Source organism: Piliocolobus tephrosceles, chromosome 9 (genome assembly GCF_002776525.5).
Source record: "Piliocolobus tephrosceles isolate RC106 chromosome 9, ASM277652v3, whole genome shotgun sequence".
Lineage (NCBI taxonomy): Eukaryota > Metazoa > Chordata > Mammalia > Primates > Cercopithecidae > Piliocolobus > Piliocolobus tephrosceles.
The window spans coordinates 92,223,707-92,295,795 of record NC_045442.1 but is presented as its reverse complement, the minus strand read 5'-3'; positions in this window follow the sequence as shown (position 1 = coordinate 92,295,795).

Here is a 72,089-nt window from a genome sequence, read left to right as displayed (position 1 = left end):
TTTTGAAAAAAGAAACATCTTCAGATATAAACTGCAAATTAACAATTGGGAGTAAATTTAGGCCATTGGCAAAGAAACGAATATCCCAGGATAAAACCAGAAAGAAATATCTGAGGGACTGCTTTGTAATGTGGGCATTCATCATATCACGTTAAATATCACTTTGAATTCAGTAGTTTGGAAACACTGTTTTTGTAGAATCTGCGAAGGGATATTTGGGAGCACATTGAGGCTTGTGGTGAAAAAGGAAGCATCTTAAGATAAAAACTAGAAAGATGCTTTCTGAGAAACTGCTTCATGCTGTGTGCATTCCTATCACAGAATAAAACCTTTCTTTTTGCTCAGCAGTTTGGAAACACTGTTTTTGTCAGTTCTGTGAGTGGACATTTCTGAGCTCATTGAGGCCAATGGTTAAAAAATAAATATCCCAGGATAAAAACCACAAGGAAGCTATCTGAGAAATCACTTTGTGGTGTGTGCTTTCATATGGCAGAGTTGCACATTTCTTTTCATTCAGCAGGTTGGAAACACTGCTTTTGTAGGATCTGCAAAGGGATATTTAGGATCTCAGTGAGGCCTTTGGTGAAAAAGGAACATCTTCAGATAAAAACTAGAAAGAAGTTTTCTGAGAAACTGCTTTGTTATGTGTGCATTCATCTCACAGAGTTAAAGCTTTCCTTGGATTCACCAGTGTGGAAACATGGTTTTGTCCATTCTGCAAATGGACATTTGTGAGCTCATTGTGGTCAATGTCGAAAAAGCAAATATCCCAGCATAAAAACTGGTAGGAAGCTATCTGAGAAACTGCTTTGTGATGTGTGCATTCATTTCATAGAGTTAAACCTTTTTTCTTCTTTTTTTTTTCATTCAGCAGTTTGGAAATATTGTTTTTGTGGAATGTACAAAGGATATTTGGGAGTTCATTGAGGTCTATGCTGGAAAAGAAAAACGTCTTCAGACAAAAAGTAGAAAGATTTCTGAGAAACTGCTTTGTGATGTGTGCATTCATCTCACAAAGTTAAACCTTTCTTTGGATTCAGCAGTTTGGAAACACTCTTTTTGTACATTCTGTGAGTGCATATTTGAGTTCTTATTGAGGCCAATTATGAAAAAGTGAATATCCCAGGACAAAAACTAGAAAGAAGCTATCTGAGAAACTGCTTTGTGATGTGTGCATTCATCTCCCAGAGTTAAACATTTATTTTTATTCAGCAGTTTGGAAACACTGTTTTTGTAGAATCTGAGCAGGGATATTGAGTGCAATGGGGCCTATGGTGAAAAGGGAAATACCTTCTTATAAAAACTAGTAAGAAGTTTTCTGACAAACTGCTTTGTGATGTGTATGTTCATCTCACAAAGTTCAACCTTTCTTTTGATACAGCAGTTTGGAAACATTGTTTTTGTCTAATCTGCCAATGGATATTTGGAATCTCATTAAAGCCAATGGCAAGAAAGGGAATATTCCAGGATAAAAACTAGAAGGAAGCTATCTAAGAAAGCAGTTTGTGATATTTGCATTCATTGTGCATAGCTAAATCTTTTTTATCATTCTGCAGTTTGGAAACACTGTTTTTGTAGATTCTGAAAAGGGTTATTTGGAGCACATCAAGGCCTAATGCTAAATATGAGACATATAAAAACTAGAAAGAAGCTTTCTGAGAAACCGTTTTGTGATATGTGTATTCACATCACAGAGTACATCAGTTTGGAAAACCTGTTTTTGTCCATTCTGCAAATGGACAATTTGGAGCTCATTGAGGCCAATGGCAAAAAAGGGAATATTCCAGGATTAAAGCTAGAACAAAGATATCCGAGAAACCACTTTGTGATGTGTGCATTCATCTTATAGAGTTAAACATTTCATTTCATTCTGCAGTTTGGAAACACTGTTTGTGTACAATCTGAAAAGTGATACTTGGGAGTGCTTTGAGGCCTATGGTGAAAAAGGAAATATCCTCAAATAAAAACTAGAAAGAAGCTTTCTGAGAAACTGTTTTGTGATGTGTGCACTCATCTAACAGAGTTAAACATTTCTTTGGATTCAGCATTTTTTGTCTGTTCTGTGAATGGACATTTGTGAGCTCATTTAGACCAATGGTGAAAAAGCGTATATCCCAGGATAAATACTAGAAGGAAGCTCTTTGAGAAACTGTTTTATTATGTGTGCATTCATTTTACAGAGTTAAACATTTCTTTTCATTCAGAAGTCTGCAAACACTATTTTTGTAGAATCTTCACAGTGAATTTGAGAGTGCATTGAGGCCTTGGGTGAAAATGAAAATACCTTCCGATAAAAATTAGAAAGATGGATTCTGACAAAATGCTTTGTCATGTGTGCTTTCTTATCACAGAGTTAAACATTTCTTTTTATTTAGCAGTTTAGAAACTCTCCTTTTGTCCATTCTGCAAATGAACATTTGTTAGCACACTGAGGTCAATGGTGAAAAAAAGGGAAATCCCTGGATAAAAACTAGAAGAAGCTATCTGAGAAACTACTTTGTGATATGTGACTTCATCTGGAAGAGTTAAACTTTTCTTTTCATTTGGAAGTTTGGAAACATTGTTTTTGTAGAATCTGCAGAGGGATATTTGAGAACGCATTCAGGCCTATGGTGAAAAAGGAAACATCTTCAGATAAAAACTAGAAAGAAGCTTTCTGAGAAACTGCTTTGTGATATGTGCATTCATCACACAGAGACAAAATTTTCTTTTTATTCAGCAGTCTGAAATACTGCTTTTTGTCCGTTCTGTGAATGGATACTTGGGAGCTCATTGAGGCCAATGGTGAAATAGTGAATACCCTAGGATAAAAAAATAGAAGGAGGCTATCTGAAAAACTGATTTTTGATATGTGTATTCATCTCTCCGAGTTAAACCTTTCTTTTCATTTGTCAGTTTGGAAACACAGTTTTTGTTGACACTGAGAAGGGATAATTGGAGTACATTGAGGCCTATGGTGAAAAAGGAAACATATTAAGATAGAAACTAGAAAGAATCATTCTGAGAAACTGCTTTGTGATTTATGTATTCATCTCACAGTGTTATATCTTTGTATGGAATCAGTAGTCTGGAAACACAGTTTTTGCCCATTCTGCGAAGGGACATTTTGGAGAATATTGAGGCCAATGTTAAAAAAAGTGAATATTCCAGGATAAAGACAAAAAGAAAGCTATCTGAGAAAATGCTTTCTGATGTTTGCCTTCACCTAACATAGATAAACCTTTCTTTTCATTCAGCAGTTTTGAAACACTGTTTTTGTAGAATCTTCAAAGATATATTTGGGAGCACATTGAGGCCTGTGGTGAAAAAGGAAACATCTTCAGATAAAAATTAGAAAGCTGCTTTCTGAGAAACTGCTTTTTGACGCGTGCATTCTTCTTATAGTGTTAAACATTTCTTTTGATTCAGGAAGTTGGAAACACTGTCTATGCACATTCTGTGAACGGACATTTGGGAAATCCCAGAGACTAATGGTGAAAAAGGGAATATCCCAGGATAAAATCTAGAAGGAAGCTATCTGAGAAACTGCTTTTCTATGTGCACATTCATCTCGCAGAGTTAAACTTTTATGTTCATTCTACAGTTTGGAAACTGTTTTTTGAGAGACTTCGAAGGGATATTTGGGGCCAAATTGAGGCATATGATGAAAAAGAAAACATCTTCAGAATAATACTAGATAGATGCTTTCTGAGAAACTACTTTGTGATGAGTGCATTCATCTCATGGAGTTAAACCTTTCTTTGGATTCAGTAGTTTGGGAACACTGTTTTTGTTCTTTCTGCAAATGGACATTTGGGAGCTCATTGAGGCCAGTGGTGAAAGAGTGAATATCCCAAGATAAAAACTAGTAGAAATCTATCTGAGAAACCAGTTTTTGATGTGTGCATTCATCACACATAGTTAAAGTTTTCTTTATTATCATTCAGCAATTTGTAAACACTATTGCTGTAGAATCTGCAAGGGGATATTTTTTGAGAGCTTTGAGGCCTATGGAGAAAAAGGGATCATTGTCAGATCAGAACCATAAAGAAGCCTTCTGAGAAACTGCTTTGTGATGTGTGCATTCATATCACAAGAATAAACCTTTATTTGTATTCAGCAGTTTGGAAACACTGTTTTTGTCCATTTTGCGAATGGACATTTGGGAGATCATTGAAGCCAATTGTGTAAAAGTGAATATCCCAGAACAAAAAACAGAAGGAAGCTATCTGAGAAACCACATTGTGATGTGTTCATTCGTCTCACAGAGTTAAACCGTTTTTTTAATTCACCAGTTTGGAAACACTCTTTTTGTAGAATCTGCGAAGGGATATTTTTAGCTCATTGAGGCCTATGGTGAAAAAGTAAACATCTTCAGATAAGATCTAGAAAGGAGCTTTCTGAGAAACTCGTTTGTGATGTGTGCATTAATATCACAGAGTTAAAATTTTCTTTTTATTCAGCATTTTTGAAACATGGTTTTTGTCCATTCTGCAAATTGACATTTGGGAGTTCATTGAGGACAATGGCAAAAAAGTGAATATCACAGAATAAAACTAAAAGGAAGCTATTTGAGAGACCCCTTTGTGATGTGTGCATTCATCTTGCATATTTAAACCTTCGTTTTCACTCAGCAGTTTGGAAACACTATTATTGTGGAATCTATGAGGAATATTTGGGAGTGCACTGAGGCCTATGTTGAAAAAGGAAACATTTTCAGATAAAAACTAGCAGGAAGCTTTGGGAGAAATTGCTTTGTGATATGTGAATTCATCTCACAGAGTTAAACCTTTCTTTGGATTCAGCAGTTTGGCAATACTGTCTTTGTGCATTCTGCGAATGGACATTTGGGAGCTCTTGAGTCCAATGGTGAAGAAACGAATATCCCAGGAAAAAAACTAGAAGGAAGCTATCTGAGAAACTGCTTTGTGATGTGTGCATTCACCTCACTGAGCTAAACCTTTCTTTTCATTCAACAGTTTACAAACACTGATTTTGTCCATTCTGCGAATGGCCATTTGGGACCTCTTTGAGACCAAAGGCAAAAAAGGGAATATCACTGAATACAAACTAGAAGGAAGCCATCTGAGAAGCTGCTTTGTAATGTTTGCATTCCGCTCATAGAGTTAAAACTTCCTTTTAATTCAACAGTTTGGAAACACTGTTTTTGTAGATTCTGTGAAGGGATTTTTGTGATCACATTAAGGTCTATGCTGAAAAAGGAAATACCTTCAGATAAACTAGAAAGAACATTTCTGAGAAACTGATTTGCAATGTGTGCATTGACTTCAAAGTCTTAAAACTTTATTTTGATTGAGCTCTTTGGAATCACCGTTTTTGTAAAATCTGCAAAGGGATATTTCCAAGCCAATTGAGGACTATGTTGCAAAAGGAAACATCTACAATAAAAACTAGAAAAAAGCTTTCTGAGTACCAATTTTGGGATGTGTGCATTCATCTTACAGAGGTAAACTTTGTTTCCTTTCAGCAGTTTGCAAACATTGTTTATGTCTATCTATGAATGGACAATTGGGAGCTCACTGAAGCCAATGGCAAAAATTTTAAATATCCCAGGGTAAAAACTAGAAGGAAGTTATATGAGAAACAGCTTTGTGATGTGTGCATTCGTCTAGCAGAGTTAAACATTTGTTTTCATGTAGCAGTTTGGAAGCAATGTTTTTGTAGGATGTGTGAATGGATATTTGGGAGCACATCGTGGCTTACAGTGAAAAAGGAAACATATTCAGGTAGAAGCTAGAAACAAGCTATCTGAGAAACTACTTTGTGATGTGTGCATTCATCTCATGGAGTTACACCTCTCTTTGAGTTCAGTAGTGTGGAAACATTGTTTTTGTCCATTCGGCAAATGGACATTTGGGAGCTCATTGAGGCCAATGGCAAAAAAGCTAATATCACAGGATAAAAACAAGAAGGAACCTGTCTGAGAAACTGCTTTGTGGTGTATTCATTCATCTTGCAGAGTTCAATCTTTCTTTTCATTCAGTAGTTTGGAAACACTGTTTTTGTATGATCTGTGAAGGGGTAATTGGAATCGAATTGAGGCCTATGGTGAAATAGGAAGCAACTTCAGGTAAGAACTAGAGAATAGCTATCTGAGAAACCACTCTGTGATATGTGCATTTATGTCACAGAGTTAAACCCTTCATTTCATTAAGCAGTTTAGAAACACTGTTTTTGTAGAATCTACAAAGGGATATTTGGGAGTGCATTGAGGTCTATGGTGAAAAAGAAAATATCTTGAGATGAAAACTAGAAAGAAGTTTTCCAAGACACTGCTTTTTGATGTGTGCATTCATCTCATGGAGTTAAACCTGTGTTTGAATTCAGCAGTTTGGAAACACTGGTTTTGTCCATTCTGTTAGTGGACATTTCAGAGCTCATTGAGGCCCATGGAAAAAAGAGAATATCCCAGGATAACTGGAGGGAAGCTATCTGAGAAACCACTTACTTATGTGAGGATTCACTTTGCAGAGTTAAAACTTTCTTTTCTTCAGAAGTTTGGAAACACTAATCTTGTAGAACATTTGGAGGGATGTTTGAGAGTGAATTGAGGCTTATGTTGAAAAAGGATAGAACTTCAGATAAAAACTAGAAAGAAGCATTCTGAGATATGGCTTTGTGATGTGTGCATTCATATCACAGAATTAAACATTTCTTTTTAATTAGCAGTTTGGAAACACTGTTTTTGTCCATTCTGTGAATGGACATCTGGAAGCTCATTGTGTCCAGTGGCCAAAAAGTGAATATCCCAGGATTAAAACAAGAAAAATATATCAGAGAATGCTTTGTAGTATGTGCATTCACCTCGAAGATTTAAATCATTCTTTTCATTTCGGCAGTTTGGAAACATTGTTTTTGTGGAATCTGCAAAGGGATATTCAAGAGCTCATTGAGGCCTATGGTGTAAAAGGAACATCTTCAGATAAAACCAAGAAAGAAGCTTTCTGAGAAGCAGCTTTGTGATGTGTGCTTTCATTTTCCAGAGTTGAACCTTTCTTTGGATGAAACAGTTTGGAAACACTGTTTGGGAATTCATTCAGGCTGATAGCAAAAGGTGAATATCCAAGGATTAAAACTAGAAGGAGGCTATCTAAGAAACTGCTTAGTGATGTGTGCATTCATCTCGTAGTTTTAAACCTTTTTTTCATACAGCTGTTTGAAAACACTGTTTTTTTCCATTCTGTTAATGGACATTTTGGAGCTCATTGAGGCAAATGGCAAAAAAGCGTATATCCCGGGATAAAAACTAGAAGGAAGCTATCTAAGAAACCGCTTTGTGATGTGTGCACTCATCTTGAAGAGTTAACCCTTTATTTTCTTTCAGCAGTTTGTAAACACTGTTTTTGTAGAATCTGCAAAGGGATATTTGGGAGCGCATTGAGACCTGTGGTGAAAAAGGAAACATCTTGAGATAAAAACTAGAAAGGTGCTTTCTGAGAAACTGGTTTGTTATGTGCTTATTCATCTCAAAGAGTTAAACCTTTCTTTGGGTTCAGCACTTTGGAAACACTGCTTTTGTCCATTCTGCGAGTAGACTTTTGGGAGCTCATTGAGGCCAAAGACTAAAAAGTGAATATCCCAGGATATAAACTAAAAGGAAGTTATCTGATAAACCACTTTGTGATTTGTGCATACATGACTCAGTGATAAAAGTTTCTTTTCATTCAGCAGTTTGGAAACACTGTTCGTGTTCATTCTGCAAATAGATATTTGGGAGCTCATTGCGGTCAATGGTGAAAAACCGAATATCCCAGGAAAAAAACTAAAAGGAAGCTATCTACGAAACAGCTTTGTGATGTGTGCATTTATCCTGTAGAATCATACCTTTCTTTTCACTCAGCTATTTACAAACACTTTTTGTACAATCTGCAAAGATATATTTGGGATCACATTGAGGCCAAATGTGAAAAAGGAAACATCTTCAGATAAAAACTAGAGAGAAGCTTTCTGAGAAACTGCTTTGTGATATGTGAATTCATCTCACAGCATCAAATCTTTTTGGATTCAATAGTTTAGAAAAACTGTTTGGTCTATTCTGCAAATGGACATTTGGGAACTCATTGAATCCAAGGGCAAAAAAGGAATATTGCTTGACAAATACTAGAAGGAAACTATCTGAGAAACTACTTTGGGATCGTGCATTCATTTCACAGTGTTAATCATATATTTTCACTCCACAGTTTGGAAACAACATTTTTGACGAATCTGTGAAGGGATAACTGGGAACACATTGCAGCCTGCACTGAAAAAGGAAATATTTTAAGATATAAACTAGAAAGAAGATTTCTGAGAAACTGATCTGTGATGTGTACATTTATCTCACAGAGATAAATCTTTCTGTGTATTAAGCACTTTGGTAACATGGTTTTTGTCCATTTTGTGAATTGACATTTGGGAGGTAATTGAGGCCAATGGTGGAAAAGGTAATATCACATGATAAAAACTAGAAGGAAGGTATCTGAGGATCCGCTTTGTGATGTGTGCATTCATGTATCAGTGTTAAACCTTACTTTTCATTCAGCAGTTTGGAAATACTCTTTGTGTCCATTCTGTGAATGGACATTTGGGAGGTCATTGAGGCCAAAGGTGAAAAGCAAATATTCCAAGAAAAAAACTAGAAAGAAGCTATCTGGGAAACTGCTTAGCAATGTGTCCATTAATCTCCTAGAGTTAAAACTTTTCTTTCAATCAGCAGTTTGGAAACAAATTTTTTGTAGAATCTATAAAAGGTTATTTTGGAGCTCATTGAGGCCTATGGTAAAAAAGGAAACATCTTCAGATAAAAAGTAGAAAGAAGCTTTCAGAGAAACTGCTTTGTGATGTGTGCATTCATCTCACAGAGTTAAAACTTTCTTTGGATTTAGCATTTTGGGAACACTGTTTTTGTCCATTCTGAGAAAAGATATTTCGGAGCTCAGTGAGGCTAATGGTGAAAAAGTGAATGTCCCAGGATAAAAAAAAAAAAAAAAATAGAAGGAACATAGCTGAGAAACCACTTTGTAATATGTGCATTCATCTCTCAGAGTTAAACCTTTCTTTTCATCCCACAGTTTGTAAACACTCCTTTGTAGAATCTCTGAAGGGATATTTGGAGTACATTGAGACCTATGGTGAAAAAGGAAACATCTTCAGATAAAAACTAGAAGGAAGCTTTCTGAGAAACTGTTCTGTGATGTGTGCATTCATTTCACAGAGATAAATCTTTCTTGGATTCAGCAGTTTGAAAACACTGTTTCTGTCCATTCTATGAATGGACATTTGGGAGCTCATTAATGCCAAAGTGAAGATGTGAATCTCACAGGATTAAAACTAGGAGGAAGCTCTTTGAGAAATCACTTTACGATGTGTTCCTTCACCTGGCAGTTAAACGTTATCTTCATTCAGTAGTTTGGAAACACTGTTTTTGTGGAATCTGTGAAGGGATATTTGGTAGACCTTTGAGGACTATGGTGAAAAATGAAATATCTTCAAGTAAAACTAGAAAGAAGCTTTCTGAGAAACTGCTTTGTGATGTGTGCATTCATCTCACGGATTTAAACCTTTCTTTGGATTCAGCAGTTTAGAAATACTGTTTTTGTCCATTCTACAAATGGACATTTAGGAGCCCTTTGAGCCCCTTGGGAAGAAAGCTATTTTCCCAGGATAAAAACTAGAATAAAGCTATCAGAGAAAGCGTTTTGTGATGTGTGCATTCATCTCACATAGTTAAACCTTTCTTTTCAATGAGCAGTTTCGAAACACTGTTTTTGTAGAATCTATGAAGGGATATTTTAGAGTGCTTTGTGGCCTATGGTGAAAAAGGAAACATCTTCAAATAAAAACAAGAAAGAAGTTTTTTGAGAAACTACTTTGTGATGTGTCCATTTATCTCACAGAGTTAAACCTTTCTTTGGATTCTGAAGTTTGGAAACACTTTTGTTGTCCATTCTTCAAATGGACATTTTGGAGCTTATTCAGGCCATTGGTGAAAAAAGGAATATCCTAGGATAAACACTAGAAGGAAACCATCTGAGAAATCGTTTTGTGATGGGTGCTTTAATCTCACAGAGTTAAATCTTTCTTTTCATTCAGAAGTTAGAAAACACGGTTTTTGTAGAGACTGCAAAATGATATTAGGGAGTGCCTTAAGGCCTAGTGTGAAAAAGGAAATATCTTCAAATAAAAACTAGAAAGAAATTTTACGAGAAACTTATTTGTGATGTGTGCATTCATCTCATAGATTTAAGTCTTTTTTGGATTCAGTAGTTTGGAAACACAGTTTTTGTTCATTCTGTGAATGGACATTTGGTGGCCTCTTGAGACCTATGGTGAAAAAAACGAATATCCCAGGATAAAAGCCAGAAGTAAACCATCTGAGAGATCATTTTGTGATGTGTGCATTCATCCCACAGAGTTAAACCTTTCTTTTCATTCAGCAGTATGAAAGCACTGTTTCTGTAGAATCTACAAAGGGATATATGAGTGCTTTGAGGCCTATGGTTAAAAAGAAAATATCTTAGGATAATAACTAGAAAGAAGCTTTCTGAGAAACTATTTTTTGATGTGTTTTTTCGTCTCACAGAGTTAAACCGTTATTTGGATTCAGCAGTTTGTAAACAGTGTTTTTGTCCATTTTGCAAATGGACATTTTTTAGCTCTCTGAGGCCAATGGTGAAAAAGTGAATTTATTAGAATAAAAACTAGAAGGAGTCTATCTGAGAAAGCGGTTTGTGATGTGTGCATTCATCTCGCAGGGTTAAACTTTTCTTCTAATTCATCAGTTTGCAAACACTCTTTTTGTGGAAACTTCGAAGTGATATTTGGGGGTGTATTGAGGCCTATGGTGAAAAAGGAAACATCTTCAGATAAAACCTAGAAAGAAGCTTTCTGAGAAACTGCTTTGTGATGGGTGAACCAATCTCATAGAGCTAAACCTCTTTTTGGATCCCACAGTTTGGAAACACTGTTTTTGTCCATTCTGTGAATGGACATTTAGGAGCTCATTAAGGCCAAAGTGAAGAAGGAAATATTCCAGGATGAAAACTAGGAATAAGTCAGCTTAGAAACCATTTTGTTGATGTGTGCCTTCATTTGGCAGAATTAAAACTTTTTTTTCATTCAGCTGTTTAGAAACTCTGTTTTTTGTGGAATCTGTAAAGGGATTTTTGGGAGAGTTTTGAGGTATATGGTAAGAAAGGAAACATCTTCAAATGAAAATTAGAAGGAAGCTTTCTGAGAAACTGATTTGTGATGTGTCCATTCATCTCACAGAGATATGTTTCTTTGGATACAGCAGTTTGTAAACACTGTTGATGTCCACTCTGTGAAAGGACATTTAGGAGCCCATTGAGGCCAATGGTGAAGAAGTGAATATCTCAGAATATCCCAGGATAAAAACTAGAAGTAAGCTATCTGATAAACCACTTTGTGATGTACACCTTCACCTGGCAGAGTTAAACCTTTCTTCTCATTTAGCTATTTGGAAACACTGTTTTTGTACAGTCTGCATAAGGATATTTTGGAGTGCATTCAGGTCTAAGGTAAAAAAGGAAATATTTTCAACAAAAAACTAGAAAGAAACTTTATTAGAAACTTCTTTGTGATGTGTGCACTCGTCTCACAGAACTAAACATTTCTTCGGATTCAGTAGTTTGGAAACACTTTCATTCATTCTGTGAATGCACATTTCAGAGCTCATTGGAGCCCATGGCAAAAAAAGCGAATATTTCAGGATAAAAATTGGAAGGCAGCTGTCTGAGAAACCACTTTGTGATGTGTGCATTCATCTTGCAACGTTAAACTTTTCTTTTCATTCAGCAGTTTGGAACTATTGTTTTTGTAGATTCTGTGAAGGGATATTTGAGGGAGCACTGAGGCCTGTGGTCCATTTTGCAAATGGACATTTGGGAGATCATTGAGGCCAATGACAAAAAAGGAAATATATCATGATAAAAACTAGGAGGAAGTTTTCTGAGAAAACATTTTCGGATATGTGCATTCATCTCACAGAGTTAAACTTTTCTTTACATTCATCAGTTTTGAAACATTGTTTTTGTAGATTCTGCAAAGGGATATTCAGGGGCACGTTGAGACCTATGGTGAAAAAGGAATCATGTTCACATAAAATATAGAAAGAAGCTTTATGAAAAACTGCTTTGTGATGTGTTCATTCACCTCACAGAGTTAAACCATTCTTTAGAATCAGCAGTTTGGAAATACTCTTTTTGTCCTTTCAGCCAGTGGACATTTGGGAGCTCGATGAGGCCAATGGTGAAAAAGGGAATATATCAGGATAAAATCTAGAAGGAAGAAATCTGAGAAGCCACTTCACAATGTGTGCCTTCACCTGTCATAGTTAAACCTTTCTTCTCATTCAACAGTTTGGAAACACTGTTTCTGTGGAATCTGTGAAGGGATGTTTGGGAGAGCTTTGATATCTATGGTAAAATAGGAAACATCTTCAAATAAAAACTAGAAAGAGGCTTTAGGAGAACCTGCTTTGTGATGTGTGCATTCAATTTACAGAATTAAGCCTTTCTTTGGATTCAGCAGTTTGGAAACACTGTTTTTGTACATTCTGCGAATGGACATTTGGGGGTTCATTGAGGCCAATGATGAAAAGGGGAATATTCCAGGATGAAAACTAGAAGGATGCTATCTGAGAAACCACTTTGTGATGTATGCTTTCATCTTGGAGAATTAAACCTTTCTTCTCATTCAGCAGTTTGGAAACCCTGTTTTTGTAGAATCTGTGAAGTGATATTTGGGAGTACATTGAGGCCTATATACATCTTCAGATAAAAAGTAGAAAGAAGATTTCTGAGAAACTGCTTTGTGATGTGTTCATTCGTGTCACAGAGTTATACCTATTTTTGGATACAACAGTTTGGAAGCACTGTTTATGTCCATTCTGTGAATGGACATTTAGGATCTCATTGAGGCCAGTAGTGAAGAAGCTAATATCCCAGGATGAGAACTAGAAGGATGCTATCTGCAAAACTGCTTTGTGATATGTACATTCATCTCACAGAGTTAAACCTTTCTTTTCATTCAGCAGTTTGGAAACACTCTTTTTGTAGAGAATACGAATTGATATCTGGGAGTGCATTGAGGACTAGGATGAAAAAGGAAACATCTTCGAATAAAAAGTAAATAGAAGCTTTCTGAGGAACTGCTTTGTGATGTGTTCATTCATCTCATAGAGGTAAACCTTTCTTTGGATGCAACAGTTAGGACACACTCTTTATGTCTATTCTCTGAATGGACATTTGAGAGACCACTGAGGCCAATGATGTAAAAGCAAAGATCACAGCATAATAACTAGAAGGAAAGTATCTGAGAAAATGCTTTGTGATGTGTGCATTCAGATCTCAGAGTTGAACTTTTCTTTTCCTTCAGCAGTTTGAAAACATTGTTCTTGTAGATTCTGCGAAGGGACATTTGGGGACACCCTGAGGCCTACTGTCAAAAAGGAAATATGTTCACAGAAAAATCAGAGAGAAACTATCTGAGAAACTACTTTGTGATGTGTCTATTCATCTCACAGAGTTAAACCTTTATTTGGAATCAGCAATTTGGAAACTCTGTTTTTGTCCTTTCTGTGAATAGACATTTGGGAGTTCATTGAAACCAGTGGTGAAAAAGCTAACATATCAGGATATAAACTAGAAGGAAGTTTTCTGAGAAAGCAGCTTGTGATATGTGCATTCATCTTGCAGAGTTAAACTTTTCATTCAGCAGTTTGGAAACATTGGTTTTGTAGATTCTGTGAAGGCATATTTGGAGACACATTGAGGCCTATGTTGAAAAAGGAAACATGTTCACATAAAATGTAGAATGAGACTTTCTGAGAAACTGCTTTGTGATGTGTCCATTCATCTCACAGTGATAAAGCTTTCTTTGAATCCAGGAATTTGGAAACACTGTTTTTGTGCATTCTGTGAATGGACATTTGGGAGCCCTTTGAGGCCCATTGCAAAAGAGGAATATCCCTGGATAAAAACAAGAAGGAAACTATTTGAGAAACAGTTTTGTGATGTGTGCATTCATATCACAGAGTTAAAACTTTCTTATCATTCAGTAGTTTGGAAACACTGATTTTGTAGAACCTGTAAAGTGATATTTGGGAGTGCATTGTGGCCTAATGTGAAAAAGGAAACATCTTCATATAAAAAGTAGAAAGAAGCTTTCTGAGAAACTGCTTTGTGATGTGACCATTCATCTCACAGTGTTAAACCTTTCTTTGGATACAGCAGTTTGAAAACACTGTTTATGTCATTCTGCAAATGGACATTTGGGAGCCCATTGAGGCCAATGAGGAAGAAGAGAATATCCCAAGATAAAAACTAGAAGGAAGCTATCTGAGAAACCTCTTTGTGATTTGTGCATTCACCTGGCAGAGTTAAACCTTTGTTCTCATTCAGCAGTTTGGAAACACTGTTTTTGTAGTATCTACTATGGGATATTTGAGAGTGTTTTGAGGCAGTTTGGAAACACTGTTTCTTTTTTTTCCTTTCTGTGAATGGACATTTGGGATCTCATTGAGGCCGATGGTGAAAAAAGGAATATCCCAGGATTAACACTAGAGGAAAGCTATCTCAGAAAGCGGTTTGTGGTGTGTGCATTCTTCTGTTTATGTCTATTCTGTCAATGGACATTTGGGAGTTATTTGAGGCTAATGGCAAAAAAGCAAATATTCCAGGATAAAAACTAGAAGGAAGCTATCTGAGAAATCACTTTGTAATGTGTCCATTCATCTCGCAGAGTTAAACTTTCTTTTCATTTAGCAGTTTGGAAAGAATGTTTTTGTAGAATCTTTGATGGGATGTTTGGGAGTGCGTTGAGGCCTATGGTGATAATGGAAACACCTTCAGACAAAAACTAGAAAGAAACGTTCTGAGAAACTGCTTTCTGATGTGTGCATTCATCTCACAGTTAAACTTTTCTTTAGATTCAGCAGTTTGGAAACACTGTTTTTGTCCATTCTGCCAATGAACATTTGGGAGCACAATAAGGTGAAAGGTGAAAAAGAAAATATCCCAGGACAAAAAACTAGAAAGAAGCTATCTGAGAAACCACTTTGTGATGTGTGTATTCATCTGGCAGAATTAAACCTTTCTTTTAATACAGCTGTTTGGAAACACTGTTTTTTAAGAATCTGGAAGGGTATTTGGGATACACTTAGGCCTGTGGTGAAAAAGGAAACATCTTCAGATAAAAACAAGAAAGAATATGTCTAAGAAACTGATCTGTGATGTGTGCATTCATCTCACACATCTCACAGAGTTAAACCTTTCCTTGGATTCAGCAGTTTGGAAACATTGTTTTTGCCCACTCTGCAACTGGAAATTTGGGAGCTTCCAAAGGTTTTTTTTCCCAGGATTTTTTTATTTTTTGCCTTCGGCCTCAGTGAGCTCCCAAGTGTCCATTGGCAAAATTAAAAAAAAAAAAACACAGTGTTTCCAAACTGTATTATCCAAAGAATGGTTTACCTCTGTAAGATGAATGCACACATCACACGTTTCCAAATTGCTGAATGAAAAGAAAAGTTTAACACTGTGATATATATGCATGCATCACAAAGCGGTTTCTGAGGTAGACTCCTTCTAGTTTTTTATCCTCAGATATTCACTTTTTCGCCATTGGCCTCAATGAGCTCCTAAATGTCTATTTGCAGAATGGACAAAAGCACTTTTCCTGAACTGCTGAATGCAAAGAAGGTTTAACTCTGTGAGATGAATGTATACATCACAAAGCCATTTCTCAGAAATCTTCTTTTCCCTTTTTATCTGAAGATGTTCCCTTTTTCACCATTAGACTCAAAGCACTCTGTATTTATACATTCACAGATTCTACAAAAACAGTGCTTCTAAGTGGTTAAATGAAAAGAAAGATTTAAGTGTGCAAGGTGAATGCATACACCACAAAGCAGTTTCTCAGTTTCCTTCCAGTTTTCGTCCTGGGATATTTGGTTTTTTGCCATTGGCCTCAATGAGCTCCCAAATGTCCATTTGTGGAATGTACCAAAACAGTGTTTCCAAACTGCTGAATTGAAAGAAAAGTTTACCTCTGTGAGATAATGTACACATTACAAAGTAATTTTTCAGAAAATTTCAGTAAAGAAGTTTTTCAGAAAGCTCCTTTCTAGTTTCTAACTGAAGATGTTTTCCTTTTCCATCATAAGACTCAATGCACTCTGAAGTATACCATCACAGATTCTACAAAAACAGTGTTTCCAAACTGCTGAATCAAAAGATAGGTTTAACTCTGAGATTAATACACACATCACAAGGCAGTTTCTCAGAAAGATTCTTTCTAGTTTCTATATGAAGATGTTTCCTTTTTCACCCTAGGCCTTAATATGCTCCTAAATATCCCTTTGAAGATTCTACAAAAACAGGGTTTCCAAACTGCTGAATACAAAGAAAGGTTTAACACTAGGAGATGAATACACACATAGCAAAGCAGTTTCTCAGAAAGCTTCTTTCTTGTTTTTATCTGAGATGTTTCCTTTTTAACATAGATCTCATTGCTTTCCCTAATATCCCCTCACAGATTCTACAAACACTGTGTTTCCAACTTGCTGAATGAAAATAAAGATTTAACTCTATGAGATGAATGCATATATCCCAAAGGAGTTTTCCTGATAGTTTCCTTCTAGTTTTTCTTCTTGGATGTTCACTTTTTTTACCATCGCACTCAAAGAGCCCCTAAATGTTCACTCACAAAACGGATGAAAACAGTGTTTCCAAAGTGCTGAATTGAAGGAAACATTTAAATCTGTGCAATGAATGTGCACATCACAAAGCAGTTTCTGAGACAGCTTCTTTCTAGTTTTAATCTGAAGATGTTTCCTTTTTCACCATAGGCCTCAAAGCACTCCAAAATATCACTTTGCAGGTTCTTCAAAAATAGTGTTTCCAAACTGCTGAATGAGAAGAAAGATCTAACTCTGAGAAATGAATGTACACGTTACAAATTGCTTTCTCAGATAACTTCCTTCTTGTTTTTATCTTGATATATTCTCTTTTTCACCATTGGCCTCAATGAGCTCCCAAATGTCCATTTGCAGAATGGACAAAAACAGTGTTACCAAAGTGACGATTCCAAAGAAAGGTTTAAGTCCGTAAGATGAATGCACACATCACAAAGCAGTTTCTCAGGAAGCTTCTTTCTACTTTTTATTTGAAGATGTTTCCCTTTTCACTATAGACCTCAATGAGCTCCCATATATCCCTTCGTAGATTGTGGAAAAACCGTGTCTCCAAACAATGTGAATGAAAAGAAAGGTTTAATTCTGTGACATGAATAGACACATCACAAAGCGGTTTCTCAGATAGCTTCCTTCTAGTGTTAATCCTGGGATATTACCTTTTTCACCATTGGCCTCAAAGAGCTTCTCAATGTTCATTGGCAGAATGGACAAAAACAGTGTTTTCAAACTGCTGAATCCAAAGAAAAGTTTAATTCTGTGAGATGAATGCACACATCACAATGCAGTTTCTCATAAAGCTTCTTTCTAGTTTTTATTTCAGGGTATTCAGTTCTTCAACATAGGCCCCAATGGGCTTTCCAATGTCATTTTGCAGATTCTCCAGTTAGAGTGTTTCCATCCTGCTGAATCAAAACAAAGTTTAACTCTGTGGACTGAATTCACACCTGAAAAGGCAATTTCACAGATAGCTTCTTTCTAATTTTTATCTGGGGATGTTAGGTGTTCCCCATAGACCTCAATAGGCTCCCAAATGTTTCTTTGCAGTTTCTAAAAAAAAAAAAAAAAAAAAAAAAAAAAAGTTTCCAACCTGCTGAATCAAAAAAAAAAAAAAAATGTTTAACTCTGAGTGATGAATCTACACATCACAAAGTAATTTCACAGATAGCTTCTTTTTAGTTTTTTTCTGGGGAGATTCAGTTTCTCCACATTGATTTCAATGGGCTTTCAAATGTCCCTTCGCAGATTCTCAAAAAAGGGTGTTTCCAACCTGCTGAATCATAAGAAATGTTTAACTCTGTGAGATGAATCCTCACATTACAAAGTAGTTTCACAGATAGGTTTTCTTCTAGTTTTTATCTGGGAATATTCTGTTTTTCCAATGTCCTCAATAGGCTCTAAAATGCCCCATTGCACATTGTCAAGAAACAGTGTTTCCAACCTATTGAATTAAAACAAAGATTTAACTCTGTCAAATGAATCCACTCATCACAAAACTCTTTTCAGATAGCTTCTTTCTAATTTGTATTTGAGGATTTTTGATTTTTCTACATATGCCTCTTTGTGCTCTCAAATGTCCATTTGCATATTCTCCAAAAAGAGTATTTCCAACTAGCTCAATAAAAATACAGTTTTAACTCTGTGAGACGAATCCACACATCACAAAAAAGTTAAACATAAAAATTATTTCTAGTTTTTATATGGAAATATTCAGTTTTCCCCTACATCCCTCAATGGGCTCCAAAATGTCCCTTCATGTATTCTACAAAAGGTGTGTTTCCAGCCTGCTGTATCAAAAGAAATTTGTATCTCTGTTAGATGAATCCACACATTACAAAGCAGTTTCACAGATAGCTTCTTTCTAGTTTTTCTCTAGGGATATTTGATTTTTCCTCATAGACCTCACTGAGATCCCAAACGACCCTTCTAAGATTCTCCAAAATGAGTGTTTACAACCTACTGAATCAAAACAAATGTTTAACTCTGTGAGATGATTCCAAACATCACAACATGAAGGAGCTTCACAGAGAGTTTCTCTCTAGTTTTTTTCTGGGGATAGAGAGTTTTTATTTATAGGCATCAATGGGCTCCCAAATGTCACATTGCAGATTCTAAAAGAAAAAATTTCCATCTTCTTAGTTAAAAAGAAAGGCTGAATGCTGTGACTTGAATCCACACATCACAAAGCAGTTTCACAGAAAATTTCTTTCTAGTTTTTATCTAGTAATATTCATTTTTTTCCGCATTGACCACAATTAGCTCCAAAATTTTCTCTCACAGTTTCTTCAAAAACTGTGTTTGCAATCTACTGAATTAAGAGGATGGTTTAACTCCATGAGATGAATCCACACATCATGAAGGAATTTCACAGATAGCTTCTTTCTAGTTTTTATTTGGGGATATTAGGTTTTCCAACACAGACCCCAATGGACTTTCAAATGTCATTTCACAGATTCTCCAATTAGAGCGTTTCCATCCTGCTGAATCATAAGAAAAGTTTAACTCTGAGAGCTGAATCCACACATCAAAAGGCAACTTCACAGATAACTTATTTCTACTTTTTATCTGTGGATATTCTGTGTTTTCCCATAGACCTCAGTGGGCTCCCAAATGTTTCTTCACAGATTCCACAAAAAGAATGTTTCCCATCTGCTGAATCGAAAGATTTAACTCTGTGAGATGAATCCACACATCACAAAACAGTTTCACAGATAGCTTCTTTCTCATTTTTATGTGGAGATATTTGGTTTCTTCCATAGGCCTCAATTGCCTTTCAAATGTCCCTTTGTAGATTCTCCAAACAGGGTGTTTCCAACCAGCTGAATCAAAAGAAAGGTTAAACTATGTGAGATGGATCCACACATTATAAAGCAGTTTCACAGATAGCTTCTTTCTAGTTTTTATCTGAGGATATTTGATTTTGCTGCAGAGACCTCAATGGACTTTCAAATGTCCATTCACAGATTGCCCAAAAAGAGTGTTTTGGACCTGCTGAATCAATAAAAATTTTAACTCTGGAGATGAATCAATATATTACAAAGTAGTTTCACAGATAGCTTCTTTCTAGTTTTTTCTTGTTTTTATTTTTATTTTTATTTTTATTTTTATTTTTTTTTTAGGGATGTTTGATTTATCCCCATAGACCTCAATGGGCTCTCAAATGTCCCTCTGCACATTCTCCAATAAGAGTGTTTCCAATCTGCTGAATTAAAAAAAGATTTATGTCTATAAATTAAACACACACATCACAAAGGAGTTTCACAGATGGCTCCTTTCTTGTTTTTACCTGAGGATATTTGTTTTTTTCCCTATAGGCCTCAATGGGCCCCCAAAAGTCCATTCACAGATTCTTTTAAAAGAGTTTTTCCAAACTCCTGCATCAAAAGAAATGTTTAACTCTGTGAACTGATTCTATACATCACAAAGTAGTTTAAGATACAGTTTCTCTGTAGTTATTATCTGGGGATACTCTGTTTTTCCACATAAGTTTCAATGGGCTCCAAAAAATCCCTTCTGAGATTCCCCAAAAAGAGGGTTTCCAAGTTGCTGAATCATAAGAAAGGTTTAAGTCTCTGATATGAATACAAACATCACAAAGCAGTTGCACAGATAACTTCTTTCTAGTTTTTATCTGGGGATATTCATCTTTTACTTATAGTCCTCAGTAGACTGTCAAATGCAAATTGCAGATTCTCTAAAAAAGTGTTTTAAAACTGCTGGGTCAAATGAAAGTTATAATTCTGTGAGATGAATCCACATATCACAAAGTAGTTTCACTGGGAGCTTCTTCCCAGTTTTTATCTGGGAATATTTAGTTTTTCTACATTGGCCTCAATAGTATCCCAAATGTCCCTTTGCAGATTCTCCAAAAACAGCGTTTCCAACCTGCTGAATCAAAAAAAAATTTAAACTCTGTGAGATTAACCCACACATCACACAGCAGTTTTACAGATAACTTCTTTGTAGTTTTCTAACGGGATATTCAGTTTTTCCTTATATACTTCAATGGGCTCCCAAATGTTCTTTTGCAGAGTCTCCAAAAAAAGTGTTTCCAACTTGCTGAATGAAAACAAAGGTTAAACTCTGTAAGATGAATCCAAACATCATAAAGCTGTTTCCCAGATAGCTTCTTCTTAGTTTTTATCTACGAATATAGATTTTCTTCCCCTAGTCCTCAATGGGCTTCCCTTCAGATTCTTTAAAAATAGTTTTTCCAACCTGCTGAATAAAAAAAAAAAAGTTTTAGCTCTGTGAGATGAATCCACAAATCAGAAATCAGTTTCTCAGATAGGTCTTTTCCAGTTTTTTCTGGGGATAATTTGGTTTTTGCCATATGCTTCAATGGGCTCTGAAACATCCCTTTGCAGATTCTGTTTTAAAAGTGTTTCCAACCTACTGAATCAATAAAAGGTTTAACTCTGTGAAATGAATGCACACATCACAAAGCAGTTTTATATATAATTTCTTTCCAATTTTTATATAGAGATGTTCAATTTTACTGCCTAGGCCTCAATGGGTTCCCAAATGTCCCTTCACAGAGTCTCCTAAAACAGTATTTCCAACTTGTGGAATCAAAAACTAGGTTTAACTCTGTGAAATTAATCCACACTTCATAAAATAGTTTCACAGATAGCTCCTTTCTAGTTTTCTCTGGGGATTTACTTTTTCCCCATAGGTCCCAATAAATTTTGAAATATCCCTTCGCAGATTCTCCAGAGTGTGTCCAATCCACTGAATCAATAAAAAGGTTTAACTATTGAGATGAATGCACACAACACAAATCAGATTCGCATATAGATAGCTTCTTTCTAGTTTTTTTCTTGGAATTTTTGGTTTTTCCCCAAAGGACTTGAAGGACTCCAAAATGTCTCTTCACAGATTCCTGAAAAGAGTGTTTACATGCTGCTTCATCAAAAGGTAGGTTTAACTCTGTTAAATGAATCCACACATCATAAAGCAGTTTCAGAGATAGCTTCTTTCCAGTTTTTACCTTAGGATATTCAGTTTTTTGCCATAGGCCTCCCTTATGTACCTGCACAGATTCTGTAATAAGAGTGGATTCAACCTGTTGAATCAAAAGAATGGTTTAACTATGTGAGATCAAGGCCTACATATCACAAATAATTTCCACACATAGCTTCTTTCTAGCTTTTATCTGGGGATATTCATTTTTATTCTTGTAGTCCTCAATGGGCTCCCAAATGTGCCTTTGTAGATGCTCCAAAAAGGGTATTTCCAATCTACTGGATAAAAGTAAGCTTTAACTTCGTGAGATGAATCCATATAATGCAAAGCAGTGTGACAGACAGCTTCTTTCTAGTTTTTTTTTTTTTGTTCCTGTGGTATTCAGTCTTTTCCCTAGTATTCATTAGGCTCCCAAATGTCCCTTTGCAGATTCTACAAAAAGAGCTTTTCCAACCAGCTGAATCAAAAGACTGGTTTAACTCTGTGAGATCACACATCACAAAGCAGTTTCACAGAGAGCTTCTTTCTACTTTTAAACTGCGGATATTCAGTTTTTTTCCTGTCGGTCTTAATGGGTTCCCAAATTTCCCTTGAGAGATTCTCCAGTTAGAGTAGTTCCTACCTGCTGAATCAAAAGAAAGGTTTAACTGTGAGATGAATCCACACATCAAAAAGTAGTTTAACAGATAGTTTTTTTCTAGTTTTATCTATGGATATTCGGTTTTTCCCTACAGGCCTCAATGGGCTCCCAAATGTCCTTTGGCATATTTTCAAAAAGAGAGTTTCCAACCTGCTGAGTCAAAAGAATGGTTTAACTATGTGAGATGAATCCACTCATCACAAAGCAGTTTCCAAGATAACTTCTTTCTAGTTTTTGTCTGTGGATATTCTGTATTTCCCCATAAAACAGTTTCCAAGATAGCTTCTTTCTAGTTTTTATCTGTGGATATTCTGTAGTTCCCCATAGGCCTCAATTAACTCTCAAATGTCCCTCACAGATTCTCCAGAGTGTTTCCAAACTCCTGAATCAAAAGAAAAAAATTAACTCTGCAAGATAAATAGACATATCACAAAGCAGTTTCATAGATAGCTTCCTTCTGGCTTTTGTCTGGAAATATTCAATTTTTCCTCATAAGCCTCAATTTGCTCTCAAATGTTTGTTTGCAGATTCTACAAAAAGAGGGTTTCCAACCTGTTGGATCAAAATAAAGGTTTGACTCTGTGAGATAAATCTTCACAAAGAAGTTTCACAGAAAGCTTCTTTCAAGTTTTGATCTGGGGATATTTTGTTTGTCCCCATAGGCCTAAATGGGCTCCCAAACGTCCCTTCACAGATTCTCCAAAAAGGGTTCCCAAACTGCTAAATCTAAGGAAAGGCTAATTCTGTGAGATGAATCCACACATCAAAAACCAATTTCACAGATATCTTCATTTAGTTTCTACCTGGGATATTTAGTGTTTCCTCATAGGCCTCAATGGACTTACAAATTTCTCTTCACAGATACTTCAAATGGAGTGTTTCCAACCTCTTGAATCAAAACAAAGATTTAACTTGGTGAGAAGAATGCAAAAATCACAAATCAATTTCACATTAGTCTTTTATCTAGTTTTTATCTGGGGATATTCAGTTTTTCACCGTAGTCATCAATCGGCTGCCAAATGTCCCTTTGTAGATTCTCCAAAAAGTGTGTTTTCAACCTGTTGAGTTGAAAGAAAGGTTTACCTCTGTGACATGAATCCACCCATCACAGAGCAGCTTCACACATAGCTTCTTCATAGTTTTTATCTGGGGATATTTGGTTTTTCCTCATAGGCCCTAAGGGGCTCCCAAATGTCCCTTTGGATTTTCTCCAAAAATAGTGTTTCTAACACATCTCACATCACAAATCTACATATCACAAAGCAGTTTCACAGATAGCACCTTTCTAGTTTTCATCTGGTATTGGGTACCAGCCTCAACACCACCCATAGTGTACCCAAAGTCCAGTGGTGACACAGTATTGACCAGAGACAAGTTAAGAGTAAAAGTGGGATCCAGAGGATGAGATGCGAGGTAAGAGGCTGTACAAGGCCCAGAGTTCTGGTCTCTGCACTATTTGTTGTGTACTGTCACTTAGATCTAGGAAGTAGATGTTTAGGACAAAACAGTGAAATAGTGGCAGTGGGTCATAGGCATAATCTCCAGCAGTAGTGGCTTAAATCAATTTCCTTTGTGCTCAAACAACACATCTTTAACTTATTGGAGAGTAGTTAGTGAGAGCAGGCTTAATTAGGAGCCTGCACATCTGTCCACATTCCAATGCTTCCAAGGAGGATGTTTCTCCTTGAACACAGTGTTTACAGATAAGAGACCAAGTCTCACTCAGAGAATGGGAACAGGATAGCAATAAGGAAAATTAGGAAGCTTTCCTCCTCAGATGCCTCTTGTGACTTTCCACAGCTTATATTCCCATATTTCTATAGCCAGCTTTTATAGGCAACCCATAAGTATTTTTCCCAACATGCCCCCCTTTTGCTTTTCAAAAACCGCCATTGCTATTAAGGCTTGTTTGTGGTGTTTGGTTTTTCTCCAGAGGCGTCTTCCACATTTACAGACTAAAAGCAATCAGTGTAAACAGATACACATTAAAGCAAAATTTGCAATAGTTTGTCCTCCAATGGTCTTAATTCATTTAAGAGGGTTTACATTTGAAAATCCATCAGTAGCTCCAGCGATAATGTCAGTTCCAGGCAGGAGAGTTAAATGAGCCTCAGAGGCTTTAAAAACCTGTTCCTTTAATTTGGCTATATCCAATGTTAAATTTTCATTTCTTTCTTGCAGATGATGTCTAACTTTTTTCCAATGATGTTTAGTAGCATTATACGAACAGGGAGTTATATAGAAATCAGAAGTATTTCAATCACATTGCATTTGCAGTTGATGTTCTAAGCTCATTTTGTGATCTCTCATCCAAATAACAGTCTGTCTAAGATAATTTATTTGATTTGTCAATTTTTGTTCTATCTGGGTCTCAGAATTCCACAATTTTGAGGAATTTTTCTGCCAATTATTTGCACATTTTGTAGTTTGAACACAGGAGTGTAAAGCAATTCCCACAGCTGCAGCAGTAGCTGTGACTGCAATAAGGCCCATAATGTCTGCTATAAGGGTAAAAATAAACCTTTTTGGTCTGGTAAACAATCCCTTTAACATTTCTGTGAGCATATGAATGGAAGGAGAGACTTCCCAAGGTCTACTGAGGGAAAAGAGTATCCAAACTCCTTCTGTAGCACTCACCAGCAACACGGATGTTTTTACACCAAACGTGGAATCAATACAGGTGAAAATGTGACATTTTGACAAGTAACAGTTTGAGAATTAGGGTGAATATTAATGTTTCTGGTCATAAACATAACAGGAGGCTTGACACAACTCTGAATGGATACAGTTCCGTTGGAAGAAAACTGATACACAAATTGAAGTCTCTCACCTTTTCCCTTCAGAATTTTTTTTTTTCCAAACCTGAATATGAGATTGGTCCATCATTGACTTCCATAATTCGGGAAGTTCAGGGCCTATTATGGGATTAATCATTTTTGGATGTATCTCGGCCATACCAAAATTGATCCAAATTATGGGAAAATAAGCATTTTTTAGTGCAAGTATTGTCATCGCTTTGATAGCATGGTTCCTGTTTTAGTTTTGTTTTAGAGCTATCATTTTGTTTGGTACAATTCACTGAAAAGATCCCCTTAGGGAACCAATCAATGACGATTCCATTGGAATTATTTTGCAGTACGTCAGTGTGATCAGAGATGCAATCCTTCCTAATCAATATTTCTAAATCTTTTGACCATTGTTGAGGTTGTTGACACCTCTCTTTTCTGGGCTTAAACTGTTGCAATTGAACCAAGCTCTGTGAATGAGCCAGGCTCCATACAGGAAGTAAATGATAAGATACTGATCTTTGATTATGACCTGGAATTTTAACTATCCAATGTTGTTCGTAAAGTTTTAGACAACCAATATCCAGCCTTATGTAAAGGGGGGGAATGATAACCTATGGACATATTTATTAACATTTCTTTCTCCTCTGGGTGAGAGGGCCCACGACTATCTCCAGGCTTAGGTCTCCAAACACTATCATTAACATAAACCATAACAGGGGGTCCCAACCAAGTGATAGGCCTAATTAAAGGCAGGAATGGGACATATGCCCATTCTGGTCTGCTGTATAATTTTGGTCTGCTGTAGGCACAGGGAGACTTACCGCCCTAGCAATTACCACAATCATAGCCACCATGAATGAATTCCACTGGGGTATGTTAATTTATTTTAGCCAAGCAGTTATGTTATTAGAAGCTGAAAAAGGGGTATTTGTTAAAATAACAGGGCAGAAGAAAGAGAATTTAAGATATGCACTTAATAGAGTTTAGCATGCATAGGTAGTAGGCAAAGCAAGAAAATTAAAAATGAATAAATTAACTGGCTTAGTCTTCTGCTTCTTCAGCATAATGTCTGGGGACTGTGTTGTTTGTGGAAGTCGCATTATTGAGACTGTAGTTCCTGTAGGGTCTTTTTAAGGCTGGTTTGATGTTTTTTTTTCTTTTTTAAATCCTTTGATAAGAATGTAGTCTTCAGGCTGGTACTGGAAATTATAGGAATGGTGCCTGTGTTAAGAGACTTTTTACAATTTTTAAGGAGCAGGTTAGTGTTTTAAGAAAAACTTGTGGTTTATTTTAATGTTTTCTTTTTTTTATTTTATTTATTTTTTTTTATTATACTTTAAGTTCTAGGGTACATGTGCATAACGTGCAGGTTACATATGTATACATATGCCATGTTGGTGTGCTGCACCCATCAACTCGTCAGCACCCATCAAGTCATCATTTATATCAGGTATAACTCCCCAATGCAATCCCTCCCCCCTCCCCCCTCCCCATGATAGGCCCCAGTGTGTGATGTTCCCCTTCCCGAGTCCAAGTGAGCTCATTGTTCAGTTCCCACCTATGAGTGAGAACATGCGGTGTTTGGTTTTCTCTTCTTGTGATAGTTTGCTAAGAATGATGGTTTCCAGCTGCATCCATGTCCCTACAAAGGACGCAAACTCATCCTTTTTTATGGCTGCATAGTATTCCATGGTGTATATGTGCCACATTTTCTTAATCCAGTCTGTCACTGATGGACATTTGGGTTGATTCCAAGTCTTTGCTATTGTGAATAGTGCCGCAATAAACATACGTGTGCATGTGTCTTTGTAGTAGCATAATTTATAATCCTTTGGGTATATACCCAGTAGTGGGATGGCTGGGTCATATGGTACATCTAGTTCTAGATCCTTGAGGAATCGCCATACTCTTTTCCATAATGGTTGAACTAGTTTACTTTAAAGAAAAATTGGATGATACCTTTTTAACTTTAGCAAATATGTCTATACACCAAATTTTTTATAATTATCCATTTAAAAATTGCTTAGACTCTCAAAGCCAAAATTATACAACATGTATTGCTTAAATTACTTTTTATAACATTTCTCATGTCTTTCACAGACAGTCTTCAACATGTCTTAACATTCTGTGCTTTATAACTTTTCTTACTAATGATACATTCATATAACTTTCTTAATATTTACTTTCCCTTCTTCCTACTTTAATTTTTATTAGTCTTCCTTTGCATCTTTCTCAGATTTTTGTCACTTCTAGTCTTTTTCTTGTGTTTTTTCCTGTTTTTCTTTTTAATGTGCAGTAATTAGTGTTGATAACAATGGATATATGTGCATATCTTAGTTTCCAAAATGTAAGAATGTGTTTAACATCTGTTTTCCACAAGCAATTAGGTTCCAATTCTCTAGGGTTAACACCTGTTGAAGGAGGGGACGTGCTTGTGAGCTGGTAATCTGGGCATTGTAGGATAACTTTCTTAGCCAGCCTCTGTGTAAGTTGAAATTATTTAGATTTTTTTTTTTCTAATTTTGATGGAAAAGCTGATGTGATTGGGTGGCTTGATCAAGCAGTGATGTCATAACCTGAAGCTCTGTTTAATTATTGCCATAAGTCAATGGGCCAGGCAGAGACCTGTGGTCTTGAATGTGTGTAATAAAAATAGGATGTGTACCTTTGTATAGCGAATGTGGAAGTTAAAGAAAACGGGCACACAGAGTGGGCTCCAGAGTGAACTTAAGGCTGTAAAATTTCTTTAATATATAAATAGAATAACCACAGCTCTCTGAATGCTAGTAAATTTAGTTCGAGTGATTGGATTATGTGGTCTCCCGCATACTGTTGTTTTTTTGTTTATTTGTTTACCATACCCATCAGTAAAAAAAATCATGACTCCTTCCAAAGTGGCATCATGATTAATTTTCGGAAGAACCTATGAAGTTAATTTTAAAAATTGGAAAGTTTTAGTTTTAGGATAATGATTATCAATACACCCAACAAATTTTGCTAAATTAACTCATCATGTAACTGAATTAATAAATGCCTGCTTAACCTGATTTTTATTTATTGGAACAATAATCTTATTGGGCTCAGTGCCACAATGTTTAATAATTCATGTATGAGACTGTCCAATTAGCATTGCCATCTGATCTAAATATACTGTAAGTGCTTTTATGGTATTATGTGGTCAAAAGGACCATTTAACTAAACCATCATTTTGAATCACTCCCATTGGGGAGTGTGAAGTAGGGAACACAATGAATTGTAAAGGCAAGTCTGAGCCAATTCTACTGACCTGGGCTTGCTGGATTTTTCTTCAATTACTCTTAACTCTTTTATGGCCTCTTTTACTGTGTAAGTTAGAATTTCCCCTCAATATTGAGAAAAGTTTGGACATAGCATAAGGAGGAATTTCTAAGGTGGGCTGAATCCAGTTAATATCTCCTAACAATTTTTGAAAATCATTTAAGATTTTTAAAGAATCTCCTCTAATTTGACCCTTTTGAGGCTTAATGGCTCTATCCTGTACTGTCATCCCCAAATGCTGAAAAGGAGTTGTTGTTTGAATTTTTTTAAGTGCTGTAAGCAATCCAGCATTTGCAATTTTCTTTTGTAAAGATGTATAACATTGAATACATTGGTCTCTATTTCTTGCTGCACACATTACATCATCCATATAATGGATGATGTAACAATCTGGAAATTAATCTCTAATAGGCTGGATAGTTCTGCCTACAAAAGTTTGACAAATTGAGGGACTGTTTAACATACCCTGAGGTAAAACCTTCCAAACACATCTGGTTGCAGGTTCTCTATTATTAACAGCAGGAATGATAAGGGCAAAATTTTCAAAGTCTGTCAAAGGATTTGTAAAAAGGCAGTCTTTTAAATCTATAATAACAAGTGGCTAATCTTTAGGGAGAATAGTGGGGGATGGAAGCCCTGGTTGTAAGGCTCCCAGTGGTTGAATTACAGGATGACTGCTCACAAGTCAGTCAGTATGCACCATGTACTGGATTTTTCTTTTTTAAGTTACAGATACTGGGAAATTCTAAGGAGAGAAAGTGGGTGAAACATGTCCTTTTTCTAGTAGTTTTTTCATTATTTCATGAAGCACCCACAACTTTCATTTAGGGAGCGGCCACTGATTGACCCAGACTGGGTGCTGGGTTATCCATTTTAAAGGAAATTTCTCTTAACCATGATGAATGTAGGTCAGGCAATATTGGGCGTGGTAAGCTGAGTCTCAGTAAGCCTAGTATCAGAATCCCTCTCCCAGCACTCACTAGGCTAAGGAGAAGGTGGTGTTTTGGGGCATTCCTCTGAAGAGGCCATGGGCTGAACTATTTTCTGAGCATGTTTAGGAAGACAGAGGAGATTGGCATAAATAACCTCTGGACTATCCTTTTGGCTAGTACTTGGTAAAGGCTGTTCTGAGTTCTGATTATCAAACTCCTCTCTCTTCTGATAAAACTCAGCCTCATCATCTGTCTGGAAAAACAACAGTGTTGCTCACACAAACCAATGACCAAACTGACAAAACAGGCAAAGAATTTTTTTCCCCTTCTCTACATGTTTTTTTAAAGTCCTTTCCAACTCTTTAAAATATTTTAATTTCACAAAGCACTTTGACAGCTGGTTTCTAGTTTTTATCTGGGGATCTTCTGTTTTTCCCCATAGGATTATTGAGCTCCAAATGTCTTTTTGCAGATTCTCAAAAAAGAGTGTTTCAAACCTGTTGAATAAGCAGAAAAGTTTAACTCTTTGAGATGAATTCACAAATCAAGAAGGAATTTCATAGATAACTTCTTTTTAGCTTTTACCTGGGGATATTTGGTTTTTCACCATAGACCTCAATGGGTTCCCAAATGTCCCCTGACAGATACTCCAAAAAGAGTATTTCCAACCTGCTGAACCAAAAGAAAGGTTTAATTCTGTGAGACTAATACACACATCACAAAACAGTTTCACGAATAACTTCATTTTACTTTTTACCTGGAGATAATCAGTTTTTCCCATTAGGCCACAATTTGTGACAATATGTCCCTTCACAGATTCTCCTTAAAAAAAGGCTTTTACAATCTGCTGAATCAAAAGAAAACTTTATTAGATGAATCCACATATCACAAAGCAGTTTCACAGACAACTTCTTTCTAGTTTCTATCTGGAGATATTTCGTTTTTCCATATAGACCTTGATAGGTTCCCATCTGTACCTTCACAGATGCTCCAAAAAAGTGTTTCCAACCTGTCGAATCAATAGAAAGTTTTTACTCTGTGAGATGAATCCACACATCACAAAATAGATTCACAGATAGCGTTGTTCTAGTTTTTATGTGGGGATGTTCAGTTTTTCCCCATAGGCCTCAATGGGCTCCCATGTGTCTCCCTGCAATTCTCCAAAAAGAGTGTTTCCAAACTGCTGAATAAAAAGAAAGATTTAACTCTATGAGAGAAATCCAAATATCACAAACAAATTCCACAAATAGCTTCTTTCTAGTTTTTATCTGGAGATATTCGATTTTTCCCCATAGACCTCAAAAAGCTTCCAAATGTTCATTCCCACATTTTACAAAAAAGAGTTTTTGCAACCTGCTGAATCAAAAGAAATATTTACCTCTGTGAGATGAATCCACACATCAAAAAGCAGTTTCACACAAAGCTTCTTTCCAGTTTTTATCTGGGGATATTCCATTTTTCCCCACAGACCTCAGTGGGATGCCAAATGTCCCATTGCAGATTATCCAAAACGAGTGTTTCCAACCTCCTGAATCTAAAGAAAAGTTTAACTCTGTCAGATGAATCCAAACATCCCAAAGCTGTTCACAGATAACTTCTTTCTAGGTTTTATCTGGGGATATTTGTTTGTTTGTTTGTTTTTCCATAGGTCTCAATGGGCTCCCAAGTGTCCCTTCGCAGATTCTCCAAAAAGAGGGTTTTCAAACTGCAGGCCTTAATAGGCTCCCAAATGTCCCTTCACAGCTTCTCCAATAAGATGTTTCCAACCAACTGAATTAAAAGAAAGGCTGAACTCTGTGAGATTAATCCCTGCATAACAAAGCAGTTTTATAAGTAGCTTTATTTTAGTTTTTTTTTTTTTTTTTTTCTTAGAACATCACAAAGCAATTTCACTGAGAGTTTCTGTCGAGATTTGTCTGGGTATATTCGTTTTTTTCAAGGAGACTAAAATGAGCTCCAAAATATCCATTCCCAGATTCTCCAAAAAAAGTGTTTCCTACTTCCTGAGTCAAAAGAAAGGTTTACCTCTGGGAGATAGACACATACATCAAAAATAGTTCCACAGATAACTTCTTTCTAGTTTTCATTTGGGGATATTCTGTTTTTGCCCATAGGACTCAATGGGCTCCCCAAGGTCCCTTCACAATACTAAGAAGAGGATTGTTTCCAACCTGCCTAATCAAAAAATATTTAACTCTGTGAGATGATTCCACACATCACAAAGCAAATTCACATACACATTCTTTGCAGTTTTTACCTGGGGATATTCAGTTGTACTTCATAGACTGCAATCTGCTTCAAAAAGTGCCTTTGCAGATTCGTCAAAAAGTGTGTTTCCAATCTGCTGTATCAAAAAATGTTTTAACTGTGTGAGATGAATACACACATCACAAAGCCATTTCACAGATAACTACACTCTAGATTTTATCTGAGGATATCCAATTTTAACTGTAAGCCTCAATGGATTACCAAATTTCCCTTCACAGATTTTACAAAATGAATGTTTCCAAACTGCTGAATCACAAAAAAGTGTTAACTATGTGAGACGAATTGACACATCAAAAAACAGTTTCACATATAACTTATTTCTGGTATTTATCTGGGGATATTCAGTTTTTCCCCATGTACCTCAATGGGTTCCCAAATGTCCCTTTGCAGATTCTCCAAAAGTGTGTTTCCAACCTACTCAACCAAAAAAGTTTTAACTCTGTGAGATGAATCCACACGTCCCAAAGCAGTTTCACAGATAACTTTAATCTAGATTTTATTTGGGGATATGCAATTTTTACTGTAAGCCTAAATGGACTCCCAAATTTCCCTTTGCAGATTTTACAAAACGAATGATTCCAGCCTGTTGAATCACAAAAAAGTGTTAACCCTGTGAGACGAATCAACACATCAAAAAACAGTTTCACAGATAACTTCTTTCTAGTATTTATCTGGGGATATCCAGTTTTTCCCCATGGATCTCAATGGGCTTCCAAATGTCCCTTTGCAGATTCTCCAAAAGTGTGTTTCCAACCTGCTGAATCAAAAAGAGTTTTAACTCTGTGAGATGAATCCACACATCACAAAGCAGTTTCACAAATAGTTTCTTTCTACTTTATGTTTTCAGATATTTGGTTTTGCCTTTTAGGCATCCATGGGCTCCCAAATATTTATTCAAAGATTCTTTGAAAAGAGTGTTTCCAACCTGCTGGATCAAAAGACAGGTTCAACTCTGTGAGGTGCATCCACATATCACAGGCACTTTCACAGATTACGTCATTTTAGTTTCATCTGGGGATATTTGGTTTTCCCATGTAGGCCTCATTGGACTCCCAAATGTTCCTTCACAGATTTTTCCAAAAAAAATGTATATCTCTACTGCTTAATCAAGATAAAGTTTTAACTCTGTGATTCAACACAACCCAAAGCAGTTTCACAGATAGCTTCTTTCTAGTTTTTATCTGGGATATTCAATTATTTTCCTGAACCTCTATTGTCTCCCAAATATTTCTTCACAGATTGTACAAAAAGAATGGTTCTGTCCTGTAGAATCAAATGAAAAGTTAAGCTCTGTGAGATAACAACACGAAGTAGTTTTACAGATAGCTTCTTTCTAGTTTTTATTTGAGGATATTTTGTTTTTCCCTTAGGTCTCAATGAGCTTCCAAATGTCCCTTCACAGATTCTATTAAACTACTGTTTCCAATCTGCTGAATCAAAAGAAAGGTTTATATCCATGGGATAAATCCACACATCACAAGGCAGTTTTACAGATAACTTCATTCGTGTTTTTATCTGGGGATGTTCAGTTTTTCCCCTTAGGCCTCAATGGCCCCCAAATGTCCCTTTGCATATTCTACAAAAAGAGTACTTCCAACCTAGTGATTGAAAAGAAAACTTTAACTCTGTGAGATGAATTCACACATCACAAAGAGGTTTCACAAATAGCTTCTTTCTAGTTTTTTCTTGAGGATATTTTGTTTTTCCCCTAGGTCTCAATGGGCTTCAAAATGTCCCTTCGCAGGTTCTATAAAACAAGTGTTTCCAAGCTGCTGAATCCAAAAATGGTTTAACTCTGTGAGATGAAACCACACATTCCAAAGCAGTTTCACAGATAATTTCATTCTAGTTTTTATCTGGGTATATATGGCCTTACCCTTAGGCCTCAATAGGCCCCAAAATTTTCCTTCACAGATTCAGTGTTTCAAACCTGCTGGATCAAAAAATAAAAAATAAAAAGCTTTAACTGTGTTAGAAAAATCCACACATCACAAAGTAGTTTCACAGATAGCTTCATTCTAGCTTTTATCTAGGGATATTCTGTTTTTCCCCATAGGCCTCAATGGGCTCTCAAAAGTCCCTTCAGTTTCTCCAAAAACAGTGTTCCAACCTACTGGATCTAAAGAATAGTTTACCTTTTGAGATGAATCGACACAACACGATCTTGGGAGAAAAGCTGAGTTTTGGGAGAGAAGCTGAGGCAGTGCTTACATATCTGCTAGGTTTGCTTGCTCCTTGTTTTTTGCACACCCATTATCTCAAGCAGAAATATGTTTCTCATTCACTTCATATACTATTTCCTTTCAACCCCCACATCCTCATCACCTGTTGGTTTGTTTGTACACCAATCAACAATGTGGGCTCCCAGAGCTTGGGGCCTTTACAGCGTTTGCACTCGTGATGGCCCTCTTGTCCCACTTTCTCATTCAAACTGTCTTTTTCTTATTTGTTTGACTCCACTGGACTTCATCACCCCCCCTCAGTCTGGTTTGGGTCTGATCACCCCAGAATTCCTGCCTATGAAACGTGGGGTGACAAAGACCCCAGTGAAGGAATGTTAGAGAGTGTGAAAGCGGAGGATACATATTCAAAGGGCACACGAAGACATCTAATGGAAGCCCAGTGCTAAGTGAAGTGCTCAGAAGAATTAGGGTAAAAATGGTACAAGGTGAAAGCAGCCATTCTGCTTATTTAAATTTCTTAAGACATTTATTACTAAGAGGGGGAGTGAAAGTTAGTAATCAAAACCTGTTTTCACTCTTCAGTACAGTAGAGCAGTTTTGCCAATGGTTTCCTGAACAAGAGACTATGGAGTTGGATGAGTGGGAGAGAATTGGAAGAGATTTAAAAAAGACATGTAAAGATGGAGCAGAAATTACAGTTTCCATTTGGTCAATGTGGGCAATAATAATGGCAGCTATTGAGCCATTTCAAACAGATGATGAGGCAGAACGAGTGTAAAAAGCTGACTTCGGGCTGGGCGCAGTGGCTCAAGCACTTTGGGAGGCTGAGGTGGGTGGATCACAAGGTCAGGAGATCGAGACCATCCTGGCTAAAACGGTGAAACCCCGTCTCTACTAAAAATATAAAAAAATTAGCCGGGCGTGGTGGCGGGTGCTTATAGTCCCAGCTAGTCGGGAGGCTGAGGCAGGAGAATGGCGTGAACCCGGGAGGTGGAGTTTGCAGTGAGCCGAGATTGCGTCACTGCACTCCAGCCTGGGCAAAAGAGCGAGACACTGCCCCAAAAAAAAAAAAAAAAAAAAAAAAAAAAAAACTGACTTCGGATTCTGAATGTGAGGAACAGCTACCAGAGGAGATTAAAGAAAAGAAAGTAAAACTAAAAAAAAAAAAAAAACAAAAATAACTTTATTTCACTAGCCTGTCAGCTCCACCTGCTGAATTAATTGAATGGTCACCTTCTCTCTCTCCCCTTAATGGGCAAGAAAATAAATTAGCTGAAAAACTTACTACTCCTATAGTTAACAAAGTTAATGAGATATGATCCAAATCAGACTATAGTTCCATTAACAAAGCAACGAATTCAACAATTAATTACCAAGAATGTCAGGTTAATTTGGACGGTTTTGTTCGCATTCCTGATAATCATTATACTAAGTTTAAAATCTTCCAGTTTATTAACATCCTGGATATTGCCATATATTACTCAAAAAATCTCTGTTGAAGGGGTCATTATTGGTTTTACTGATGGATCTAGTTATGGAAAAGCCTCATTTGTAGGACCTCAACAGTGAGTTTTTCAAACTGATTTTGCTTCTGCTCAAAAGGTTGAACTTATGGCTGTGATAACAGTCTTAAAAACTTTTAAACAGCAAGTAAACATTGCTTCTGATTCAGCCTATATAGTGCAAGCCACACAAAATATTGAATGTGCCTTAATTGGAAATGTGACTGATGAACAATTAAATCTTTCATTTCGTTCTTTACAGCAAGCAGTATAACAAAGGCATTTCTCTTTCTGTATCACACATATGAGAGCACATATGTGCTCTTTAGCTCCCTGGCCCTTTAGGTAAACTTAATCAAAGGGCAGATGCATTGGTATCTGCAGCCTTTGCTGATGCATAGATATTTCATTCTTTAATCCATCTTAGTGCAGCAGGTCTTCAAAAAAGATATGGTCCATCATGAAAACAAGCTAAAGAAATTGTGCAACACTGTTCTGCCTGCCAAGTCCTGCATCTGCCACATCAAGGAACAGGAGTTAACCTTAGAGGTGTATCTCCAAATTCCATTTGGCAGATGGATGGAACACATATTTCTGCTTTTGGAAAATTGTCCTTTGTTCATGTTTCAGTAGCTACTTATTCACATTTTATTTAGGCCATATGTCAAACAAGGGGAGTCACAACTCATGTTAAAAGACATCTTTTATCTTGCTTTTCAGTTATAAGAATCCCAGAAAAAATCAAATCTGATAACGGCCCAGGATACTGTAGTAAACCATGGTACTTTTTTCAACAATGGAATATTACCCATACTACGGGTATTCCATATAATTTACAAGGACAAGTAGTAGTGGAAAGAGCTAATCTTACTTTTAAAACTCAGATACAAAAGCAAAAGGGAAGGGACTAGGAATATAAGGCACCACATATGCAATTGCATTTACCTTTATAAACATTAAATGTTTTAAGTTTCCAAAAAGATCAACCCATGACTGCAGCTTAACAACTCCTGACAGGACCAAAGGAAAATAAAAAGGTTGGACAAGATATATGGTGGAGGCATGTGTATACAAAGTGTGGGAAAAAGAAAAGTTAATTTTATGGGGAGGAGGATTTTCTTGTGTCTCTCCAGGTGACAACCAGGTGCCTGAGTGGGTGCCAACCAAACATCTGAAGATCTATCATGAACTGCAGCATCTAGTCGACCCAATTGTACAGTGCAAATTGAAGATTTAAGGATTGTTGTTAAGTCTCAATTTGCTTTCTCTGTGCCTTCTGTTTGAAGGGGACAGCTTCTCATTATCAAGGATAAGTCTTACTCTGCAGTAATTAACCAAAGAGGTAGAAGCTGAGTTACAAATGTTTCAGCAATGGCATGTCTCCCAGCTACAGCCACAAAAGTTTTTGCTTCTATTTCAGTAGATTTACTAATGTGAGGGTGAGGGTATGCTTCTGTTTTTGCAGAAGATAAACAAACCATGTAGTTGCCCTCAAGATGTGTATGACCATGGAATAGGAGAATGGAAGTACCCATAGATCCCAACCATGGACTGGGTTCTCCCAGTACGAGCCATGCTGAGAGACTGCTGGAGTGCCGAGGTTTTACCTATAGATGCTTAACAGAACAAAACTTTCTTACTGAACTCCTCTCTACCCCAAACACAGGAGACCCTAATATGTAGGCAGGAGTATCATCACCCCTATTCAGCATGAAGAAGTTACAGAAGAAGGACCTTCATTCTCCTGCAATCCCTAGGATTAATGGTCCTCTTGTAAAAGGGAAAGGGGAGATATGTGGGAAGCATTTAACCCAGAGCCACTCCATTTTGAATAAAGGCTAAGAAAAATGAAGCTGGATCACCAACTGGTAGTTAAGTGCTTAACAGCTTACAATTGCCTTACTCAATTAATTTAAAAACAAGGACACCTTCTGCTAATAATAATCATAGCTGTGGCACTTTTTACAAAAAGAAGGGGGTCATGCTGGGAGAAAAGCTGAGTGTTGGGAGAGAAGCTGAGGCTGGGCTTCCATGTTTTTTCTTCATTTCATTCACTCTGCCAGACTTCGTCATGCCTACAACCTGGTGTTGGGTCTGATGACCGCTGCATACAAAGCAGTTTGGCAGATAGCTTATTTGTAGTTTATATCTCGAGATATTCGATTTTCCCCCAATGGTCTACCGAATATCCCATCAGTAACCTCTACAAAAAGAGTACTACCAACCTGCTGAATCAAAAGAACGTTTTTAGTAAGTGAGATAAATCCACACACCACAAAGCAGTTTTGCAGATAGCATCTTTCTAGTTTTTATCTGGGAATATTTGATTCTACCCCATAGGCCTCAGTAGAGTCCCAAATGCCCCTTCACAGATTCTCCAAAAAGACTGATTCCAACCTGCTGAATCAAAAGAAAATTTAAATATGTGAATCCACACATCACAAAGCAGTTTCACAGATAGCTGTTTTCTAGTTTTTATCTGGGAATATTTGTTTTTAATTATAGGCCTCAATGGGCTCCCAAGTGTCCCTTAGGAGATTCTAAAAAAATAATGTTTCCAACCTGCTGGAACAAAACAAAACTTTAACTCTTTTGAGATGAATCCACACATTACAAAGAAGTTTCACAGATAGATTTTTTCTAGTTTTTATCTGGGGTTATTCTCTTTTTACTTGTAGGATTGAATGGGTTCCCAAATGGCCTTTTGCAGACTCTCCAAAAAGAGTGTTTCCAACTTGATGAATCAAAAGAAAGGTTTAATTCTGTGAGATGAATCCACACACCTCAAAGCAGTTTCACAGATAGCTTATTTCTTATTTTTATCTGGGGATATTTGGTTTGACCCATAGGCCTTAATGAGTTCATATATGTACCTTTGCAAATACACCAAAAAGAGAGTTTTCAACCTGCTGAATCAAAAGAAAGGTTTAACTCTGTGAGATGAATCCACACATCACAAAGCAGTTTCACAGATAGCTCCTTTCTGGTTTTCATCTGGAAATATTCGGTTTTTACTTATAGGCCACATCGGGCTCCAAAATGTTCCTTAGAAGATTTTACAAAATAAGTGTTTCCAACATGCTGGAGGAAAAGAAAGGTTGAACTCTGTGAGATGAATCCACACATCACAGAGCAGTTTCACAGATAGATTCTTTCTACTTTTTAATCTGGGGATATTCTGTTTTTCCTCATAGGGATAAAAGGTCTCCTAAATGTTCCTTCAATAATTCTCCAAAAAAGTGTTTCCACCTAGTTGAATCACAAGAAAGGTTTAACTCTGTGAGATGAATCCAAACAACACTAACCAGTTTCACAGGTAGCTTCTTTCTATTTTGTATCTGGGGATATTTGTTTCTTACTTAGAAACCTCAATGGGCTCCCAAAAGTTTCCTTGCAGATTTGACAAAAACAGTGTTTCCAACCTACTGAATCAAAACAAAGTTTTACGTCTGTGAGATGAATCCACACATCAAAAACGAGATTCACAGATAACTTCTCTCTAGTTTTTATCTAGGGATATTCAGTTTTTCCAACAGCCTCAGTGGGCTCCAAAGTGTCTTTTGCAGATTCTTCAAAAAAGTGTTTCCAACCTGCTGAACTAAAAGAAAGGCTAACTCTCTGAGATGAATCCTCACATGACAAACCAATTTCAAATATACCTTCTTTCTAGCTTTTCTTAGGAGATATTCAGTTTTCCCCTAGGCCTCAATGGGCTCCCAAATGTCCCTTCATAGATTCTCCAAAAACAGTGTTTCCAATCTGCTGAATCAAAAGAAAAGTTTATTCTGTGAAGAGACATTTGGGAGCCTCTTGAGGCCAATGGAAACAAACTGAGTATCCTCAAATAGAAAGTAGAAAGAAGATATCTGTAAAAATGCTTTGTGATTTGTGGATTTATCTCACAGAGTTATATCTTTCTACTGATTCACCAGGTTTAAAAGACTCTTTTTCAAGAGTCTGAGAAGAGACGTTTTTGAGCTCATTGAGTCTTATGGGGCAAGATCGATTATCTTTAGTTAAAAATTAGAAAGAAGCTATCTGTAAAACTGGTTTGTGATATGTCAATTCATGTCACAGAGTTAAACCTTTCTTTTGATTCACAAGGTTGGAAACACTGTTGTTACAGAATCTCTGAAAAGAAATTTTGGAGCCCCTTGAGACCTATGGGCTAAAACCAAATATCCCCAGAAAAAAACTATTAGAAAGCTGTCTGAAACTGCTTTGTTATGTATGGATTCATCTCACAGAGACAAACCTTTCTTTAGAATCAGTAGGTTGGAAACACTCTTTTTGGAGCAGCTGTGAAGGAATATTTGGGAGCCCATTGAGGTCTATGGGGCAAATGGAATATCCCCAGATAAAAACTAGAAAAAAAGCTATCTGTGGATCTGCTTTGTGAATTGTAGATTCATCTCACAGACTTAAAACTTCCTTTTGATTCTGCAAGTTGGAAACACTCTTTTTGAAGTATCTGCAAAGCGACATTTGGAAGCCCTTTGAGGCCTTTCTGACAAACCAAATATTTCCAGAGGAAAACAAGGAAAACGAGACAGAAGCTATCTGTGAAATTGCTTTGTAATGTGTGGATTCATCTCACAGAGTTAAACGTTTCTTTTGATTCAGCAAGTTGGAAACAGTCTTTCTTGAAAATCTGCGAAGGGATATTTGGGAGCCCAGAGAGACCTATTGGGTAAAAATGATTATTCTCTGATAAAAAGTACAAAGAAGATATCTTGAAACTGCGTGTGATGTGTGGGTCATCTCACAGAGGTCAAGCTTATTTTGATTCAACAGTTAGCAAAACTCTTTTTGGAGAATCTGTGATGAATCATTTAGGAGCCCATTAAGTCCTATGTGGAAGAACAGAATATCACCATACAGAAACTAGAAAGAAGGTATCTGTGAAACTGCTCTGTGATGTGTGGATTAATCCCACAGAGTTAAAACTTTATTTTGATTCAGCAGTTTGGAAACACTCTTTGGAGAATCAGCAAAGAAACATTTTGGAGTCCAGTAGGCCTATGGGGAAAAAGTGAATATAAAAAACTAGATAAAAAGATCTAAACAGATAAAAAACTAGAAAGAAACTATCTGTGAAACTGCTCTGTGATGTTTGGATTCATCTCACAGAGTTAAATGTTTCCTTGATTCAGCAGGTTGGAAACCCCTTTTTTTTTTGGAGAATCTGTGAGGGAACTTTTGGGATAACTTTAAGTCCTATGGGGAAAAAAATCATCATCCCCATATAAAACCTACAAAGAAGATATGTGTGAAACTGCTTTGAGATGTGTGGATTCATCTCCAAGAGTTAAACCTTTCTGTTGATCCAGCAGATTGGAAACACTCTTTTTGAAAGATCTGTGAAGGAACATGTTAGAGCTTATTCAGATCTATGGGGAAAAACTGAATATCTCCAGATAAAAACTACAAACGCGCTATCAGTGAAACTGCTAATTGATGTGTGGATTCATCTCACAGATTTTTACATTTTCATTGATTCAGAAGGTTGAAAGCACTCTTTTTGGAGAATTTGCTAAGAGATATTTTGGAGTCCATTGAGTCCAAGGGTAAAAACAGAATATCCCCAGATAAAAACAGGAAAGGAGATATCTGTGAAATGAATTTTTGATATGTTGATTCCTCTCACAGAGTTTAATTTTTTCTTTTCATTAAGCAGGTAGGAAACACTCTGTAGAATCTTTGAAGGTACAATTGAAAGACCATGGAGTCCTATGGGGAAAAATCTAATATCCCTGGATAAAAAAACAGAATGAAGCTTTCTGTGAAACTGTTCTGCGATGTGTGGATTCCTCTAATAGAGTAAAAACTTTCTTTTGATTCAGCAGGTTGAAAATACTTTCCTGGAGAATCTGTGAAGGTACATTTGTGAGCCCTTTGATGCCTATGGGGAAAATCAAAATATCCCAAGATAAAAACTAGAAAGAAGCTATCTGTAAAACTCGTTTGTGATGTGTGGATTCCTCTTACAGAGTTAAACATTTATTTTGTAACAGCAGACTGCAAACACTGTTTTTGGAGAATCTGCGAAGGAATATTTGGGAGCTTCTTGAGATCAATGGAAATATCTGAATATCACCAGATAAAAGCTAAAAGGAAGCTATCCATTAATTTCTTTGTGATACGTGGATTCATCTCACAGACTTAAAGCTTTCATTTGATTTAGCATGTTGGAAATCGTCTTTTTTGAGAATCTGCAAATGGACATTTGGAGCACACTGAAGCCTATGGAGCAAAACCCAGTATTCCCTGATAAAAAATACAAAGAAGATCTCTTAAAACTGCTTGTGATATGTGGGTCATCTCACAGAGTTAAACTTTATTTTGATTCAACAGGTTGGAAAGACTTTTTGGAGAATCTGCAAAGAAACATTTTGGAGCCCATTAAGGCCTACATGGAAGTGCTGAATATCCCCAGAGAGAAACTAGAAAGAAGTTGTCTGTTAAACTGCCTTGTAATGTGTGGATTAATCTCACAGAGTTAAAACTTTCTTTTATTCAGCAGTTTGGAAACACTCTATTTGGAGTATCAGTGAAGAGACATTTGGAGCCCACTGGGCCCTATGTGGTAAAAGGGAGTATCTCCAGGTAAAATCTAGAAAGAAGCTATCTGTGATACAGCCTTTGGATGTGGGGATTCATCTCACTCAGTTAAACCTTTCTTTTTATACAGCAGAGAGAAATCACTCTATTTGGAGAATCTACAAAGGGACATTTGTGAGTCCATTGAGGTCTGTGGGGACAAAGGGAACATCTCCATATAAAAACAGGAAAGAAGCTATCTGGGAAACAGATTTGTGATATATGGATTTATATCACAGAGTTAAACCATTCTGTTGATTTAGCAGGTTCAAAGTACTCTTTTTGGAGCGTCTGCAAAGGGACATTTGAAAGCCCATTAAGTCCTATGGGGCAAAATCGAATATCCCCATATAAAAACCAGAAAGAAGCTATCTGTGAAACTGCTTTGTGAAGTGTGGATTCATCTCACAAAGTTCAACCTTTCTTTTGATTCACTGGGTTGGAAAAACTCTTTGCAGAAACTGCAAAAAGATATTTTGGAGACCAAGAAGGCCTTTGGGGCAAAACTGAATATTCCCAGAAAAAGAACTAATAGGAAGATATCTCTGAAACTACTTTTTGATGTGTGGTTTTATCTCACAGAATTAAACCTTTCTTTTGATTCAAAATGCTGAAAATACTCTTTTTGGAGAATCTGCAAAAGGACATTTGGGAACCCATTTTGGCCTACGGGTGAAAGCAAAATATCCACAAATGAAAATTAAAAAGAAGAAATCTGTGAATTTGTGTATTCTTCTCACCGAGCTAAACCTTTCTTTTGGCTCAGCAGGTTGGAAACACTCTTTGGAGAATCCGTGAAAAGACATTTCTCAACCCATAAATGTTATTGGGGAAAAACCAAATATCCCTACATGAAAACCAGAAAGAAGCTTTCTGTGACACTGCTCTTTGATATGTGGATTCATCTCACTGAATTAAACCTTTCTTTTGATTCAGTATGTATGAAACACTTTTTGGAGAATCTGTGTTCGAATATTTGGGAGTCGACATCTATGGGGAAAAATCAAATATGCAAACGTAAAAACTAGAAAGAAACTGTCTTTGAAACTGCTTTGTGATGTTTGGATTCATTTCAAAAAGTTAATTTTTTTTTTTAATTCAGAAAGTGAGAAAAAATCTTTTTAAAAAATCTGTGAAGGGATATTTGGGAGCTCATTGAGGCCTATAGGGTAAGATTAAATATAGCCAGATAAAATCTAGAAATAAGCTATCTATGAACTTTCTTTGTGATGTGTGGATTTATCTCACAGAATTAAACCTTTCTCTTCTTTCAGCCAGTTGGAAACACTCATTTTGGAGAATTTCTGAAGGGACCTATGTTAGCCCATTGAGGCCTATTGGGAAAAATAGAAAATCTCCATTAAAAAATTTAAAAGACACGTTCTGTGAAACTTCTTTGTGATGTGTGGATTTATTTCACACAGTAAAACCTTTCTTATGATTCAACAGGGTGGAAACACTCTCATTATATTATCTGTGAAGAGACATTTTGGAGACCACTGAGGCTTATGGGGAAAAACTCAATATTGCCAGAAGAAAACTAGAAAGAAACTATCTGTGAACCTGCTTTGTGATGTGCAGTTTCATCTCATGGAGTTAAACTTTTCTTTTGAATCATCAGATTGGAAACACTCTTTTTGGACAGATGTAAAGGGATATTTGGGAACTAACTGAGGCCTATGTGACAAAATGGAATATCCCCATACAAAATATGCAAATCACATATTCAGTTTTTCCTGGTAGGCCTCTAAGAGCATCCAAGTGTCCCTTTGCAGATTCTCCAAAAAGAGTGTTTAAAACCTGCTGGATCAAAAGAGAGTTTTCACTCTGAGATGAATCCATATGATGAAATGTAGTTTCAAACATAGCTTCTTTCTAGATTTTATCTTGAGATACTTCATTTTCTCCCATAGTTTTCAATGGGTTCCCAAATGTTTCTTTTCAAATTCTCCGAATAGAGTATTTCCAGACTGATGAATCAAAAGAAATGTTTAACTCTGTGAGACTCACCCACCAAGAAAGCAGTTTCACTCTTGAAAAAGAGTCTTTTAAGCCTGATGAATCAAAAGAAAGATTTACCTCTGTTAAATGAATCTACACATCACAAAGCATTTTCACAAATGCTTCTTTCTAGGTTTTATCTTGGAATATTCGGTTTTTACTTATAGGCATCAATTGACTCCTAAATGACCCTTTGCAGATTCTGAAAATGAGTGTTTCTAACCTGTTAGATCAGTAGAAAGGTTTAACTATGTGCGATGAATCCACACATCACAAAGAGGTTTCACAGATAGTTTCTTTCTAGTTTTTCTCTGGGGATATTCAGTTCTTCCCATTAGACCTCAATGGGCTCACAAATGTCCCATGGCAGATTCTCTAAAAGAGTGTTTTCCACCTGCTGAATCAAAAGAAAGGTTTAACTATTTGAGATAAATCCGCACATCACCAAACAATTTCAAAGATATCTTCTTTCTAGTTTGTATCTGGGAATATTCCATTGTTACTTACAGGCCTCAATGGGCTTCCAAATGTCCCTACAAAGATTCTCCAACAAAAGTGTTTCCAACCTGCTGAATGAGAAGAATGGTTTGACTGGATCAAAAGACATCTTTAACTTTGTGAGACAAATCCAAATAATACAAACAGTTTCACAGATAACTTCTGTATAGTTTTTGTTTTTTTGATTATCAACTTTTACTTATAGGCCTTAATGGGCTCCCAAATTTCGATTCACACATTCTACACAAAGATATTTCCAAACTACTGGATCAAAAGAAAGGTTTATCTCTGTTAGATGTATACACACATTGGCCAGGCGCGGTGGCTCAAGTCTGTAATCCCAGCACTTTGGGAGGCTGAGACGGGTGGATCACGATGTCAGGAGATCGAGACCACCCTGGATAACATGGTGAAACCCCGTCTGTACTAAAAAAATACAAAAAACTAGCCGGGTGAGGTGGCGGCGCCTGTAGTCCCAGCTACTCGGGAGGCTGAGGCAGGAGAATGGCGTGAACCCAGGAGGCAGAGCTTGCAGTGAGCTGAGATCTGGCCACTGTACTCCAGCCTGGGCGACAGAGCGAGACTCTGTCTCAAAAAAAAATAATAATAAAGATGTATCCACACATCACACAGCAATTATACAGATAGCTTCTTTCTAGTTTTTCTCCAGAGATATTCAATTCATCCTCATAGGCCTTAATGGGCTCCCAAATTTCCTTTTGCAGATACTCCAAAAACAGTGTTTCCCACCTGCTTTATCAAAATAAATGTTTAACTCTGTGAGATGAATCCACACATCACAAAGCAGTTTGAGAGATAGTTTCTTTTTTTTTTATTTTTTATTTATTTTTTATTTTTTTATTATACTTTAAGTTCTAGGGTACATGTGCATAACGTGCACTTTCTAGTGTTTATCTTGGAATATTCAGTTTCTACTCAGAGTCCTCAATGGGCTTCCAAATGTCCCTTTGCAGACACTTCAAGGAGTGTTTCCACCTTGCTCAATCAAAAGAACAGTTTAACTGTGGGAGATGAAGCCACACATCACAAAGCAGTTGCACAGGTAACTTTTTTCAAGTTTTTCCCTAAAAAATATTCCTTTTTTTTCCATAGGCCTCATGAGCTCCCAAATGTCTTTTGCATATTCTCTGAAAAGAGTGTTTTCAAACTGCTGAATCAGAAGAGAGGTTTAACTCTGTGAGAAGAATTCACACATCCCAAAGCAGTTTCACAGATAGCTTCTTTGTATTTTTTTATATGGGGATATTCAGTTTTTCCTCACAGGACTCAATAGGCTCCCAAATGTCCCTTAGTTTATTTTTCAAAAAGATTGTTTCCAACCAGCTGAATTAAAAGAAAAGTTTAACTCTATGAGTTGAATCCACACATCACAAAGCAGTTTCACAGATAGCTTCTTTAAACTTTTTTCTGGGTATATTCTCTTCATCCCCCAAGGCCTCTAAAAGAAAGAATTTTCTCTGTGAGATCAATCCACGCATCACAAAGCAGTTTCACAGATAGCTTACTCATAGTTTTTATCTAGGGATATTCAGTTCTTCCCCATAGGCCTCAATGGGATTCCAAATATCCCTTTGCAGATCCACAAAAAAAGTTTTCCAACCTGCTAAATGAAAGGAAGAGTTTAACTCTGTGAGATGAATTCACACATCACAAAGGAGTTTCACAGATATCTTGTTTGTAGTTTTTATCTGTGGCTATTTGGTTTTCCCCATAGCTTTCAATGGGTTCCCAAATGTCCCTTCACACATTCTTCTAAAACAGTGTTTCCAACCTGCTGAATCAAAACAAAGTTTGACTCTGTGAGATGAATTGAAACATCACCAAGGAGTTTCACAGATAGGATGTTTCTAGTTTTTATCTGGAAATATTCAGTTTATTCCCATAAGCCTCTATGGAATCCAAAATATTTCCTTACATGTTCTACAAAAAGAGTGTTTCCAACCTGCTGAATCAAAAGAAAGGTTTACCTCTGTGAGATGTGAAGCTTCACGTGACAAAGCAGTTTGACAGATAGTTTCTTTCTAGTTTTAATCAGGGGATATTCGGTTTTTCTACATAGGCCACAATGGGCTCCCAAATGTCCCTTCGCAAGTTCTCCAAAAAAAGTTTTTCCAATGTCTGCTGAATCAAAAGAAAGTTTTAACTCCATGAGATGAATCCACATATCAAAAAGCAGTTACACAAATATCGTCTTTCTACTTTTTTGGGTTTGTTTGTTTTGTTTTTTTTCTGGGGTATTCTGTTTATCCCCATAGACATCAAACATCTCCAAAATGTGCCTTCACAGATTCTCCAGTTAGAGTGTTTCCAATCTGCTCAAACAACAGAAAGCTTTAAATCTGTCAGATAAATCCACAGATCACAAAGTGGTTTCTCAGATAGCCTCATTCTAGTTTTTATCAGGGTATATTCTGTTTTTCCCTTTAGGTCTCAAATGGCTCACAAATTTTTCTTCATAGATTACACAAAAACAGTGTTTCCAAACTGCTGAATCAGAAGAATGGTTTTTATCTGTGAGAAGAATCCACACAACACAAAGCAGTTTCATAGATATCGTCTTTCTATTGCGTGTGTGTGGGGTGGAGGGGAGGGTGTTAATTCGGTAATTCCCCATAGACCTCAATTTGTTCCCAAAGGTCCCTTCACAGATTCCCCAAAAAGAGTGTTTTGAATCTGCAGAATCAAAACAAAGGTTTAACTCTGTGAGATGACTCCACACATCACAAACCAGATTCACTTATAGCTCCTTTGTAGTTTTTATTGGGGGAACACTCAGTTTTCCCCCACAGGCCTTAATAGGTGACAAAATGTCCCTTTGAAGATTCTCCAAAAAGAGTGTTTCCAACTTGTTGAATCAAAGGAAAGATTTAATTCTGTGAGACGTTTCCACATATCACAACGCAGTTTCACAGAAACCTTCTTTCTAATGTTTATCTGGGGATATATTTTTTTTCCTATAGGCATCAATAAGCTCTCAAATGTCCTTTTGCAGATTCTCCAAATATAGTGTTTCCAAACTCTGTAATCTAAATAGGGGTTTAATTCTGTGAGATGAATCCACACATCAGAAAGCAGCTTTACAGATAGCTTCTTTCTAGTTTTTATATGGGGATATTTGGCTTTTTCCGTTAGAACTCAATAGACTCTTTAATATCCCTTTGCATATCCTCCAAAAAAAGTGTTTCAAACTTGTTGAATCAAAAAAAAAGAAAAAGTTTTACTCTGTGAGTTGAATCCACACATCACAAAGCCATTTCACACATAGCTGCTTTCTAGTTTTTTTCTGGGAATATTAATTTTTCCCTATAAGCCTCGATGAGCTCCCAAATGTTTCTTCACAGCTTCCTTTAAAAGAGTGTTTCCAACCTGGTGAATAAAAAGAAAGGTTTAACTCTGTGAGAAGAATACACACATCACAACGCATTTTCACAGATAGCTTCTTTTCAGTATTCATCTGGGGATATTCTGGTTTTCCCCATAGGCTACAAAGAGCTCCAAAATGTCCCTTTGCAGATTCTCCAAAAGGATTGTTTCTAACCTGCTGAATCAAAAGAAAGTTGTAAATCTGTGAAATGAATTCACACATCACCAAGCAGTTTCACAGACAGCTTCTTTGTAGTTTTCACCTGGAAGTATTCAGTTTTTCCTCATAGGCCTCAATGGGCTCCCATATGTCCCTTCAAAGAATCTTCAAAAAAGTGTTTCCCAACTGCTGAATTAAAAGAAAATATTGACTCTGTCAGAGGAGTCCAAAAATCACAAATCAGTTTCACAGATAACTTCTTTCTAGTTTTCATCTAGAGATATTCTTTTTTCCCCATAGGCCTCACTGGGCTCCATAATGTCCCTTCACAGATTCTCCAAAAAATTGTTTTCCCAACCTGATGAATCAAAAGGGGGTTCCAACGCTGTGAGATACATCCAGAAATCACAAAGTAGTTCCAAAGATAACTGTTTCCTATTTTGTATCTTGGGATATTCAGTTTTCTCCCACAGACCACAATGTTCACTTAAATGTCCCATCACATATTTCATCCAAAAAAGTTTCAACTCTCAGAGATGAATTCACAAATCACAAAGAAGTTTCCCAGATACTTTTTTCTAGTTTTTATCTGGGGATATTCCCTTTTGCCCCATAGACCTGCTTGGGATCCCAAATGTCCCTTTGCAGATTCTCCAAAAACTATGTTTCCAAGCAGCTGAATCAAAAGAAGCTTCAATTCAATGAGAAGAATCTACACATCACAAAACAATTTCACAGATACCTTCTTTTTAGTTTTTATTTGGGTGTTTTCAGTTTTTCCTCGATAACTTCACTGGGCTACCAAATGGCCCTTTGCTGTCTCTCCAAAAAGAGTGTTTCTCACCCTCTGAATCAAATGAACGGGTTCTCTCTGTGAGATGAATCCACATATCAAAAACAGTTTCACAGAGTTCTTCAGTCTAGTTTTCATCTGGGGATATTCTGTTTTTTGCCATAGGCATAAACGGGCTCCCAAAAGTCCCTTCGCAGATTCTACAAAAAGGATATTTCCAAACTTTTAGAAAGATGATTAAAGATGAATCCACACATCACAAAGCAGTTTCACAGATAGTTTCTTTCTAGTTTTATCTGGATATATTCAATTTTCCCCATATTCAAATTTCAGGCTTCAATGGGCACTCAAATCCCTTTGCAGATTCTTGAAAAAGAGTGTTTCCAAGCTGCTTAATCAAAATAAAGGTTTAACTCTGTGAGATGAATCCACACATCATAAAGCAGATTCACAGATAGCTTCATTCTAGTTTTTATCTGGGGATATACTGCTTTTCCCCATAGGCCTCAAAGGTTTCCAAATGTCCCTTCTCTGATTCTTCAAGGAATGTTTCCAAGCTGCTGAATCTAAAGAAGCATTTAACTCGGTGAGTAAACTTCACACATCATAAAACAGTTTCACGGATAGTTTCTCCCTAGTTTTTATCTATGGACATTCAGTTTTGCCGCTTAGGCCTTAATGGTCTCTAAAATGTCCCATCATACGTTATCCAAAGAGTGTTTCCAACTTTCTGAATCACAATAAAACTTTAACTCTGTGAGATGAATCCTCACATTTCAAAGAAGTTTCAATATAGCTTCTTTCTACTTTTTAACTGGTAACATTTGTGTTTTTTTTTTCCCATAGGCCTCAATGGGCTCCTACATGTCCCTTTGCTGATCCTACAAAGAGAGTGTTTCCAACCTGTTAAATGGAAAGAAAATGTTAACTCTGTGAGATGAATCTACACATCAAAAAGCAGTTTCACAGATAGATTCTTTCTCATTTTTATCTTTTTAAAGTTTATTCCTGTAGGCCTCAATGGGCTCCCAATATCACTTCACTGATTCTCGGAAAAGAGGGTTTCCAACCTGGTGAATCAAAAGAAAGGTTAACTCCATGAGATGAATCCACACATGACAAAGCAGTTTCACAGATAGCTTCTTCCTAGTTTTTATCTGGGAATATTTAGTTTTTCCTATATTCCTCAATGAGCTGCAAATTGTCCCTTGGCAGATAATTTTTTAAAAAGTATTTCCTACCTGCTGAATCAAAAGAAAGGTTTAACTGTGAGAAATGCACCCACACATCACATAACAGTTTCACAGGAAGTTTCTTTCTAATTTTATCTGGGAATATTCGGATTTTCCCCATAGTCCTCAAAAGGCTCTGAAATATCTTTTGGCAGGATCTCCAAGGAGTGTCTTTCTAACCTGCAAAATCATAAGAAATTTTTAAGACTGTGAGATGAATTCTGTGAGATGAATTCACAAATCACAAAGCAGTTTCACAGATAGTTTCTTTCTAGTTTTTATATGCAGATATTCATACATTCCCCAAAGGCACCAATGGGTTATTAAATGTCCCTTAGCAGATTCTCCAAAAAAATTGTTTCCAACCTGCTGAATGATAATAAGGGTTTCACTCTGTGAGATGTATCCACACATCCCCAAAGCAGTTTCACAGTTAGCTTCTTTCTCGTTTATATCTGGCGATATTCAGTTTTTCCCCCTACATCTCAAAAAACTACAAAATGTCTCTTCATAGATTGTCCAAAAACAATGTTTCCAACCTCTCAATCAAAAGAAAGGTTTAAGTCTGTGAGATGAATTAATGCATCAAAAGCAGTTTCACAGAGAGCTTTTTTTCTAATTTTTATCTGGGGATAATCTCTTTTCCCTATATTCATCAATGTGCTTGCTGCTGAATAAATTGAAAGGTTTAATTCAGTAAGATGAATTTATACATCACAAAGTGGTTTCATTGATAGCTTCTTTCTAGTTTCCATCGTGATATATTCAGTTTTTCCATGTAGGCCTCAATGGGTTACAAATTCCTTCTTCGCAGATTCTCCATAAAAGTGTTTACAACCTGCTGAATCAAAAGAAAGGTTTAACTCTGTGAGATGAATCCACACATCACAAAGCAGTTTCACAGATAGTTTCTTTCTGATTTTAATCTGGGGATGTTCAACTTTTCCTCATAGGTCTGAATTGACCCCTAAATGAACATTTGCAGATTTTCAAAAAAGAGTATTTCCAACCTGCTGAATCAAATGAAAGGTGTAACTCTTTGAGATGAATCCACACATAAAAAAGCAGTTTAACAGATAGATTCTTTCCAGTTTCTATCTGAGGACATTCGGTTTTGCCCCATAGCCCACAAAGAGGTGAAAAATGTCCCTTTGCAGATTCTCAATAAAAAGTGTTTCTAGCCTGCTGAATAAAAAAGAGAAGGTTTAACTCTGTGAGATAAATCCACACATCCCAAAGGAATTTTACAGATAGTTTCCTTCTAGTTTTTATCTAGGAATATTCAGTTTATCCTCACAGGCCTCAATGGGCTCTCAAATATCCATTTGCATACTCTCCAAAAAGAGTGTTTCCAATTTGTGGAATCAAAAGAAATGTTTAACTCTAGGAGATGAATCCACATACCACAAAGCAGTTTCACAGATGCTTCTTTTAAGTTTTAATCTAGGGATATCCTGTTTTATTCCCATAGGCCTCAATGGGCTCCCAAATGTCTCTTCAGAGATTCTATGAGAAGAGAATTGCCACCATGCTGAATCATAAGAAAAGTTCAACATTGTAAGAATAATTTAAACAAAATAAAGCAGATAACTTCTTTCTAGTTTGTATCTGAGGATATGAGATTTTCCTTCAAAAGTCACAAGGGGCTCCCAAATGTCCCTTTGCAGATACTCCAGAAAGAGAGTTTCCATCCTGCTGAATCAATAGAATGGTTTAGCCCTGTGAGATGAATCAACACATCACAAAGCAGTTTCACAGATAGCTTCATTCTAGTTTTTATCTGAGGATATTCAGTTTTTTCCCATAGTCCTCAGTGGGCTCCCAAATGTCCCTTGGCAGATTCTCCAAAAATAGTGGGTCCAGGTGGCTGAATGAAAAGACAGATTTAACTCTGTGAGATGAATGCACACATCACTAGATCGTTTCACAGGTAGCTTCTTTCTAGTTTTTATTTTGTGATATTTGATTTTACCCCACAGGATTCAATGGGCTCCAAAATGTGACTTCATAGATACTTCAAAAAGAGTGTTTTCAACCTACTGCATAAAAATAAAGGTTTAACACTGTTAGATGAATCTACACATCACAAAGCCATTACAAAGATAGCTTCTTTCTGGCTTCTCTCTGGGAATATTTTTTTTCCCCATAGACCTCAATGGGCTTTTAAATATTCCTTTGCAGATACTTTAAAATGGGCATTTCCAACATGCTGAATCAAAGGAATTGTTTACCAATGTGAGTTGAATCCACACATCACATCATTTTCACAGATAGCTTATTTCTAGTTTCTATCAAGGAATATGCATTTGCTTTCTTTTTTTGTTTTGTTTTTTTACTAGCCCTCAATGGGCTTTCAAATGACCCTTTGCAGACTCTTCAAAAAGAGTGTTTCCAACCAGGTGAATGAAGAGAAAGGTTTAACTCTATAAGATGAATCCACATATCACAAAACAGTTTCACAGACACCTTCCTTTTAGTATTTTTCTGGGTATATCCGGTATTTTCCAATGGAACACAAGAGGCTGCAAATTGTCCCTTAGCAGATTCTCCAGAAGAGTGTATTCAACCTGTTGAGTCTAGAGAATGGTTTAACTGTGTGAGACGAATCCACACATCACAAAGTTGTTTAACAGATATCTTCCTTTGAGATTTTATCTTGGTGTATTCTGTTTTTCCCCATAGGCCTCAATGGGTTCCAAAATGTCCCTTCATAGATTCTTCTTCAGAAAGAGTGCTTTCAACCTGCTGAATAAAAACTAAGATTTATTTCTGTGAGATGAATCCGCACATCACAAGGAATTTTCACACAGCTTCTTTCTAATTTGTATGTTGGGATATACAAATTTTCCCAATAGGCCTCAATGGGTTCCCAAATGTCCCTTTACAGATACTACAAAAATAGTTTTCATCTGGCTGATCCCAAAGAAGGTTTAACTATGTGAGATGAAGTCATACATCATAAAGCAGTCTCACAAATAACTTCCTTCTAGTTTTTATCTGGGAATATTCAATTATTCCAAAATGTCTCATTGAGCTCCCACGTGTTTCTTCACAGATTATCCAACAACAGTGCAGTCTAGATAAAAGGAAATATTAACTCTCTGAGACAAATCAACACATCACAGAGGAATTTTATGGATCACTTCTTTCTAATTTTTATCTGGGGATATTCGGTTTTGATTCATAAACCATAATGAACTCCTTTGATGATTCTCTGAAGAGTGTTTCCAACCTACTGAATGAAAAGAAAGGTTTAGCTCTGTAACAGGAATCCACACATTGCAAATCAGTTTCACTGATAGCGTCTTTCTAGTTTCTCTCTAGAGATATTCAGTTTTAACACATAGGCCTCAATGGGCTCCCTAATGTCCCTTTGCAGATTCTAGAAAAAGGGTTTTTCTAATCTGTTGAATCAAAAGAAAAATTTAACTCTGTGAAATGCATCCACACATCACAAAGCAGTTTGTAGAGAAATTTTTTCCAGCTTTTATCTGCCTATTTTCAGTTTTTCCCAATAGGACACAATGGGCTCCAAAATAACCCTTAGCAAGTTCTCCAAAAAGAGTGTTTCCAACTTCCTGAATCAAAACAAAGTTTTAACTGACTTCACAAAGCAGTTTCACAGATAGCTTCTTTGTAGTTTTGTTTTGTTTTGTTTTGTTTTCTGGGGATATTCGGTTTTGCCTGATAGGCCTCTATGGGCTCCAAAATGTCCTTCCACAGATTCTCCAAAAGAGTGATTCCAACTTGCTGGATCAAGAGAGGGTTAACTCTGTAAGATGAATCCACACTCAAAAAAGTAGTTCATAGATAGCTTCTTTCTGGTTTTTATCTGAAGTATTTGGTTTTTACCCATAGGTCTCAAAGGGCTCCCAAATGTCATTTTGCAGATCCTACAAAAAGAGTTGTTCCAACATGCTGAAAAAAAAGAAAGGTTACACTCAGTGAGATGAATCCACAGATCACAAAGCTGTTTCATAGATAGCTTCTTTCTTGTTTTTTTTTTTTTTTTTTTAATTTTTCCTAGGGATATTCCATTTTTCCCCATAGCCCTCAATGAGCTCTTAAATGTTCCTTTGCAGATTCTCTAAAAAGAGTGTTTCCAAACTGCTGAATCAAAAGACTGGCTTAACTCAGTGAGATGAGGTCACACAAAAAAGTAGTTTCACAGACAGTTTCTTTCTAGTTATTATCCAGGAATATTCAACTTTTCACCATAGGCCTCAATGGGCTCAATAATGTCACTTAGCAGATTCTCCAAAAAGAGTCTTTCCAAGCTGCTAAATAAAAAAAAAAAAAAAAAAAGTTTAACTCTGTGAGATGGATCCATACATCATGAACCAGTTTCACACATAGCTTCTTTCTACTTTTTATGTGGGGATATTCTGTTTTTCTCCATAGGCCTTAATGTGCTCCAAAATGTCTGTTCACAGACTCCAAAAACAGTGATTCCAACCTGCTGAATAAAAAAAGAGGTTTAACTCTGTGAGATGAATCCACAGATCACAAAGCAATTTCACAGATAACTTCATTCTACTTTGTATGCAGAGATATTCATTTTTCCTGTAGCCCTCAATGCGCTCCCAAATATCCCTTCACAGAGTCTCCAAAAAAGGAGATTCCAATCCCCTAAATCAACAGAAAGTTTTAACTCTGTGAGATGAATTCACACATCACAAATCAGTTTTACACATAGCTTCTTTCTGGTTTCCATCTGGGGATATTTTGCTTTCCCCACAGTCCTGCATGGACTTCCAAATGTCCATTTGCAGACTCTTTATACAAGGTTTTTCCAACCTGCTGTGTCAAAAGAAAGTTTTAACACTGAGATAAATCCACACATCACAAAGCAGTTTCACAGATAGCTTATTTCTAGTTTTTATCTAGGGGTATTCAGTTTTTCTTCATAGGCCTCAATGGGCTTTCAAATGTCTTTCCACAGATTCTCAAAAAAGAATATTTCAAACCTGTTGAATCCATTGAATAGTTCAGTTCTGTGAGATTAATGTGCACATCACCAAGCAGTTTCACAGATTGTTCTTTGTAATGTTAATCTGGTGATATTCTGTTTTTCCCAGTAGTCCTGACAGGGCTCCCAAATGTCCCATCTCAGAATCTCTAAAAGGAGTGTTTGCAACCTACTCAATCAAAAAAGGTTTAACTCTGTGAGATGAATCCATACATCATGAAGCAGTTTCACAGATAGCTTCTTCCTGATATTTATCTGAGGATATTCAGTTTTTCCCCATAGGTTGCAATGGGCTCCCAAAAGTTCCTTTGCAGATTCTCTAAAAAGCATGTTACCAACCTACTGAATCAAATGAATGCTTTAAGTATGTGAGATGAATCCACACATCACAAAACAGTTTCATGTATATCTTTTTTCTAGTTTGTATCGGGAGATATTTGGTTTTTCTCCATAGTCCTCAATAGGCTCCCACATTTCCCTTTGCAGATTCTCCAGAAAGAGTGGTTCTAAGCTAGTTTATCAGAAGAAAGGATTAACTCTGTGAGATGAATCCACATATCAAAGAACAGTTTCACAGAGAGCTTCCTTCGATTTTTTATCTCAATATATTCTTTTTTTTTTTTTTTTTTCTATTAGCTTCAAAAGCTCCCAAATGTCCTTTTGCAGATCCTCGACAAGGAGTTTTCCAACCTACTTAATCAAAAGAAAGTTGTAACTCTATGAGATGAATCAACACATCACAAAGCAGTTACACAGATTCTTTCTAGTTTTAATCTGTGGATATTCAACTTTTTTGCATAGGCCTCAATGGGCTCCCAAATGTCTCATCACAGATTCTCGAAAAACAGAGTTTCCAACCTGCCAAATCAAACAAAAGTTGCAACTCTTTAAGATGAATTCACATATTATAAAGCAGTTTAACGGATACATTCTTTCTAGTTTCTCTCTGGGGATATTCTGTTTTGCTTCAGAGCCTTCAAAGCGCTGCCAAATGAAGGGATTCTCCAAAAAAAGCTGTTTCCAACTTGCTTAATCAGAAAAAAGGTTTAACTCTGTGAGACAAATTCACGCATCACATAGAAATTTCACAGATAGCTTCTTTCTAGTTTTTCTTGGGGATGTTCAGTTTTTCTTCAAGAGCTGTATTGTGCTCCCAAAGTCCTTTAGCAGATACTCCAAAAAGAGTGTTTCCAACCTGCTAAATCAATAGAATGGTTTAGGTCTGTGAGATGAATCCACACATCACAAAGCAGTTTCACAGATAGCTTCTTCTAGTTATTATCATGGGATATTCTGTTTTCTCCCACAGGCCTCAATGGGCTCCAAAATGTTCTTTTGCAGGTTCTTTAAAAAGACTATTTCTGACCTACTGAATCAAATTAAAGGTTTAACTCTGTGCCATGAATCAACACATCTCAAAATCGTTTCTCAGATAGCTTCTTTCTAGATTGTTTCTGGGGATATTCATGTTTTCCCCATAGGTCTCAGTGGGCTCCCAAGTGTACTTTTGTAGACTCTACGAACAAAGTCTTTCAAATGAATGAATGAATAGAGAAGTTTAGCTCTATGAGATGAATCCACATGTTTCAAAGCAATTTTACAGATAGCTTCTTTCTTTGTTCTATCTGGGGATATATTGTTTTTCCTCACAGACTTCATTGAGCTCCTAAATATCCCATTGCAGATTCTCCAAAAAGAGTATTTCCAGCCTGATGAATCAAATTAAAGATTTAACTCTTCGTGAGATGAATACACACATCACAAAGCACTTTCAGTGATAGTTTCTTTCTAGTTTCTATCTGGAGATATTCCATTTGTCACCATAGGCCTCAATGTGCTCCCAAATGTCCCTTCACAGATTCTACAAAAGGACTGTTTCCAACTTGAGGAATCATACGAAAGGTTTAACTTTGTGACATGAATCCACACATCACAAAGCAGTTTCACAGACAGCTTCTTTCTAGTTTTTATCTGGGAATATTCTGTTTTTCCTTTGAGGCCTCAAAGAACTCCCAAATGTCCCCTCACAGATGCTACAAAAAAGTGTTTCCAACCTGATGAATAAAAAGAAAACCTTAACATTGTCAGATGAATCCACAAACCACAAAGCAGTTTCACAGATAACTTCTTTCTAGTTTTTACCTGAAGATATTCTACTTTTTCTTGTAGGCCTCAATGGGCTATAAAATGTCCCTTCACAGGTTCTCCAAAAAGAATGTTTCCAACCTGCTGAATGAAAGAAAAGTTTTAACTCTATAAGATGAATTCATACATCACAAAGCAGTTTCAGAGATAGCTTCTTTGTGGTTTTTATATGGGTATATTCTTTTCTTACCCAATAGCCTCAATGGGCTCCCATATGTCTGTTTGCAGATTCTGCAAAAAGACTGGCTTCCCAGCTGCTGAATCAAAAGAAAAAAATAACCCATCAAGATGAATGCATGCATCAGAAAGCAGTTTCATAAATAGCTTCCTTCTAGTGTTTATCTGAGGATATTCAGTTTTTCCCCATAGACATAAATGGGCTCTCAAATATCTCTTCTCAGATTCTACAAGGAGAATGTTTCCAACTTGCTGAATCAAAAGAAGGGTTTAAAACTGTGAGATGAATCCACAAAATACAAGGCAGTTTCACAGATAGCTTCTTTCCAGGTTTTATCTGAAGATAATCAAGGTTTTCCTTATAGCCTCCTTAATGTCCCTTTGCATGTTCTACACAGAGTATTTCTAACATGCTGAATCAAAAGAAAGCTTTAACTCTGTGAGATGAATACCCACATCACAATGCAGTTTCACAGATAGTTTCTTTCTAGGTTTCATCTGGGGTTACTTGGTTTTTCACCACAGCCCTCAATGGACTCCCAAATGTTTCTCCACAGATTCTAAAAAACAGTGTTTCCAACCTGCTAAATCAAAATAAAAGTTTAACTCTGTGAGATGAAACCAACATCACAAACAGTTTAACAGACATCTTCTTTGTGGTTTTCATCTGGGGATGATCCAATTTTCTCCATGGCCTCAATGTCCCTTTGTAGAAGTCCCTTCACAGATTCTACAAACAGAATGTTTCCAACCGGAAGAATCAAAAGAAATTTTTAACTCCATGAGATGAAATCCATACCTCAAAAAGCAGTTTCATAGACAGCTTCTTCCTAGTTTGTATATTGGGAAATTTTATTTTCCCCATAGGCCTCAATGTCCTCCTACATGTACCTCCATTTATTCTCCAAAAATAGTGTTTTCAACCTACTGAATCAAAGGGAAGTTTTAACTCTGTAAGATGAATCTACACATCTCAAAACAGTTTTACAGATAGCTTCATTCTAGTTTTTATCTGGGGATATTTTGTTTTTCACCTGGGCCACTATAGGGTCAAAAATGTTCATTTGCAGATTCTACAAAAACAGTGTTTCCAACCTGCTTAGTCTAAAGAAAACTTTAACTCTGTGAGATGAATCCACAAATCTCATAGTAGTTTCAGTGATAGATAGTTTCTAGTTTTTATCTGTGGATATTCACATTTTTCCTGAATATCCTCAATGGGCTATGAAATGTCCCTTAGCAGATGCTCCAAAAACAGTGTTTCCAACCTGCTGGATAAACAGAAGGGTTTAACTCTCTGAGATGAATTCACACATCACAAAGTGTTTCACAGATAGCTTCTTTCTAGTTTTAATCTGGGGATAGTTTTTTTCTGATATGCCACAATGGTCTCCAAAATGTCCCTTTGCAGATTCTACAAAAAGAGTGTTTTTAACCTGCTGAATTTAAAGAAAGGTTTAACTTGGTGAGATGAACCCACACATCAGAAAGTATTTTCACAAGTAGCTTCTTTTCAGTTTTTATCTGGGGATGTTCGGATTTTTTTTTTTTTTTTTTAATCTGGGAATGTTGGAATTTTTCCCACAGGCCTCAAAGGGTTTCTAAATGTCCATTTGCCAATTCTTGAAAAAGAGTTTTTCCAACTTTCTGATTCAAACGAAAGGTTTAACTCTGTGAGATGAATCCACACTTGATAAAGCTTTAACAGAAAAATTCATTCTAGTTTTTATCTGAAAATATTAATCTTTTCCCCTTAGGCCTCAAATGTCTCACAATTGTTTTTTTGCACAATCTCCAAAAGAGTGTTTTTCAACCTTCTGAAAGAAAAATGAAAGGTTTAACTCTGTGAGATGAATCCACACGTCACAAAACTGTTTCACAGATAGCTTCTTTACCCGTTTATTCGGGTGATACTCACTTTCCCACATAGGACGTATGTCCCTTTGTAGATTGTGCAAAAAGAGATTTTCCAACCTGATGAATGAAAACAAAGGTTTAAGTCTTTGAAAATAATCCACAGATCACAGAACAGTTCCACAGATAGCTTCTTTCTAGTTTTCATCTAGGGATATTTAGTTTTTCCTCATAGACCTCAATGTGCTTCTAAATGTCCCTTTGCAGATTTCACAAAAATAGTTTCTCGAATCTGCTGAATCAAAAGAAAGGTTTAACACTCTGAAAAGAATTCACACATCACAAAGCAGTTTCATAAATATCTTTGTAGTTTTCATCTGGGGATATTAAGTTTTCCCTGCCGTCCTCAGTGAGCTCCCAAATGTCCCTTCATATGTTCTCCAAAAACAGTGTCTCCAACCTGATGAATCAAAAGAAAGTTTAACTCTGTAAGTTAAATCGATACATAACAAAACAGTTTCACAGGTTCTTTCTTGTTTTTATCTGGAAATATTCAGTTTATTTCCATAGGCCTCAATGGGTTCGCAAAAGTTTTTGCACATATTATACAAAAAGAGTGTTTCCAACCTGCTGAATCAAAAGAAATATTTACCCCTGGGAGATGAATCTTCACATCACAAAGCAGTTTCACAGTTAGCTTTTTTCTAGTTTTTATGTTGGGATATTCTGTTTTATTCCATAGGTCCCACAGGGCTCCTAAATGGTTCTTTGCAGATTCTCCAAGAAGAGTGTTTTCAACATGCTGAATTAAAAAAAAAAAAAAAAAAGATTTAACACTGTGGGGTGAATCCATACATCACAAAGAACTTTCTCAGACAGCTTCTTTCTAGTTTTCATCTGGGGATATTCGGTTTTTCTTCATAGGCCTAAATGGGCTCCCAAATGTCCCTTTGCAGATTAAATCGAGCATTTCCAATCTGCTGGAACAAAAAGAAAGTTTTATCTCTGTAGCATGAATCCCCACATCACAAATCAGTTTCACGAATAGCTTCTTTCTAGTTTTTATCTGGAGAGATTAAGTTTTTACTTATAGGCCTCAATGGGTTCCTAAATGTCCTTTTGCAGATTCTCCAAAAAGTGTTCCCAACGTACCAAATCAAAGTAAAGGTTTAACTCTGTAAGATGAATCCACACATATCAAAGCTGTTTCACAGAGAACTTCTTTCCTGTTTTCATCTGAGAACATTCGGTTTCTTCTCATAGACCTCAATGGGCTCTGAAGTGTTCCTTCACAGATTCTACAAATGGTGTGCTTCAAACCTGCTGTATCAAACAAAAGGTAAAATTCTGTGAGTTCAATCCATACATCACAAAGCAGTTTCACAGATAGCTTCTTTTTAGGTTTTACCTTGGGATATTTGGTATTTCTTCACAGGTCTCAATGAGCTCCCAATTGTCCTTTCACAGATTATCTAAAGTGTGTTTCCAACCTCTTAGAAAGGTTTAACTCTGGGAGATGAATCTACATATCACAAAGCAGCTTGGCAGATAGATTCTTTGTGGTTTTTATCTGGGGACATTCAGTGTTTCCCCATAGGACCCAATGGGCTCCCAAATGTCCCTTCACATATTCTCCAAAAAAAGTGTTTCCAACCTGCTGAATCAAAAGGAAGATTTACCTCTTTGGGATGAATCCACACATCAAAAAGCAGTTTCACAAATAACTTTTTGCTGTTTTTCATTTGGGGATATTTGACTTTTCCCCATAGACCTAAATGGGCTCCAAATATCCTTTTTCAGATTCTACAAAAAGAGTGTTCCCAACCTGATGTATCAAAATAAACGTTTAACGTTTTAAGATGAATCCACACATCACAAAGACATTTAACAAATAGTTTCTTTCTAGTTTTTATCTGGGAATATTGGGGTTTTCCCAATAAGCCTAAATATGCTCCAAAATATCCCGTCATGGATTCATCAAAAACATGGTTTCCAACCTGCTGGATCAAAAGAAAGCTTTATCAGTTTGAAATGAATAAAAACAATCACAAAGCAATTTTACACATAGCTTCTTTGTAATTTTTATCTGGGGATATTCACTTTTTCCCCATAGACCACAATTGGCCTCTAAATGTTTCTTCACAGATTCTCCAAAAAGAGTGTATACAACCTGCTGAATCAAAAGAAAGATCAAACTTTGTAAGATGAATGAGCATATATCATAAAGGAGTTTTACTGATTCCTTCTTTCTAATTTTTATCTGAGGATATTTGGTTTTTCTTCATAGACCACAATGGGCTCCCAAATGTTCATTTGCAGACTCTCCAAAAACAGTATTTTCAACGTGGTGAATCAAAGAAAAACTTAACTCTGTGGGTGAATCCACACATCACGAAGCACTTTCACACATAGCTTCTTTCTACTTTTTATCTGAGTATATTTGGTTGCTCCATATATGTGTCAATGAGTTCCAAAATGATATTTCACAGATTCTCTATAGGAGTGTTTCCAATCTGCTGAATAAAAAAAAAAGAAGATTTAGCTCTGTGATATAAATCCACATATCACAAAGTAGTTTCACAGATAGGTTGTTTCCAGTTTTCATCAGGGATATTCAGTTTTTCCCCAAAGACTTCAAAAGGATTTCAAATGTCCCTTTGCACATTCTCCAAAAAGGGAGTTTCCAACCAGTTGGATCAGAAGCAAGGATTAGATCTGTGAGGTCAATTTATACATCACAAAGCACTTTCACATATAGCTTTGTTCTAGTTTTTTATCTGGGAATATGCAGTTTTTACTTATAGGCATAAATGGGCTCCCAATGTCTCTTCACATATTCTCCAAAAAGAGTGTTTTCATCCTGATGGATGAAAAGAAAGTTTCATTTTGTGAGGGGAATCAACATATCACTATGCAGATTCACAGATAAATTGTTTCTGCTATTTATCTGGGTATAATCTGTTTTTCCCAATAGGCCTCAATGGGCTTCCAAATCTCCCTTTGCAGATTCTTTAAAAAGAGTGTTTCCAACATGCTGTCTCAAAGAAAAGGTTTAGCTCTGTGAGATGAATCCACATATCACACAGCAGTTTCACAGATATCTTCTTTTGAGTTTTTATGTGGGAATATTCAGTTTTTCCTCATAAGCATCAGTGGGCTTTCAAATGTCCCTTTGTAGATTCTCCAAATAGGTTCTCCAACCTCCTGAGTCAAAAGAAAGAGTTAACTCTGTGAGATGAATCCACACATCACAAAGCAGTTTCATAGATAGCTTCTTTCTAGTTTTTATCTGGTGATATTTGGCTTTTCCCATAGGCCTCATTTGGCTCTTCAAAGTCTCTTCACAGATTCTCCAAATTGAAGTGTTTCCAATGTCCTGAATCAAAAGAAATGTTCAATTCTGTGAGGTGAGTCCACACATCACAAATAACTTCCTAGATAGCTTCTTTCTAATTTTTATCTTAGGATACTTGGTTTTTCCCCACATACTTTAATGGGCTTCCAAATACCCCTTTGTAGCTTTTCCAAAAAGAGCATTTCCAACCTGCTGGATCAAAAGAAAGGTTTAACTTTGGGAGATAAATGCACTCATCACAAAGCAGTTTAATAGATGGCTTCCTTCTAATTTTTATCTGAGGATATTCAGTTTCTACCTGGAGTCCCCAGTGAGCTCCTAAATGTTCAGTCACAGATTCTGCAAAAAGAGTGTTTCCAACTTATGGAATCCGAAGAATGTTTTAGCTATGTGATATAAGTTTCCACCTCAAAGTGCAGGTTCACAGATAGCTTCATTCCAGTCTTTTTCTGGGGATATTTTGTTTTCCCCCATAGGCCTCAATCTGTTATTACATTTCCCTTTGCAGATTCTTCAAAAAGAGTGTTTCAAAAAAGATGAATCAAAGACAGTTTTAGTTGTATGAGTTGAATCCACACATCACAGTTTCGCTGAGAGCTTCTTTCTAGTTTTTATCTGTGTATATGAGTTTTTTCCCATAGACCTCAATTGGCTCCCAAATGTCCCCTCACAGATTCTTCACAAAAAGTGTTCCAATGTGCTGATTCAAAAAAAAGTTTTAGCTCTGTTAGATGAATTTACACATCACAAATAAGTTTCAAAGATAGATTTCCTTGAGTTTTTATCTGGGAATTTTCAATTTTCCCCCATAGGACTCAACAGGCTTTCAAAGGTCCCTTCACAGATTCTCCAACAACATGTGTTTCCAAACTGCTGAATCAAAAGCAAAGTTTAACTCTGTGAAATGAATCCACACATCCCAAAGCACTTTCACAGATAGCTTCTTTCTACTTTTTCTATGGGGTTACTCGGTTTTTCCTCATAGTCCTCAATGATCTCCCATATGTCCTTTCACAGATTGTCCAAAAAGAATATTTTCAACTGGCTGAATCAAAACGAAGGTTTAACTCTGTGAGATGAATGTACACAATACTAAGCAATTTCACAAATGGTTTCTTCCTAGTTTTTATCTGGGGATATTCACTTTTTCCCCAGAGGCCTCAATGGGCTCACAAATGTCTGTTTGCAATTCTACAAAAAGCATGTTTAAAACCTGCTGAATCCAAGGAAACGTTTAACTCTGTGAGATGAATCCACACATCACATCAGTTTCAAAGATAGCTTCTTTTTAGTTTCTATCTAGGAATATTTGGTTTTTCTCCATAGCCATCCATGGGCTCCAAAATGTTCCTTCATGGATTCTCCAGAAAGATTGTTTTCAACCTGCTGAATAAAAGAAAAGTTTAATTCTCTGAGATGAATATACACATCAAAAAGCAGTTTTACAGATAGCTGCTTTCTAGTTTTTATCTGAGGATATTCCGTTTTCACCTGGAGGACTCAATCAGCTACCAAATGTCCATTGGCAGAGTCTCAAAAAATGGTGTTTCCTACCTGCTGAATCAAAAAAAGAAAAACATAGGTTTAATTCCATGAGATAAATCCACACATCACAAAGCAGTTTCACAGATAGCTTCTTTCTAGTTTTTACCTTCAGATGATTGTTTTTTCTCCATCGTCTTCCATGGACTCCCAAATATCCATTCACAGGAACTCCAAAAAAAGTGTTTCCAAAATGCTGAATCAAAAGAAAATTTTAAGTCTGTGAGATCAATCTACCCATCACAAAGCAGTTTCACGGATAGCTTATTTCTAGTTTTTATCTGGGGATATTTGGTTATTCCCCACAAGTCTCAATGGGCTCCCAAATGTTTCTTCACACATTCTCCAAAAAGAGTGTTTCCAACATGCTGAATCAACAAAAATGATTAACTTGGTCAGATGAATAAACACACCACAAGAAACTTCACATATATATCTTTCTTGTGTTTTTCTGGGGATATTCTATTTTTCTTATACACATTAATGGGCTGCCCAATGTTCCTTTGAAGAATCTCAAAAAAGAATATTTCCAACCTGCTGAATCAAAGGATAGGTTTAATTTTGTGATATGAATCCAAACACCACAAAGAAGTTTCACAGATAGCTTATTGACAGAATATATCTGAGGACATTCAGTTTTTCACCATAGGCATAAAAGGGCACCAGAATGTCATTTTGCAAATTTTCAAGAAATAGTGTTTCCAACCTGCTGAATCAACAGAGAGCTTTATATCTGTGATACAAATTCACACATCACAAAGAAATTTCACAGATAGCTTCTTCCTAATTTTTATCTGGTGATATTCAGGTTTTTTTCTGGAAGCCAAAGTAAGCTCTCAAATGTTCCTTTGCAGATTCTACAAAGAGTTTTTCCAACCTGCTGAATTAAAAGAAAAGTTGCCTCTCTGAAATGAATCCGCATATCACAAAGCAGCTTGAAAGAAAGGTTATTTTCTAGTTTTTCTCTGGGGATATTTTGTTTCTCACCATAGGCCTCGAAGGGCTGCCGAATGTTCCATCACAGATTCTCCCAAAAAGGTGTTTCCAAACTGCTGATTCAAAAGAAAGGTTTAACTCTGTGAGATGAATCCACATATCACAAAGCAGTTTCACAGATAGCTTCTTTCTAGTTTTTATCTTGGGATATTCAATTTTTATCCATCAGCCTCAGTGGACTCCAAAATAGCCCTTCACAGATTCTGCAATAACAGTGTTTCCAACCAGCTGAATCAAGATAAAATTTTCACTCTGTGAGATGAATCTGCAAATGACAAAGCAGTTTCACTGAGAGTTTATTTTTAGTTTTAACCTGGGGACATTCTTTTTTTCCCCTAGGGCCATATAGGCTGCAAAATGACCATTCATAGACTCTCTAGGAAGTTTTTTTGCAAACTGCTGAATCAAAGGAAAGGTTTAAGTATGTTAGATGAATCCATACATCACAAATCAGTTTCACAGATATCTTCTTTCTAGTTTTTATCTGGGGATATTCGATTTCTCCCCATATACACCAATGGGCTATGAAATGACGCTTGGCAAATTCTCCAAAAACTGTTTCCAACCTGCTGAATCAAAAAAAAAAAAAAAAAAAAAGAAAAGGTGTAAATCTGTGAGATGGATCCACATATTACAAGGCAGTTTTACAGATATTTCTTTCTAGATTTTATCTGGGGATATTCAAGTTTTCCCCACAGGCATCAGTGGGCTACCAAATGTCCCTTTGCAGAAACACCGAATGGAGTGTTTCTAAACTGCTGAATCCAAAGTAAGGTTTAACGTTTTGTGATAAATCCACATATCATAAAACAGTTTTACAGATAGCTTCCTTCTTGATTTTATCTGGAGATATTCATGCTTTTTCTTACCATTGGCCTAATGGGCTACCAAATGTGCTTTCACAGATTCTTTAAAAGGAGTATTTCCAATCTGCTGAATTTTAAAAAAAGGTAATTCTGGGTGGTGAATCCACATACCACAAAGCAGTTTTACAGAGAGTGTCTTTCTAGGTTTTTTTTTTTTTTCCCCTGGGGATATTTTTTTTTTCTATAGGCCTCTACAGACTCTCAAATGTCCCTTTGTAGATTGTGCAATAAGAGTTTTTTTCAAACTCCTGAATCAAAAGAAAGTTTTAACACTGTGAGATTAATCCACATCTCATAAACTAGCTTTCCAGATAACTTATTTCTAGTTTTTATTTTATTTTCCCCTAGATCTCAATGGGCTTCCAAATGTTTCTTTACAGATCCTACAAAAATAGTGTTTCCAACCTTCTGATTCAAAATAAAGTTGTATCATTGTGAAGTGAATTCACTCATCACAAGGCAGTTTCACAGAAAGCTTCTTTTTAGTTTTTGTGTGGGGATATTTTGTGTTTCCTCATAGGCCTCAACTAGCTTTTGAATGTCCCTTCGCATATTCTACAAAAGGAGTGTTTCCAACTTGCTGGATCAAAAGAAAGGTTAAACTTTGTGAAATGAAACCACACATGACAAAGCAGTTTCACAGATGGCGTCTTTCTAGTTTATATCTGGGGATATTCTGTTTTTCTATCTAGGTCTCAATGGGCTCTAAAATGTCCCTTTGCAGATTCCCCAAAGAGAGTGTTTCCAACATGCTGAATCAAAACAAAGGTTTAACTCTGTGAGATGAACCCACACATCAAAAAAGTATTTCATAGATAGCTTCATTCTAGTTTTTATCTGAGGATATTCAATTTTGCCCCACAGGCATCAATGAAATTACAAATATCCCTTTGAAGATTTTCCAAAACGAATGTTAACAACTTGCTGAATAAAAAGGAAAGATTTAACTCTGTGAGATGAATCCACACATCACAAAGCAGTTTCATAGACAGCTTATTTCTCATTTTAATTTGGGGATATTTGATATTTTCCCATAGGCCTAACATGGCTCACAAATGTCCCTTCGCATGTTCCCCAAAAAGAATGTTTTCAATTTGATGAATCAGAAGCAAATCTTAACTCTGTGAATAAATGTATCACAAAACAGTTTCACAGACAGCTTTTATCTATTTTTTTGTCTGGAGATATTTGGATTTTCATCATAGAATTCCTTGGGATCACAAATGTCTTTTCACCTATTCTCCAAAAGGAGTGTTTTCAACCTCCTAAATCAAAAGAAAAGTTTAACACTGTGACTTGAATCCACACATCACAAACCAGTTTCACAGGTAACTTATTTCTACTTTTAATCTTGGAATATTCGTATTTTCCCATGGGCCACAATGAGCTCCCAAATATCCCTTCACAAATTCTAGAAAAATAGTGTTCCTACCAGCTGAATAAACATAAAGGTTTAACTCTATGAGATAAATCAACATTTTGCAAATCAGTTTCACAGGTAACTTCACATCTTGGCATTTTGTAAAATGTGTCTTTTCATATTCTACAAAAGGAGTGCGTCCAACATGCAGAATAAAAACAAAGGGTTAACTCTGTGAGGTGAATCTACACATCACAAAGCATTTTCACGGATAGCTTCTTTCCAGTTTTTACCTGGGGATATTTGGTTTATCCCTACAGACTTCCATGGCCTCCAAAATGTCCCTTCACAGATTTTCCCAAAAGAGTATTACCAAACTGCTGAATCAGTAGAAATGGTTAACTCTGTGAGATGAATGCACACATCAAAAAGCAGTTTCAAAGACAGTGTCATTCTAGTTTTTATCTGTGGATATTCTGTTTTACCACATAGGCCAAAATGGGCTCCCGGATGTCCCTTCGCATGTTCTACAAAAAGAGTGTTTCCAATCTGCTGTCTCAAAAGAAATATTTAACTCTGTGAGGTGAATCTACACATCACAAAGCAGTTTCCCTGATACCTTATTTCTACTTTTTATATGTGGATATTCAATTTTTTCCCCACAAACCTCAGTGAGCTCTCAAATATCTCTTCACAGATTCTCCAAAAACAGTCTTTCCAATCTGCTGAATTAAAAGAAAGTTTAACTCTGTGAGAGAAATCCATACATTGCAATGCAGTTTCACAGATACTTTCTTTGTAGTTTTTATCTGGGAATATTCAATTTTTTTCCACAGGCCTCAATGGCCTTCCAAATGTTTCTTTGTTGATTCCTAAGAATAAGTGTTTCCAACTTGATGAATCAAAGGATAAATTTGACAATGTGAGATAAATCCACATCACAAAGCAATTTCACAGACAGCATTTTTGGAGTTATCTGGGCATATTTGTTTTCTTCCCGTATTCCTTAACAAGCTCCCAAATATCCCTTTGCAGATTCTCCAAAAAGACTTTCCAACCTGCTGATTCAAAAGAAAGGTGTAACTCTTTGAGATTAATCCATACATCACAAAGTGGTTTCACCGATAGCTTCTTTCTAGTATTTATCTTGGGACATTTTGTTTTCCCCTGTGTGCCTCAATGGGTTCCCAAATATTCCTTCAAAGACTCTCCAAAAATAGTGTTTTCAACCTCCTGTATAGAAGGAAAGTTTTAATTCTGTGAGATGAATCCACACATCACAGAGCACTTTCCCAGATAAGATCTTTCTAGTTTTTGTTTGAGGGTATTCGGTTTTTACTTATAGGCCTCAAAGTACTCCCAAATGTCCCTTCACAGATTCTACAAAAAGAGTATTTCTAACTGGTTAGATGAAAAGAAGGGTTTAAGTCTAAGAGATGAACCCACACCACAGAAACCATTTCACAGGTAGCTTCTTCTTACTTTTTTTTTCTGGGAATATTCAGATTTTCCCCACAGGCTGTAATGGGCTCCAAAATGTCTCCTCACATATTCTTCAGAAAGAATGTTTCCAACGTGATGAATAAAAGTAAGGTTAAATTTTGTGTGGTGAATCCACACATCACAGAGCAGTTTCACAGATAGTTTCTTTTTAGTTTATATGTGGAGATATTCTTTTATTTTTTTCATAGGCCTCAATAAACTACCAGTTGTCCTTTCACAGATTATAAAAAATGAGTGTTTCCAACATGTTTAATTAAAAGAAAGATTTTAACACTGTGATATTAATCCACACACTACAAATCATTTTCACAAATAGCTTTTTCCTAACCTTTTTTATAGGGTTATTCTGCTGTTCCCCATAACACTCAATGAGTTCCCAAACATGCCTTTGAAGATCCTCCAAAAAGAGTGTTTTCAATGTGCAGAATCAAAAGAAGGAGTTAACTCTCTGAGGTGAATCGACACAACACAATGCAGTTTCACAGAGCGCTTCTTACTAGTTTTTATCTGTGGATATTCAGTTCTTCCCCATAGGCCTAAATGGGCTCTAAATATCTCTTCTCAGATTCTCCAAAAAGAGTATTTGCAACCAGCTAAATCAAAAGAAAGGTTTAACTCTGTAAGATGAATCCACACATCAAAAAGAAGTTTCACAGATTGCTTCTTTCTTGTTTTTATCTGGGGATAATTGATTTTCCCCCATAGGTCTCAATGGGTTCCCAAATATCTCTTTGCAAATACTCCAAAAAGAGTATTTCCAACCTGCTAAATCAAAAGAAAACTTTAACTCTGTGAGATGCATCCACACATCACCAAGTAGTTCCACAGATAGCCTTTTCTTGTTTTTATCTTGGTGTGTTCAATTATTTCCCCATAGGCCTCAAAGTGTTCCCAAATGTCCCTTTGTAGATTCTCCAAAAAGTGAGTTTCCAACATGTTGAATCCAAACCAAGGTTGAACCCTGGGAGATGAATCCAGACATCACAAACCAGTTTCACAGACTGCTTCTTTCTAGTTTTTATCTGCAGATTTTGGTTCAGCACCATAGGCCTAAATATGCCCCAAAATATGCATTAGCAGATTCTCCCAAAAGAGTGTTTCCAACCTGATGAATCAAGAGAAAGGTTTACTTCTGCAAAATGAATCCAAACATCACAAAGCAGTTTCACCAATACTTCTTTCTTATTTCTTTCTATAGATATTCAGATTCAGAAAAAACGGCATATCCAATCTGCTGAATAACAAAGGTTTAAATCTGGAAGCTGAATGCCCACTTTACAAAGCAGTCTTGCAGATAGCTTCTTTCTAGTTTTTATCTGGGCATATTCCGTTTTTCCCCATACGCCACAATGGATTTCCAAATGTCCCTTTGCAGATTCTCCAAATGGACTGTTTGAAAACTACTGAATCAAAAGAATGGTTCACCGCTGTGAGATGAATCCACATATAACAAAGCAGTTTCATAGATAACTTCTTTCTCGTTTTCCTCTGGAGATGTTTGTTTTCTCAATATAGGTCTCAAAGGGGTCTCAAAGGGATCTCAAATGTCCCTGTGCAGACTCTACAAAAAGAATGTTTCCAACCTAATGAATCAAAAGAAAGGTTTAACTTTGTGAGACGAATCCACACATCACAAACCAGTTTCACAGAAAGCTTCCTTCTAGTATTTGTCTTGGTATATTGGCTTTTTCCAAATATGCTAAATGGGTTCCCAAATGTCCCTTTGCAGATTCCCCAAACAGAGTGTTTCCAACCTGTTGGATCAAAATAAAGGTTTATCTGTGTGAGATGAATCCACACATCACAACTCAGTTTCACGGATAGATTCTTTCTACTTTTTATCTGAGGACTATTGATTTTTCTCTATAGGCCACTATGGGCTCCAAAATGTCCCAGCACAGATACCCCCAAAAGAGTTTTGCAATCTACTGACTCATAAGAAAGCTTTAGTTCTGTGAGAAGAATCCACACATCATCAAGTAGTTTCACAAATAGCTTTTTTTCATGTTTTTATCTGAAGATATTCAGTTTTTCCACATAGGCCTCAAAGGGCTTCCAAATGTCCCTTCACAGATTTTCCAAAAACACAGTTTCCAACCTGCTGAATAAAAATAAATGCTTAACTCTGTGAGATAAATCCAAAAAAAAAAAGCAGTTTCACAGATAGCTTCTTTCTAGTTGTTCTCTAGAGATATTCGATTTTTTCCCATGGTCTTCAAAGGACTCCCAAATATCCCTTTCTCACATTCTCCAAAAAGAGTGTCTCCAATTTGCTGGATCAAAAGAAAGGTTTAACTCTGGGATCTGAATACACACATAACATAGCAGTCTGACAGACAGATCTTTCTTGTTTATATCTGGGGATATTATGTTTTTCCCCATAGGCCACAATGGGCTCCTAAATGTCCCTTTGCAGATTCTCCAAAAAAAGTGTTTCCAACCTGCTACATCAGCAGAAAAGTTTAACTTTGTGAGTTGAATTCACACATAACAAAGTAGTCTCACAGATAGCTTCTTTCTAGTTTTCATCTAGGGATATTCTGTTTTTCTCTGTAGGCCACAATGAGCTCCAAAATGTCCCTTCCAGATTCTCCAAAAAGCTTATTTCCAACCTGCTGAATCAAAAGACAGGTTTAACTCTGTGAGATAAATCTCCACATCACAAAGCAGCTTCACAGATAGCTTCTTTCTAGTTTTTATCTGGGGATATTCAGTTTTTCTCCATAAACCTCAATGGCCTCCCAAATATCCCTTCACAGACTCTAAAAAAAGAGTGTTTCGAACATGCTAAATGAAAAGAAAGTATTACCCCAGTGAGACGAATCCACACATCAAAATGCAGTTTCACAGATACCTTCATTCTAGTATTTCTCTGGGAATATTTGTTTTTTCCCCATATGCCTCAAAGAGATTCCAAATGCCCCTTCGTAGATTCTCCAAAAAGAAAGTTTCCAACCTGCCGAATTGAAAGAAAGTTTTAATTTTGTGAGATGAACTGACATTTCACAAAGCAGTTTCACAGATAACTTCTTGCTAGTTTTTATCTGTTGATAATCTATTTGCCCCATAGGCCTCAATGGGCTCCCAAATATCACTTCGCAGATATTCAAAGATGAGTGTATCCCACCTACTGAATCAAGGAAAGGTTTAACTATGTGACATGAATCCACACACCAAAAAGCAGTTTCACACATAACTTCTTTATAGGTTTTATCTTTGGATATTCAGTATTACCACAGAAAGCTCAATGGGCATTGAATATTACCCCATAAACCTCAATGGGCTCCCAAATGTCCCCTCACAGATTCTCCTAAAATATTTTTTCAAACTGGTGAATTGAAAGAAAGTTTTAACTCTGAGAGATGAATCCACACATCACAAAGCAGTT